Source organism: Trachurus japonicus, chromosome 8, assembly GCF_045865225.1.
Source record: "Trachurus japonicus isolate A0001 chromosome 8, Traja_1.0".
Lineage (NCBI taxonomy): Eukaryota > Metazoa > Chordata > Actinopteri > Carangiformes > Carangidae > Trachurus > Trachurus japonicus.
In genome coordinates this window covers 9910480-9971427 of record NC_140914.1, presented here as the reverse complement: position 1 = coordinate 9971427, position 60948 = coordinate 9910480, and the positions used below count along the sequence as shown (strand labels likewise).

The 60948-nt window shown below is 41.1% G+C and overlaps 4 protein-coding genes across 6 annotated transcripts; 2 read left to right on the top strand and 2 right to left on the bottom strand.

The window, feature by feature from the left end:
* Nucleotides 1-495: 495 nt before the first annotated feature.
* sco1 (synthesis of cytochrome C oxidase 1) lies at nucleotides 496-3535 on the bottom strand. Its single transcript, XM_085783664.1, has 7 exons — nucleotides 3244-3535; nucleotides 2267-2383; nucleotides 1902-1992; nucleotides 1603-1800; nucleotides 1419-1511; nucleotides 1153-1268; nucleotides 496-1052 (listed from the first exon to the last, which is right to left on the bottom strand). Exons 1-7 carry the CDS (start codon nucleotides 3397-3399, stop codon nucleotides 918-920), a joined length of 906 nt encoding a protein of 301 aa, XP_085639790.1. The 5' UTR covers nucleotides 3400-3535; the 3' UTR covers nucleotides 496-917.
* Nucleotides 3536-4318: 783 nt separating this feature from the next.
* tmem220 (transmembrane protein 220) lies at nucleotides 4319-6061 on the bottom strand. Its single transcript, XM_085785383.1, has 6 exons — nucleotides 5866-6061; nucleotides 5721-5750; nucleotides 5566-5626; nucleotides 5139-5262; nucleotides 4873-4932; nucleotides 4319-4778 (listed from the first exon to the last, which is right to left on the bottom strand). Exons 1-6 carry the CDS (start codon nucleotides 5974-5976, stop codon nucleotides 4646-4648), a joined length of 519 nt encoding a protein of 172 aa, XP_085641509.1. The 5' UTR covers nucleotides 5977-6061; the 3' UTR covers nucleotides 4319-4645.
* Nucleotides 6062-8244: 2183 nt separating this feature from the next.
* On the top strand, nucleotides 8245-21998 carry map2k4a (mitogen-activated protein kinase kinase 4a). Of its 3 annotated transcripts, XM_085783669.1 has the most exons (13): nucleotides 8246-8721; nucleotides 9674-9709; nucleotides 10684-10716; nucleotides 13333-13432; nucleotides 13526-13700; nucleotides 13801-13920; nucleotides 15006-15125; nucleotides 15221-15272; nucleotides 15362-15489; nucleotides 19229-19306; nucleotides 20596-20744; nucleotides 20953-20998; nucleotides 21149-21998. In XM_085783669.1, exons 1-13 carry the CDS (start codon nucleotides 8499-8501, stop codon nucleotides 21260-21262), a joined length of 1374 nt encoding a protein of 457 aa, XP_085639795.1. In that variant the 5' UTR covers nucleotides 8246-8498; the 3' UTR covers nucleotides 21263-21998. The 3 variants fall into 3 exon arrangements, with proteins under 3 accessions (XP_085639798.1, XP_085639795.1, XP_085639797.1); XM_085783672.1 differs by lacking the exon at nucleotides 10684-10716 and having other exon boundaries at nucleotides 8245-8721; nucleotides 13345-13432; XM_085783671.1 differs by lacking the exon at nucleotides 10684-10716.
* A 653-nt stretch (nucleotides 21999-22651) lies between these two features.
* elac2 (elaC ribonuclease Z 2) lies at nucleotides 22652-39075 on the top strand. The gene is made up of 24 exons (XM_085783668.1): nucleotides 22652-23215; nucleotides 23874-23924; nucleotides 24036-24106; nucleotides 26443-26507; nucleotides 26859-26916; nucleotides 26996-27064; nucleotides 27159-27251; nucleotides 27994-28049; nucleotides 28173-28231; nucleotides 28903-28975; nucleotides 29064-29176; nucleotides 29834-29932; nucleotides 30066-30204; nucleotides 33522-33607; nucleotides 33915-34039; nucleotides 34872-34968; nucleotides 35084-35222; nucleotides 35315-35353; nucleotides 35530-35639; nucleotides 36182-36281; nucleotides 36382-36502; nucleotides 36985-37063; nucleotides 37457-37601; nucleotides 38610-39075. The coding sequence occupies exons 1-24, from the start codon at nucleotides 22839-22841 to the stop codon at nucleotides 38889-38891; spliced, it is 2646 nt and encodes an 881-aa protein (XP_085639794.1). The 5' UTR covers nucleotides 22652-22838; the 3' UTR covers nucleotides 38892-39075.
* The last annotated feature ends 21873 nt before the right edge of the window (nucleotides 39076-60948 follow it).

Here is a 60948-nt window from a genome sequence, read left to right as displayed (position 1 = left end):
TTCTTTGGGTAAAAGCAGTAAATGTAGGGGAGTGACTGCCTGTGGGCTTTCATTGTCCTGTTTTCATGGCACTTATCTTGACTCTGGTGCAGCAGTGTGAACAGCGACCTCTAGTGCTGGGCCTCGTGATTGTTCCTTGGTCAAAAATGTGCTTGCTTACCAATACATACAGTACAAAGATATCAGTATATTTGTGATAACCTAATATCATTCTAGCTTTATTTTCCATTTTGTTCCGGGAAGTCAATACACTTGTAGGCTTTAAGTTATACCTGATCAACATTTTCCAACATCTGCATGTGCATCTGCCTAAATGACAACTAAACTTAATCATATTAAAGCAGGGGAGACCGGGGAGGGGGGAGGGGATTATGTTTATGGGAGGGGATTATGTTTATAAAAGTTGTATGGATGCTACTGTATGTCTCACTCGCAGTGGTTCACAAAAATATTTATATTAAAGCACAAAAAATAAAGCAAATCAAGAAAGAAAAAGTTGTAATTTTGATTTTTATCACAAAATCAAGTATTTATTTCAGTTCCTACATTTGTCTTCATGTAATTCTGTCTTATTTGACATCAGAAATCAGATATATTGAAGAGCTGGAGCTCATGAGTACATGTGATTTTTTAAGCAGGAGGCACCTGCAGTGTTTGTGTTTTCCAGATCAGGCGAAGGCAGCAGCAGTGTCAAGTGTGTTATGGATCATGATGGCGAACAATACGACAGCACCAGGCTGCAAACCCGTTTTCTTCTGCACACCACCCAGTGAAAGTAATGCAACTGCAGACAGATTAACTTTATACGATGATGTATCCAAAATAAATAAGATAGTAGTGATGATTCAAGTCAACCGAGTTAAACAAACACCTGAGGGCAGTGCGTCAGTCCATAATGGGTTTCAACAGGCTGCAGCTCACTTCCCCTTCTTGTACTTCCTCATGTGTGATGCTATCGATGTGGAGATCTCTGCGCTTCTTTTGTTCTGTCCAAAATACTCCACAAACTCCCCGTCTGGTCCCACGAGGTACATGATGATTGTGTGATCAACCTTAAGAGAACAGGATGCAAGAATTCAGACAGATATTTCTCTTTCTCTTGTCCTACATTATCCTTCCATTAATGAGACAGAGCAAAACAATATCACTCACAATGTAGTCGTTGTCTTCGTCCTTTGGTCCCTGACTGTAATAGACTCTGTAGGCTCTGGATACCTGCTCAATCTCTGCTGTTTCCCCCGTCAGGCCGATCAGCTTTGGGGAAAACTCTGAAAAAGGGAATCACGAGTCACAACAAATTAGACACAACAAAGTGGGCAAGATAAAAAATAGAAAATAATACTTTTATATCCAGAAATACATGTAATGAAAGTCCAGAAGAGGATGAAGAAATCGGTCAGGTTAAATGGTTCTTGTACCTTTCACATACGCAGCCATGGCCTCTGCTGTGTCTCTGTCAGGATCGATTGTGATGAGGAGAGGCGTCAGATTCGGTAGAGACTTTATTTTATCTGTGGGGAGTCGAACACGAACACAACAGGATGTTTGGTGAGTTACGTTTCCTCCTGTGTCTCATAGGCATTGATGAAAACTGTTTATTACCTATTTCGTCCACTACTTCGATCATCTTCTCTAATTCATCCGGGCAGATGTCCGGGCAGTGAGTGAACCCAAAATAGATGAGGACCCACTGGCCCAGGAAGTCCTCACTCTTGGCGGGCTTGTTGTTGTGATCAATGAGCGAGAACGGACCGCCCAGCGCTGGTCTTCCTATTGATTTGTTCCTCTCTTTTTCAATCACTGCACAATTCAACAGTGAAACAAACAGAGTTAAAGCTGGTATTACATGTGAACTTGACTTGAATGTGTCCAGGATATTTCCCATCAATATAAATACTCACTTTCTTCCTTTTCTTTTTTGAAATACTTCATCCCTCCCAGCAGAGCTCCTCCAATAGCAAATGTTATGGCCAAAGACTTCCACGTCACAGGCTTCACAGAGGAGACAGAAAAAATAGAAGAAAATCTACATTTAGTAAAATATCTATATGTTTATTCTGTTTCTACTGGACTAACTGAAACAGATGCTCACAGACAAAAGCTTTAATAAGAAAAGAGAGTCATTATATGCCGTAGATTGGGAGGCCAATCAGCTCATCCAATAATCAAGCAGCTTCACACTAAACTGACCACTTGCCAGTTAATTACACAGTTTATACTACAGACTTGTCAAAACTGAGGTTTTATGACATTTCATTATACTCACCCCAAATTTCTTCTCACCCTTAGACGAGGGTGGTGGAGGCAGTGACGACAGTGCTCTTGAGCAGTGCAGGTTCAGCCACTGTGTTGTTCTGCTGTTGTACCACAGACTGGCATTCACCTGTTAGTGAGTAAACAGAGGAAAAGGAGATGTGGTTAGAGAATAATAAGGTGGTGCTGTTTCATGAGAAGACTGATGGAGTAACTGGAGATCTTTAATGAATTATTAAGCACTTTTTTTTTCTTTTTTAGGTTGGACACCTTAGCATTTGCTGGTATTTTAATTATGTTTTTGCAATGAACATACATATTCATTTCAGACAGATTTGTACAATAAAAATACTTTTCAGAGGTATATAGACAGGCAAAACTAGAACCTAACTAGACCTTTTTGTTGTTGTTTTTTTTAGTGAAGTGATTGGAGTGATTATACAATTTTATCACTCTAACTAAAATCTAATCTTGATCATTGCAACACTATCTATTTTCCACTGCCTGATGTCATGTATGTACCACCCGTCACGAAGTGCAGTTTCCAATCTAGCACTCAAATTAGTATAATAAAGTTCATGTCATCTGTCTCATGTTAGTAAATCAATGAGTCACATCATTATTGTCATTATTATATAAATTTAAACTTTAGGACAAAGAATGTTTGTGCTACTGATGCAACAGTGAGTAGGTAGTGGTACATAAAAAATATGTATATTTTGGTGTGAAACATCCTAACTACATTATGAAAACACCTGCCAGGCAGCAGAGTTACAATAACCTGTTAACTTTATCATTAAAATGTTTCGACAAATGCTTAATCCAACTGAAATTAGTGTTACATAATGGGTTGCTTATATGTGCTGAATCATTTAAAGTTGAAAACTCGTGACTTCAACTTTGGCGACGATGCGGACGTTAAACCATCACATTTCCTAATGGAGTTTGATGCAGGTAAGTTAACGTTAGCTAGCTGTGGCTGTGACCTACCAGGCAGCACTGGACTCTCCTCGGTGACAGTTTGTCTTTCAGTCCCGTTTCTCTCCTTAAAACGCTGTGTGCGAGTCTGACGGGACATTTGTGTAAGACTACTTTAACGTTACTGTTCAACAACAGCCTGTGATATAAAACGCTCTGAAACGCCATGTTCGGACCTTGACAGAACCGCTGCTGCCGCTGCCGCTGCTTCTTCAGACGAGGAAGCGGTTTCTAGTTTACAAAACGTGATAAACGTGAGGAGGCACGGCAGCATACAAACTGCTGCTCTCAGGTCAGTTCTCAACACTCGCGATAGCTCAGAATGGCCGCGTCAAAAGTTTAACAGCTGGTCTGAGATCAGAATCCAGGAAAGTGTTATTAAACACAGGAACTTACGTCATTACATCTTTTTCTCACGTCCTCTCAGTCTCTCTGCGCTCTGCTGCCACCTAGCGTCTGAAACACCCACTTTTAATAATGTGTTTGAGGAACTTCTTAGTGAATACATCTTTAATAACAATAAATAAATCAATAATTTACACACTGATACACATATATACATGATTATATACATAAACACACATTGTACTACAACATAAGATATCCTACTCAGCTTCCAAAGGGGGTGAAATGCCTGAAAGAATAATAAAAAATATTTTTTATTCTATTGGTAAATTACTTACTTGATTCTCATTTTACAGTTACCTACTCACATACAAATATATGTATTATACTGTCTGTGTTCTCCACTCATCAGCACTAGAACTGCAAAATAAATCAACTTTAATTATACACTTTCATGACAGTGTAAGAATATTGTCACAGTTTAAAATCCTGGCATGATAAATAAATGTATTCTCTGCTGTCAAAAGCAGTGGCAAGAGGTAATGATACAAATCCATCACTTTCTAACTACAATCTGCTCTTGATCATTGCAACACTATCTATTTTCCACTGCCAGATGTCAAGTATGTACCACCCGTCATGAAGTGTATTTTCCAATCTAGTGCTCAAATGAGTATAATAAAGTTCATGTCATCTGTCTCCCTGTCTTAATGTTTGTGTGAATGAAACGTACCATTTATATGTACAACTTAAGATTCGTTCTTTTTATTATTATTACATTCAATATTATTTACACAGTGCACTTCATTTGGAAATGTTAGTAAATCAATCAGTACAGTCAAAAAAGTTTAAATTTAAACTCAAAGACAAAGAAAGTTTGTAATATTGATGCAATACATTGTTTAGGTAAACATTAAATTAAAAAAATATATGTATATTTTTTGGAAATAACATTTCATTTTTCCTCGGCTGGTGTCTTTAACTAAGCAGCATACTTGGTCCAGGATTTTCAGTCATAACATAACAAAATTAATATTTGATCAGGTGACATAGAGGAAGAAGTCAATGTCTAAATTGCAGTTTTACAATGTGAAGGCCAGTTCAGTCTCAGCTCCTTATTGATGTAGTAGTAAAGCCAGGCCACGAAAGGGAAGACGGTGATGGCAACAGCTGTGGAGACTCTGAGCATCCCGACTGGAGCCCTGACAGAGAAGAGTGGACTTGACTGGCATCAATGTTTCAACACTAATGTGCAATACTTTTGTAGTGGAAATGAAGAGTACGTGTTAACGTTACCTCCCAGAGTGGCGACACAGAAGAAGCCAAACAAGCGTCAGCATGAGACCAGAAAATTCCCTAAAGGGCAAAAATATATGAACTAAATATTCTAATCCAGTTTGAGATCAAGAACCCAAAATACTCTGATAATGGCAATGTGACTTTCTGACAATGCACACTCTATATCCTTTCAGATAATAACAACTCTATATCAAACATTTTAAAACTGGATTGTTTGTTATAAAATCCTTGTCTGAATTATGCATTAGTAGTATCATGCACACCTGCCCTCCTCCTGGTGGAAGATGTGTGTGACTCGCTCCTTATACAGTGTCCATCCTAACATGGCAGTTACAGCAGTGGATATCATCACATGCAGATCAGCAACACGCCTCCAGGGTAAGGTCTCTGCAATGACAACAGTGCATAAAAAAATCCAAGCTGCACAGACATTATACAGCCACTTGGTGGAGCTTTCAGCACTGGAAAGCTGCACTGAAGAAGAGTTTTAACAGCCTGAGGTGAAATGGGGAAAAAAAAAAAAAACAGGAAAAGGCAACATGGTCAGTGTCACAGAGAAGGAAACTCTCTGCAAGCAGCTTCATCTGTGATAGTTTAAATGAGGTTTTCATTCTCTACAGACAATGGATTTATTTACTAAAATGACAACAAATAATCACAACTTGATTCTTGAAACCTGTGTGTCTCTACCTGTCACGTGTGGTTTGAAGCCAATAAACGCACACAGGACTGCAGGAACCCCATAGCCAACCTACAACAGAAACATGGAGTGAATAACGAATCACACACACACACAAAAATCCCAAATGACATGCCAATAAAATGAGTCATGGTTGTATTCTCACCATCCACAACCCTGCATCTGGATCATTGATCTAAGGCGAGGAGGAGACACAGTTGAATATTTGATTACTGATTATAATGATACAGCAGCAGGGAAAAACCCACAGGGACCGGTTTGTGTGTGGGGTGGGCGGGTACGACCCTCACCTGTACGTATGTGGCAAGAGCGAAGAATAAAGACATGAAAACGTTGCAGACTTGCCAAACAACAAAAAGCCACGTCCCGCCGTTGCCTTGCGCTTTACTAACTTCTCCCATTGTTGCTTCCACGTCTCCGCCCGGGTCAGCGGGATGTACCGACGTCGGAAAGCTGACGCACCGACCTGCGTGTCGCTGGTGTCTGGCCGGTCTTGTGAAAGAGAGTGGGGGTTTGTTTGATGTTAACTGCGCCAACACGAAAGTGCACTGTTTGGACATGAGCTACGGATATAAATTATTCACTACAATTTTTTTCTCCCCCAGTGAATCACATATAACATCCTGTACAGTTTGATTTAAAATACCAGACCAATATTACAGACGGATTTACAAAGATGTGTGTTTTTTTTTTTTATGATTTAGGGTTGCATAACTGTCAGCGCTGCACCCATACTCGTGTAATTGCAAAAATAATTTTACATATTATATTTTACAGAGCTATAGCTAGAGATCGCAAGATGTACAAAAGGTGTGAAAAAATACTTCATATAGGTCATATGTTTATTTAAAACATCAAATTAAATGCTGACTTCTTTCTTTCAGGGCTGCCACGTACAACAAAACGAGCACATACTCGCTAAGACCGCAGTGACGTCAACGCACCAACAATGAAGAAATACTACTTCTGGTATCTGTTTACAAAATAAAATCACAAATTAAATGTTAATTAAAACAAATTACAAATACAGCTTGGAAAACAAGGCAGCAGAAAAATATATAATGAGGGCAGGGAACTCATTAATGTCTCATCAAGAAGGACAATGACAGTAGGACAACATTTTAATCATCATGAGATTTTTTACTGATGTTTGTTAAATATAACATTTGGTATAAAATAAATTTTATAACCTCTACATGAAAAAAAAAAACAACTAAATTTTTTGAAATAAAAAGCCTGGATTGCAAGTTTACAAAGACCTCCAGATGTTCAGTGATCACAAGTTTAATATTTAGCTATTCATTTGAAATAGTTTGAAACATACACTAAAATGAAAATATAGTGTAATATGAGCAAATGCATTTTATGAAATATTCAACATTTAATGCTATATCTTCTTGAGAACACAGTTTTAGTTAAATTTCCCTTAGACGACTAACCGGGCAAAGTGGATTACTTCCTATGGATCCCAAGGTTGACTCCATAACCAATGGGTCATAATATGACTTTTGTCAGATGTGTAATATATGAGCTTCACCTCCTTCATGCTCCATGTTGTAACTCTATGTAAGATAATCTATAAGTGGCTATCCAGCGTTACAACTCGTCAAAAAACACATGCAGAAGGTAGCAGAAACTGAGGTTGAAATAATAAAAAGCCTTCATTTCAGCAGGGCCTTTTTTTACTAGGAGCACAGAGGCCCCTAACTTAAAATTTTGGGAGCACAAACAGAAAGTTTATGGGCACAAATCAACTTGCGAAGCAAATATTCACATTTCTTTTTCATTCATGATCCGCATACACTGTAATGACATATTCCAGATTGTGTGGACTGTGGAGTGATAAAAAACAAACACAAAAAAACAGCTAAGTCGATGAAAATACTTGCATTGTCTTAAATTTTAGGGCAGGGGTCTTCAACAGGGGGTCCGTGACCCCTAGGGGGTACACAGAGGCCCTGCAGGGGGGTCATGAAACCTTTGGTTGATACAATTTTTTTGTTTTTTTTTGTTTCCATATTTATGCTTAGAATAAATACGTCAATTTGAATAGCTTGTATGCATGATTATCATTCAGTTGAAAGACATTGTTGATATCAGTTAACAAGGTCTGTTTATAAATGGCAGTGGCACGACCATGAATATACAAACCTGTGTATAATTTGAATAGCCGAGTATTGCATCCAGGGTACGTTTATACACGGTAGGCTACTAGGCCGAGTTTAATATAATAAACAATTTTATAAATATTTAAAGTAGGGGGTCCCTGCTTCATCTCTCCATCAATTTGGGGGTCCTTGGCCTGAAAGACGTTGAGAACCTGTGTTTTAGAGGCAAAATGACCCCATTTAGAGGCAGTCTGGAGCCCTGATAAAGGCTTTTTATTATTTCAACTTCGAGAGTGCCTCAGTTTCTGCTACCAACTTTGACTAATTTAACTTAATTTGACGATATTATTTACTATGAATCTTTGATGCAATATTTTTGCACCGAGACATGTAGTCGTTTTATTTTGAAAGGGACATCCGGCCTAGCGGTAGCCAATAGCATGTAGCAGCTGTGGGTGTTGACATGTCAGTGTCACTTGGTCAGCTGATTGCTGCGGGTCGTAAAGCCCCTTTTGACTAGCCAGTTTATAGTTAGCTTAGCCTAGCTGGGTGTTTGTTTTTGTTAACGTTACCACACACAGGTAGCCTTTAACATATCCCAGAAGTTTTCTTTCCCCCCCCTTTTTCTTAAATCCCCGAACAATTAACAGCATTTCGCAGCAGGCCATCCTACGGTTTAGTTTCCGTTAGCGAGGCGGAGAGATTACCGAGGCCGGGGAGGAGGGGGAAGAAGACGGGTCTGTGAAGAGCTGAAGTTGCTCCTCCGTGTGTGTGTGTGTGTGTGTGTCTGCATTGCAGCCCCGGCGGAGCTGCTGATGGAATTCAAACACACAACAATGGCGACTCCCAGTCCGAACAACTCGACAACAGCGAGCAGCCACAACAGCAGCAGCAGCAGCAGCGGCAGCAGCAGCAACAACGCAGCAGGCTCTGCAGCAGCAGCAGCAGCAGCAGCAGCAGCGCACCACCAATACCTCCACCAACAACACCACCACCAGTCCCAGACGCAGCACATCACCACCATGAGCAGCATGCAGGGTAAGTGCAGGAGGAAAAGGATGGAGGAGGCGAAAGAGAGAAAGAAAGAAAGGAAGGGAGGAGAGGAGAGGAGAGGAGAGGAGAGGAGGGGGATAAATACGAGCTGCACTTTCTGCTGCAGTGAAGGTTAACGTTAGCAGGGCTGCTGCTAGCCGGGGGAGGCTGATCGAGGCTACTCCCTGGGCTGGGAAAAAGGATCCTCAGGGAAAATGGGCTAGTATTTATTTTTATATATGTATAGTATATATGTTTACTTGACAATTGCAAAAATAATTATGTACTTATACCTTTAAAAAATGTATTTTAAATCCTCGTTACCATTTTGTAGCCTTAGGCTATATTCTGCAGCCCCGTTAGGTTACATGCTGTCCTCTTCTTGTCATGTATGCGGTGAAAAAAATGAAATGAATGGGGCAATTTAAAAACTAGATAGAAAACATTTTCTTTTTTATTAATTTGGAAAATGATTAAAAATGCACCATTCAGCTTTTGGATGAGCAGTATTTGTATTATAGCTCACTCATTCAATGTATGACGTCTTTACTCCCTAATTCAGGCTTCATTTCCTTTTGCAATGATAAAAATGAATTTCACCTCTTTGGATCCAGATATGTTCACATAAAATATGTTTTAACACCTTTACAATTAAGAAATCGTTTGAACCCTTTTTACATTTTATTGACAATATGCAAAACCATATTTTGGTTATATAGTTTCTATACATTCTTGAAAGCCTAATCATTTAAAGTGAGTGAGTGTTTGTTTGTAGTATTGCAGCTTGATCCTCAGCCCAGTGAAACCTGAGGCCGTCCTGCTGCCTCTATTAAGGCTCTTCTTCTTGACAACACAAACATTGACACCAGTCTCTTTATTCACACCAGCTCTAAACCAACTGACTGCTCATTACAATGCTGTATCTTTTGTACAAACAATGTCTCGTTTTAACTTTCAGAGTCCAACACCTGCTGGAGATGTCAGAGTGAAACAGGTAGCTACACACTTCATTTGACTTAGTAGAGTAGGCCAATCAGTTTCAATTAGAAATCCAATTTGAGTTGCAAGATTTTAGTGGATTTGTTCAAACCCACAGTGATTTTTGTACAGATGTTTTTTTTTGGTTTAGCCACTAAATAATGATGTTTGTACTATAATGTACAGTTTGGTTGATTTGATTTTTTTTCATGGATTTATATCTGATTTGCATGTAACTTTAAATTCATAGCACCACGCTTTATAAATGAGATGTTACCATAATTAAGTCTAACTGTAGTAAATTATTCAGTGTTGTTTTTCTAATAATTATAAATAATTAGGTATCTGACATTTCTCCCGGTTATGTAATGTGTTTTCATTCACCTTTTACCTGACCATATTTCACCTTTTTATCTTAATGCTGCTAACTAATGATTCCTAATCCTCTGACATGGTGCTGAATAATGGTGAGCTGTCCCACGAGACAAAAAAAAAAAAAGTTGATTAAACTGTAATGTGTTTCCCCTACAAAACCATTTCACGATGGTAACTCATACTCATTCCCAGACCCTTTTCATTTTGTTGTGGTTGTATCTACAGGTCATTTTGCCCCTTTTTCATTTGCTGTTTCCACTGACTGACACATGACATAATTCACCATACCCAAGTGCTTGTAGCTGTTTCATAAAATGCGTGTGCATGCTAATGCATTACCCTCCAGATGATGCATTTAACCTGTGATAGACTCAGCAGAACAAGGCCAATTTCTGTGATTATTATTAGTCAACACTAAAACTGCAGGATTTCGGACACCTTTTTTTTATTTTTTTGTAATTCCAGGAAGAGGTTGTTTTAGTGGGGGTTTTTTTATGCAAGGGGTGTGTCACAATAAATCTTGGAAGTCTACTAACACAGCAGTGTCTGGAGGAAGAGACGTAACAATTGAAGGGTGAACTATGAAGAAAATAAAAGCTGTCTTCTCACCTCTAGGGTTTCAGATAAACCTGTCTGGAGCTCCCCCAAGTAAGCCAACCCTCTTTTGCTTCAGCACCAACAGTTCTCATTCCTTTGTTTCCGCCTGACAGTCTGGTATGGGGGAGTCTGTCCTGCTGTTCTCAACTAATCCAAGTCAAGACTTCTGACGGATTTGAACTAGGCTTGTGCCGGTAGCTCAGATAATAGTGAATAGTAAGAAAACTGCAACTTTTTTTAATACATCACAACCGTTTTTTTGTGTTTTTTGTTTTTCTTCAGAGACGATACCGACGTTAGAAATCTGTGCTGCAGGGAAAGACAGTTATTTCTTGACAAAAACACTTTGGCGAGGTGTATTCCTTCGCACTCATCGGCACAAGCCTAACCTTCAGAGCTTCCATTGATATTTTGGGCTCAAACTGATTTGAACGCCTCGGTGTGATGGAGGAGCCCTCTAAGTCTTGAGAAAGACTCAGTTTCCTACTTTTAAATATTGTAATGGAAGCTCTAATCACTGGTTTACAGTGTGTCACTAACAAGCAACAGTAGTGCCTGTAGTGTTGTCACATTACTGTTTTTTTTTTACCCAACTGGTTTGTCTTTTTTTTTTTTTTGGCATGGGTGCACCTCAGCATAGCACTTGCTTGTCGAGACAAGGTACACACACACACTCAAAAGTTGTCATTTCAAGCGATGTTGCTTACTGGAATTCAAACACGCATTCTTGTGGTATTTTGGGGGCGGAGCGAGCTGGGAACACGGTCCTGTGATTCAAGGTGTAATCAAAGCAGTTGGCCTTGAGAAGCATGTGTGAGATGTATATCATTAGTGTTTTTCCTCTTACCCTGTTTTCTGTTTTGGTTTTTGTTTGTTTTTGTTAGTTTTTTTGTTTGACCTGTGGTGGGTTTGTGTTTGCATTGTGAATGTAGTGTGGTGGGATTTTTTTTTTAGCAGCATGCTTCCATTTCCGTTTCTGCATCAAACCCCAGACTTCTTAAAGTGTAAATAACGCAGCACTGCAAGGAAAGTGGTAAGAAAATGAAGTGGGTGTTGATAGGCTCCTCTGATAAATCGATGAATGTGTCAGGCAGCTGTTGAACAGATGACACCGATGTAACTCAGGGTTGGGCAATGTGATGATATATTCAGTGAGATGATATAAATTTGTCAGAGGTCTTTCCACATAATTTTACACTCAGTTACAGTGTATTAGTTTTCCCCAACCACAAGACCATGTAACACTTCTATATAGGTTTTAATGTCTTATTTCTTTTTCATTCATGTCAAATTAGTAGACTGAATAACAGAAACACCTCTGACTAACAGGATGCAGAAATATTCAGATATTAAAATAAGATTTATCCTGATATATATCAGGTTTGTACTATAAAAAGCACCAGAATATGAAAAATGGGAATTAAATTGACAGGTGTTTCTATTGTTTTGTCTAACCCTGTTACCCAAGCTAGATGGAGCTACTTACTAACTGGACACAGAAATAATATAATTTTTCAGTTTAATGCCAGAAAATGAACAACATTCTCAAATAAACTAGTATTGAATTATCAATACTAAAAAAAATCTTTAGTGAAAGGGAACCGCCCACTCTTACAAAGACAATCCAGTGTCATCTACTCTATATTAGTGCTACAGTGAAATTAAACTTGGTGTCCTAATGCAACCCAATACACCAGCTCAGCTGTAAATATTGACCTTTACAAAGTTTAATTTAACAGTAACTATAGTTCAGTTAACATTTCAGTGAGATTTAATGTGACGAATCATAATCAGCTTTGTGAACTTATTTTATTAATTTAAATCAGATTGTGCGGGTGTACCAGATTAAGTGGTCAGTGGGTTTATTGTAGTCATAATGCAAACAGAAATTTAACATATGATACACTTATTATGATGTTGCAGGTGAGGATGGGGTTTTTACTTACTGTCAACATTGCCCATGAAAAATACTTAATGACTTCCAAAGCTTCTGTAGTTTTCACTTCAAGTCTGTTCTATAGGTGAAAATTTACATTGTTTTTTTTTTCTTGTAAGTCAATCTTTACTGAAACTGGAGGAAATACTGCATTTATTTGGGACTATTTTCAGTTTTGCTCCGGTGCAGCAGGATGGTTTGTATGGGTCAAATGAGTCTAAATACATTGTTTGTATGGTAGCCATTGCAACAGTGATGTGTTGTTAATCATTTTTGGAAACAGTGGAGCTCTGTGGTTCAGAGGAGAAACATATTTGGCTTCTGATGCACACACGCACACATCAGTTGTTAGTGGGAGGTGCTCATTGTTGGTTTGGGTCTATTCATGGGATTTGTTGACAGTAAGAAAATTCAAATATCACAGAGAGTATATCTACGGGAATATTATGTGACAGCATAGATTGACTGTACTCTGTAAAATGTCCATATATGGTGATGCAGAAGTTGTGTGGAAAGCATGAGATCCATGGATTTAAGTGCATTTGGATAAATGTCCCGTCATCCTTCCCTTTTACCTCATGTTTATGGTTTGTGCTGTTTTCACTCACTGATCATTCCTGACCTCTCATGTGGGATGAGTCTTGTGTTTTTTTTTGTTTCCTTACTCAATCCTCAGCCTCCGTTGCTTCATTTTAAAGTCTGATCACATCCCTGTTTGTTCTCCTGGTCAGGTAAACGCAAAGCCCTGAAGCTGAACTTTGCCAACCCTCCAATCAAACCCACAACTAGGTTCACACTGAACACGGCGCCGCCATTTCAAAACCCGCACATGTGAGTGAAGCCTTAAAGAAAACCAGTATAATTTTCCTCTTTCTTCCTACACACACACTGTACATTTATGCATTATTTATTTCTTATTTTTAGAGAGAGGCTGAGGACACACAGCATCGAGTCGTCAGGAAAGCTGAAGATCTCCCCGGAGCAGCACTGGGATTTCACGGCCGAGGATCTCAAAGACTTGGGTGAGATCGGCCGAGGGGCTTATGGCTCCGTCAACAAGATGGTGCACAAGCCGAGCAACCAGATCATGGCCGTCAAGGTGACCATCTACTACTTCTTTCTGCCTCCCACATAACCCAGGTATCTGCACCCTGACTGTTTTACACATGTCTTTTGCTTTGTTACGTGTCCACCAACAGAGGATCCGGTCCACGGTTGATGAGAAGGAGCAGAAGCAGCTGCTGATGGACTTGGACGTGGTCATGAGAAGTAGTGATTGTCCTTACATCGTGCAGTTTTATGGTGCTCTGTTCAGAGAGGTGAGATTAAGACTGTATCTTATACAGTATTTGAAACATTTATTATCCAATTGATAAATTTGAAGGGATAGTTCAACATTTGGGCAAATTTGCCCATTGCCATAATCCCTATAGTTTTAGGATTAGGTTAGTTACCTTTAATTGTCGGTGCAAGCTATTTTTGGAACGGCGGAGCAGAGCCGCAAGCTGCTCAGAGCTGCGCTACGGAGGCTAATGGGATGTCTTGGTTTCCCTCATCAAACTCATCAAATACACAATCCAACAACTCCAAAACGCTCTGGTGGACAAGCTGTGACCTGCGCATTCACCACGCTATGAGATAATAGCAGAACGTTACAAGACAGAGTTGTTGATGTGCGTTGCCTTCAGGGGCAGTTTTTCTGCAAGCAGTCTCTGCATTTCCCTTGAAAAGAACTCTGACTTGTAACGCTCTTTATTATTATGTTATTATCTCATAGCGTGGTGAATGTGCAGGTTAGCTCTGAGCAGCTCGCAGCTTCATTTTCATTTATTGTTTATTTGGCAAGGACAGTGCACCTTAATGGACATCGATTTGTGACACGCGCACATCATGTCATGTAAAAGTGCCGGATTTAGCTCAAAGCTAATTTCCATCCGTAGTCCTCACATTAAAGACGGACAGACATACCATACAAAAAGGTAACAGTAGGAAGCTACCTGCATAAGTATGAAAAAGCATAGTATTAGCAGCAGTTACAACAATAAGAAAATGGATAGCAACCTGCATAAATATAAGAGAGGACAAAGTACTAGCAGCATTTATATCACAGTAAAAGATAAGAAATAAGAAAACAGATAACAATGCCATGCAGTGCTGCATGGCATTATCTGCATAAATATAAGAAAAAAAACAGAATTTTAGCAGCAGATTCACAGTAAAAGCTCTGCTACGCCGATATAAAAATAGCTTACACCGACAATTAAAGGTAACAAACCTACTCCTAATACTATAGGGATTATGGCAATGGGCCAATTTGCCAAAATGTTGAACTATTCCTTTAAATCTTATGGTTTTATTGGAAATCTGGTTGACAGGAAATAACTCCTTTTTTCTTGTGTTTCAGGGCGACTGTTGGATTTGTATGGAACTTATGGCTACCTCCTTAGACAAATTTTACAAATTTGTATATTGCTCATTAGACGACGTGATTCCAGAAGAAATATTAGGAAAAATAACATTAGCTGTAAGTAATTCAGAAGATTATTAAAAAAAAAGAATAAACAAGCCAAATAAACAGCTGCTATTACATAAAAGATTTGTTATTCTGTTATTTTGCAGACTGTGAAAGCACTTAACCACTTAAAAGAAAACTTGAAAATAATACACAGAGGTAAGACAACACCGGAACAGTTAATGTCTTATCATATGTCGAACTTCAAGCTTCATTTCTCATTGTGTCATCTTTTCTTTCTCCGCCAGACATTAAGCCGTCGAACATCCTCCTGGACAGGAACGGCAACATAAAGCTGTGCGACTTCGGCATCAGCGGTCAGCTGGTGGACTCCATCGCTAAAACCAGAGATGCAGGCTGCAGACCGTACATGGCGGTGAGTAACACAAGAGTCGATCGAAATCTGCTGTTTAAAGAACATCGTGGGTCTCTCCAAAACAAAAGACCTTCCTGCTCGCGCTTCATCCTGTGACTATAAACGATGACTTCAGAGAGTCAAGAGATTACAAAAGAGAAACATTTCCACCTGTCGTTTCCAAGAATTCAGTGAGAAAGCGACGTAGATAATGAATCAGCGCAGGTGATTGACTCATCTGCAGCAGTTACATCTTTTACTGTTGTTAAAGTGATTCAAGATGAATCAGTGCAGCTGCTGCTGTTGACGGAGCCGAGAGCCGTGACGCTAAACGAAACGGAGTGACCTCGTTCTGACTTGTGAGAGGAAAGGTCAACAAGTCATGCGAGGTTCAGTCTGTGGTGGTGGTGGTGGTGGTCGTGACTCGCTGATGGGAATCGCTGCTGTGTGCAGGAATCTTGAAATGCGACCCCTCTCTCGGTGAAGGTTTGGAGGTCTGACCCAGAAAGTGAGTCTCAGAACAGAAACCACACAAATCAACATCCTGTAGATACAGTAACACTCGTACTACACGGTCACTCATCTGACAGTGACGAGAGGAAAAAATGTCACCGAGCTGAGGTTGAACGACACGTTAATCTCTAAATACCTTCTATACCCACGGTGTAGGATCATTGTTGCAGGTATGCTGTGTGTTGTGTAACGTGTGCCCCGCGGCGCAGCCTGATGTGCAATGCACCTGCCTGGAAGTGCAGCTGCTGTTTTACATTTCGTAAGCTGCTCAGACACAGATGCATAGAGTATCAAAGAGAGATTATCAATAGATAAATGGATTAAATGATCGGGAATTTCCTGGAGCCTACGTTGATGTTTCCACTTTCCAGATTGTTTTTGTCGAAAGTCTAAAAATGTACAGTAGGTAACACTTTATAATAAGTACACACTGTCTATTAAAGCAGAAGTAAGCAGAATTTTTGTGTTAATATTAGTTATATCTTCTGACAGCAATCACTTACATAGAGTGTTTGGTCTGAAACACGGGTCTGTCAGTCACTCTGCTCTGCTGTAAGCCGAGGAGAAAACCTTCCTTGTATCCTACAACCTTTATCCAATGAGGAGAGAGAACGGCATAAAGGGGCGGTCCTCTCTGTGTGTGCAGCCAAGGGATGCGCGTGAATGTGGTGACGTAGGGACGAGGGCGGGGACTGCTAACTCCATCTGCTGACAAGAAGTTAGCCAAAACGACTGGATCGCTTACTTCTGCTTTAAGCATTAGTTAAGCATTAATGAATAGTGAATTCATCATTGATAACGCATGAATACGCATTAGTATGTAGTTTATACAGTTAGTGCTTATCAATGCATTTTTAACTGTGTTTATAAACTACATACTAATGAGTATTCATGCGTTATAAATGATGAATTCAGTATTTAATGCTTAATAGTGTGAACTTTTTTATAAAGTGTTACCTAAATTTAAAGGAATAGTATATAAAATAGTACAACAACAAGCAGCAAAATCTCACATTTTTTTAGAAGCTGCATGTTAAACCATTGCTGCTTCATATGATCAATCGATCAATAATCAGTTAGTTATCAGTAAATCTGCTGCTTGTTTTGTGTAAAATGTTTTCAGTGATCACCTCGTGTCAGTGTGTGTGTGTCTGTGTGTCTGTGTGTGTGTGTACCAAATCTCTGGCAGTGCAGAGAGGTGATCTCACTGTGTCGTCACCACTCTGAGGTTATTTTCTGTCTCCGGGGTTACGTCAGCTGGGGGGCAAACCCCCCCACACACCCCTCCACACCTCCACCACCTCCTCCTCCTCCACCTCCTTCCAGTCACTCCACAACAGTTTCCATTCTAAATTTGGTGCGGTACTATCAGCACCGCAGCAGCAGCATCGCAACTTACACCACCACCACGAGGACCGGGGCGGGTCGCTTCATTCATGACTCCGGTCTGAGCGAAGCCGCCTCAGGATCTTTCCCGCGGCCGTGAACTCAGGGTTCAGGAATCTCAGCTCCAGTTTCTTGTTTCCAGCTGGCTTGCTCGCCAGGTGTTTGATCACCACACTGCTGGTTACTGCAGGCTCAATGACGTAAGAAGAAGAAAAAAAGAATAAAAAAAAAAACTGACCTCAGTACAGCTGGAGGGCCTGACTTACTGTGTGGGTACCGGTATGTGGATTTTATAGAAGCAGTAGCTCTTCTAGTCAACTCTCTGTGGTCACAGTTATTATTATGTGTTTTTTTTCTCTTCTGAGACAAAAGCTACTGGGCGTGATGACAGGCCAACACATCTGTGATCGTTGTCGTTTCCATCAGGAGGTTGAAAAAAACCGAAAAGGAATCGGTTTATAAAGAGACACGAGAGAGGAGAAGGTGGATCTTAGAGACGTTAACATTGTTGTCTAATCACTTCCCCACTAATGCTGTTTATGTTTGAGAGCGTTTACATGCTGTGACTGCAGAGACTAAACACTGCCAGCGTTGGCAGATGTGAGCAGCCTCTCTCTCTCTCTCTCTCTCTCTCTCTCTCTGTCTCTGCAGTAGTCAGCTGCTCTTCTATAAAACCCATCAGTGCTGCAGCACAGACTGTCCCACTCCGCCGCCGGGGTGACGTCAGCATCTAATTCAGGCCTGTAAATGGGCCAGCGAGGTGCTCCCTTCCTCTCCGCACAGCAGCGGGAGAGATATCTGCAGCCCCCCTTTGGTGCACACACACCTCATTATTACCGTTGTCTGCCACTGTGCATAGTGATGAACTTGAAGAGGGGAAGGTTGTGATTGTGAATGTGAATGGCACACGACGAGCCAGCCTTGTAACGCAGGCGGGCAGAGCCACACTGCAGTCCTGACTGAGCGTGCTGCATGTTGTGTAGTGTATTGCGTGAGCTCCGGAGCTGATGGCATCTTGTTGTGCAGGTGAAAACATGCCCAGAGGTGATGAGCTGGCTCTGTGTTCTCTGGGGGGGGGGGGCATCTAGCAATCGGATATTTATTTGGCCCAGTTTGGGCATGAACACCTGTTTCTGTCTGATGATCTAAGCTGCAGCTCAGAGTTAAGAAGGTCATAACAAAACATCTCAGGCTCCTTAACCGGCTGCAGAATGAAAGTCTTTGACACCATAAAACTCTAGTTTAATTCTAGATATGGTGTTTACATGTAGCGTTTTCATAGTGACGAGCACACTGCAGAAGATTTTAACCTTTTGAGGATTCAAACTGAACAAGCACAGTGACATCTGGTGGTTTGAAAAATTCACAGCCTCCAACTGATCTGATCGTTTCAACATTGTGTCCAATAAAAAAAAAGCCCAAGAAGCTTTATTACCGTAGTTCCATCTATAATACTCTTGTTTAGATGCAGAAAAAATAGATTTACACAAAAAAACTGAATCTCTTTCCGAAACACCAGTGATGATGATTTCTCATTTGACACAACAGGAGTGAAACACGCCTTACTGCTTCAGTGTCTTCTGCCAGTTTTTATTAAAACCTCATCTAGGAAGTGATTTACTCTGATAATGACAGACGTGTAGTAGAAGTCAAAACGTATTTTTGAATAGTAAATCTTTTGTTGTTTGTTGATGTGGGTGGACTCGTTTCCTGCTGTCATTGTGTCCTATGTACCAGAGAGCACACACCGGTTTGTCAAGATACCAAAACCTCCTTTTGTTGCATTTTTCTTATGAACTGTTTTTTTTTGTTTCAGGATATATGGATCCAAATTTAATCTGATTTCCTGTCTAATTTTCAGCCTGAGAGAATAGACCCCAGTGCATCCAGGCAAGGCTACGATGTTCGCTCAGATGTTTGGAGTTTGGGAATCACACTGGTGAGTCTTTGTGGGTGATGGGGGGGAAATAGCAATTAGTTAACAATATCATTGTCATAATATCCTTACTTCCTTTTTGCAAATTTAATAGCCCTTGATTGGCACCACAGATGTTTCCTAGTAACTTATTTGCACATAATAGCGATGGCATTTAAATTTTGATCGTTCAAACTGATTTAGGAAACCAGGAAGAACTCATTTAAATTTGTTATGGCTTCATATATGCAGTGCAACTTAATTTAAAATGAGTCGGAGTCAGTCATGTCAATGTATATTCACTGTAGTGGCTATTTGTCCTCAATGTCAATGATCAAAAATATCAAAAACTATAATAAAACAAAAGCAAATCAAACGACCACTGAGCTACCTATAGGGAGTAAATTTACGCACCAGTCCATTGTCCAGGCAAAAATAAAGTTTCTCATGGGTTTATTTTCCGTTTATCTTCCCCAGTTACCCAGTACCTTCAAAATAAAAGCATTGATAAATACCTAAATTAACTCAAACAATACTAAATATCATAAGCAAACTAAAGGTGTATTCCTCAAACTAAACAACAAAAAATAACTAAACAATAAGTGATTAAATATTACAAAAATAACAAATAGCTCCAACATTCCCAAATAGCCCAAAACTATGCTCAGGCTATTTTATCGAGCTTTTATTGAGTCTGTGTTATCTTTTGCCCTGGTGTCCTGGTTTGGTAATCTGTCACTACAGGACAAAAATTCCCTGAACCAGATTATCAAATGGGCTGGTAGGATAATTGGTGAGCCTCAACTCACCATGGCAGCCCTCTATGACACACAGCTGCAGCGTAAAGCCAGCGCTATTCGTAATGACTGCTCACATCCTTTGCACGGCGAGTTCCAGCTCCTTCGCTCTGGCTGTCGTTTTGTGGCCCCTAAGGGCAGGACAAAACGGTACAGAAGTAGCTTCATACCCACAGCAATTGTAATGCTGAATAGTAAAGCCACAAGGTTATCTTGTTCATATTGAACTCAGCTGACCCTAGGGACACGTAGAAGCACTTTTCTATGTAGAAGCACTTTTCTATTTCTATTCCTATGACTTTGACCATGTATTTTGATTATATTGTCTTTTTCTATTTGTGATTTGTGTGTCATGATGTCCGTGTGTGGCTGTTTTTTATACTGGGATTGCTGAGTGCCTGTCTGCACGACTAATTTACCAGCTGGTATTAATAAAGAAATCTTGACCTTGACCTTGACATTCACAAATATTAAATGCTAAACATTTATTCACCTTGTTTATATGATGTGTTTCAGTATGAGCTGGCCACAGGACGGTTTCCCTACCCAAAGTGGAATAGTGTGTTTGACCAGTTGACCCAGGTGGTGAGAGGAGACCCTCCACAGCTCAGCAACTCGGAGGAGAGGCGCTTCTCCCCCATGTTCATCGCCTTTGTCAACGTGTGGTAAGGAAACACCACTGTGAAGTTGTACAGTAATAATGGGCAAACAAAAAGCTGCTTTAAATTTCTGCAATCAGTAATTTCTACTGGAGCTTTTCTGTGCTGTGATGCTGCTAGCTTAGCTCCTGTCTCCCCCTGGTGGACACATCATTGAAATGCATCCTCCAATGTTTTAATGCCTCTCCCATTTCTTTTTTCCTCTTTTCTCAAGCCTTACAAAGGACGAATCGAAGAGGCCAAAGTACAAAGAGCTGCTGGTAAGTTTGAGTCATCATTATAAATACAAAATTAAGACTTCAAACTCAAACCCAGTCATTAGGGTTTGTTTCTTGACATTTGACATTTTGTAGGAGTTTGAATTAAGTTGTTGAAAATTCTTTCTTTCTTTTTTTTTTTTGCCTTTGCAGAGAGACCCGTTCATTCAGATGTATGAGGAGCGCTCGGTCGATGTAGCTGGTTACGTCTGCAGGCTCATGGATCAGATGCCAGCGTCCCCCAGCTCCCCCATGTATATGGACTGAAAGCAGAACAAAAAACAAAAACAAAAATACACCAATAGATATTCACCACTCTGCACCAATTAAGATGGTGGGGGGAAAAAAAGACAACAAAGTAAAGAAAACAAATCCTCATGTAAATTTTGCTTGGTCCCCTTATTGCAGTGTTAAAAGAGAGTTGTAAAGCCTAAAAACACAAAAACAAAAACAAAAAAACACACAAAAAAACAAAAAAACAAAACAAAAACTTAACACCATTTGCAATAAAATTGGTGTTTATTTCAGTCATGTCTGTATAATATATAAACGTTAACACACTTCTGTTTCTCTCTTGTTCACAAACACACACTGACGCACAGTCACGTAAGTATAATAGCAGCTGAAATCAATCAATCATGGTCTTGACTCATCTTTATGAGGACTCATCTCAGTGATTAGTAGTGATTAAAAAAAAAAGAAAAAAGAAAAAAAAGTAAATAACCTGGAACTTGTATTTATAGAACCAAAATCATGTGGAGTATCTGATTGGAGATTCTTCAACATACTGGAATCATGCTCTTTGTGAATTGTACCACCTCTTCCATGTACGTAAATGAAAGCATTGTGTTTGGTATGTTAATGGAACTTTGCTTCTCTGGGTATAAAGCTGTTAAAAAGGTTAAAGTGTTGGTGGCCAGAATCATGTTAGACCTGCAGTCCAGTTAGTGCTCACTGTGCAATGGACTATATGCTGATATATGAATAAAGAGAGAGAAAGAGATGGGATTTGTGTCTTGTGTCTTTTTTTTTCTCTCAAATGGGTTGATAATAATAAACATAAACATGGGTTTGTATTTCTGACTACTGCTTTGATGCTAAGACTATACAATCTGTATGTAAGCTTATAATACAACCAGAAACTGGAAAATGGACAGACTGAAAACCTTGTGTATGTAGTTTTTCACTGCTGAACAGGATACAATGTACAATATAATTAATATAATATAATTTAATACAGTATATCGTTAATGTTTACTTTTATAGAAACTACTATTTTTAGTGCATAAATTGTATGTTTAATATGGTGTAATGATAAAAAAAATTTAAATAAAACACTAACCAATGAGTTATGTGTTAGAAATAAATGTATTCCTATTTATGCTGTATTTTGTATTTTATTCTGGACAGGGTATATACATATATTTTTTTCATAATTAAAATCCTCTATGAGAGCAGCCGCACTTGTAAAATACACTATTTTATTTTGTAGTAGTTTGTTTCATGGATGTAGATCGATGTAGATCAGATCCATGGTTTGTTTACGTTGAAAAGAAGTCCCGCCTTTCTCTCTCCAAGAGCTGCTGTGATTGGTCCACTCACCTGCTTAACGATCCAACAGGCCAATCAGCGACAACGTGTGGAAACGTCATCATTAGAAGCCGGACGAAGTGTCACATGTGTCAACCAACCTCTGAGCTCCTGTTGGAAGTACGAACAGCATTTTTTCTTCTTTTTTTAGGTAAATAATGCAGTAAACAAACCGTAGAGATGAACGTCCGAGCGGTAACTGAGTGTTATCACGCGTGACTCACTGTTTTAAACGTCGTCTGACGTTTTTATTATGAATACGGTGCATTTAAAGCTGAGGTGCTTTACGTTACTGTTGGTTAAAGGCAGAGCTCTTCCTGCTGCTGCTGCTGCTCCGCCGCTGGCACGCTGGGATACCCGCACTGTTCTCCACTTTTTCCGAACAATGGCGACTAATAATAATAATACTAATAGAAATAACAACAATAATTATAATATCAGTGATAATAACCCGGGAACGAGACAGCAGAAGAAGGCCAAACAGAAGGAGCCGCTGCGGAGGCTGAAAGCCAAGGAGAGCAGGAACAAACGAGGGGACGTTCACGGACCGTCCACGGTTTACCTGCAGGTGGTCGGAGCCGGGAGCAGAGATAATGCTGCGTCACTTTACGTCTTCTCTGAATACAACAGGTAACGTTACTGTTTACAGACACACGTACACGCACACCTCCTAAAACCACCTTTCACCCACGTGTCACATCTTTGACTGGAAACAATTAGAGCAACTTAAATTTGACTGCAGTATTTTCATATGAGGCCACTGTGTAGCTCTACTTTACTAAACTGACAACTGATTTACACAAGGAGTGGACAGTACATCCAATCCAGTCTAATCCAACTTTATTTGTTGAGCACTTTAAAGCATCCACAGTGGACCAAAGTGCTGCACAGAATAATAAACAAAAAGCATCAGAAATAAAAGACATACCTGCTTACATAAGGCATAAAATTACATACCGTATAAAATAAAATGAAATAAATTAAAAGTAAAGGCATACAACATGGGTAAACATAATAGCTGTACAATAAAATAAGATAAAAATTAAATTAAGAGGTGGGTTTTAAGAAGATATACAAGAAACAAGCAGAGAAGAGGCCTGTCTGATGTGTTGAGGCAGATCGTTGCATAGTTTTGTAGCTGCAACAGCAAAGGCACATTATACTGTAAATAAACCTACAGATATCTATGATCCCTGAAAGCCTAACGCAGATGTAACAGATGTTTTATTCCCCAGTAATCTTCATTTCACCATCTGCATCACAAACACTTTCCTCCTGTCTGCTGCAGGTACCTGTTCAACTGTGGTGAGGGAACACAGAGACTGATGCAAGAGCACAAGTAAGCTGATCCATCAACGTCCATCACCGAACAGATATGATGTCAAAGAACCAGAGGGTTAATAATATGAAGGTTTATTTTATTTTATTTTATTTTACTTTCCTCCGACAGACTGAAAGCTTCTCAACTGGACAACATCTTCCTGACCAGACTGAGCTGGGAGAACGTGGGAGGTTTATCAGGTCAGTCACATCTGATCACCTGCAAGATTAAATAATCCATAATATTGACTATAGTGGTCCATAGTAACACACTGATTATCTACTCTGTATTGAAGTAGATATCACCAGTGTTCAATCAATATGAATGTACAGAGACTTAACAGCTGAATCTGCAGCAACCCTAATGGTGGTACTGGGGTACAGTAGGTCAATGTTGTTGTCACAGTTTTTTGCTGCCCCAATGTGGCCAAAATTAGTTACTACAGGTGCAAGGAAATATTGTTTTTAATTAAAGAGGAACTATGCAGGATTTTTTAGCTTAACTATGCTACATTTTTTCCATAATTAAACAGCTTTGGAGTAACTGTGGTGGTTTAATAAATGACATGTTACTTGTTACGAGGTAGAATGGAGGCTCTCTTGGCTGAAAAACAACGTTGCAAGATCAGAGTCTCTGACCCGGTGTCCCAGCTCTTCTTGGCGCACCGCGACACAAACACACCCTGTAACCCACAATCTCTTTGTTTATGACAGATTAAACTACACAAATATATATATCGTAACATCGTATATGATGTATGACGTTATCTACCGCTCACAAATACACATGGCCAGGAGGAGGGCTAGCAGAACAGCGGGTTCCTGTTTAAATGGTCACAAATCAATAACAATGGTAGATTCCGTCACTTTAGATGTGTAACAAATAAAAACTTTTGTGCACGTTAAACTATACAGATTAGGGATGCAAACAATTAATCGACTATCGATTAATTGTCGATAAGAATTTAATCGATTAAATTAAATTACTTGCAATTAATCGTTCCTTTTCAATGGGAGTTTTACTGTGAAATGTAAACAAGCAAAGCCGACATAATGTAGCGGATCTCTGTGTAAACTTGTGCAGCGCACTGCAGGACACAAGGGAGAGAGGGAGAGGAGGTGAAAAGAGACAACACTGTTACCTGTTGTAGCTATACGGGACTCAGGCTGTACCATCGCTAACACACAGACGACCAGTGAGTAACGAGTCAAAAAGCCGCCGACGCGGAGCTGCCTGAGGAGTTAATGCAGCCTGAACGCAGCTCAAACTGACCCAGTGCCTCAGCACGGCAACCAAGCTTTGATAAACACACCGGATCCGCGCTGGTTTACAGTATCCTGCCATAGTTTAGCCGGTCGCTACCGGAGCTTAATTTTTTTTTTTAAAAAAAGAAAAGAAAAAAAAGCGCTCGTTGCGGTGCCGCGGAGAACAGCGCGTGTGTCCACGCTGTGTTGGTTTATGTAACTTGAGGGGACAAATGAACCACATGTTTATTGTCATGCATTGCTGATGGGCATTGTTTCTCAATAAATTAGAAAACCCTTTCCTATCATTCCCCTTTTCCGTGCGTGGTTGAAGGAGACTGACTCGCATCCACACTCCCACTCCTCCTGTGCCGAAATGTCACCTTAAGTCACATAAACCAGTACGGGTGTGTGGACACAACCACCTACTGTATATTGTTGTCAGCACCTCATCACCGCTGGTGTTTAAAGGCTCCGTTCTTTCTGCAGTCAGGTTAATGCGCACATCCACCGTGTTGGTAAACAAATAATCCCTCTATATCAACGGAGGCAACCGTGCTGAGCAGCTTGGGTTGGAGGTGGTGTGAGTGCGGGCCAGCGGGGGAGAGGGGGGCATTCGGGCTTCAGCGCGGTACGGAACAACTGGCCCTAGTGTGAGTGCGTCCTTATTTGTGGCCGCTGCCAGCGCCACACGGGCTTTGCCTTTCAGCAATCAAGCGCTGTTTTTGTCAATGTTAATAACAATAACAGCAACAGCTGTCGGCAGCTGAGATCGCTGTGCCGTCACCATAGAAATGCAAGAGGCATTACGGCTCATTCGCAAAATACCTTTCAATGGAAACACTCGCAAATGGCAATTGCACTTTTTCGAAGTTTCAGAAATATCGCTTTTATTTTGCGAAAATCTGTAATGGAAACGCAGCGGTGTCTCTCATCTCATCTCATTATGATACTGTAGGACTTCAACCTCAGAGCTCTCTGTCCCAAATAACGTGCTACTTAAACATTTTCATTGTGCTGTGCTCTTAAAATAAATTAACAAATACTAGTGTAAAGTCCATAAGGAATGTTGATCTTAAATTTTCCCCTTAAATTTAGGTTCTCAGGAAAATCGCCGCTTATCAATTAATCGATCATCGATCGATAAGGTCTATCAACTATCGATTAATGAATTACTCAATAATTTGCATCCCTAATACAGATTAGTTTATTTATGCAGGTAGAGCTGCAGCTGTAGGTGATGTCGATTGAAACCACAGCAAAGTCTGAAGATGTCTTCTGTTTTTCTGCAGGGATGATTTTAACTCTGAAGGACACTGGTGTTCCTGAGTGCGTCCTCTCTGGACCTCCAAAGCTGGTGAGAAAGTACAAACTGACAACACACGCCTCTGTATTCAGCCACATGTTTCACGTTTCTTAGATCTTGCTTCGTGTGTGTGTGCGTGCGTGCATTTGTATGTGCTTGTGTGTGTGGGTGTGCATATGGGTGGGGTTTTTATGGGCTGGGGTCGGGTGGGGTGGGGTGGGGGCGGCTTTTAAACATGTAAAGCACTTTGTGCTACATTTTTTATGTATGAAAAGTGCTCTATAAATAAAGTTTATTATCATTATTATTATCATTATTATTATTATTATTATTATTATTAACAATACTGCTGTTTCTTCTTCTTCTTTGCCTTTTATGTTTCTTTTTTTTTTTTTATCATAGGAGAACTATGTGAACGCCATCAAGTCATTTTCTGGACCGCTGGAAGACATCAAGCTGTGTGAGTCGACTTCTCTGAATTGAATTGAATTGTTTACAATCATATGAGTGTGGTTATTTACTGTGTCGTGTTCCCGCAGCGGTTCGACCGTACACTTCAGAGACGTACACAGACGACACAATGACGGTTTATCAAGTGCCAATATTCGGTGAGTTCAGATGTTGCACACTAGTCAGTCACTCAACTTCTCAGTGTGGGTTGATCATCTGCTGAATCTTTATCAATCTCTCTCTACCCTGCAGCCCAGTCGTCAGGCAGCCCATCTCAGAGACCAGCTTCTCCAACGAAGGACAACGTTCACAACAACAGCAGCAGAGACAATCCCGGAAGTCCAGGTGAGTCCAGTGCCTGTCTCTTATCTGTCATCTGAGGAAATTTGAGGATTTGCAAAATGTAATTTCCAGTCAAAACAAATCTAGTTATACCTAAAATAAGACTCCTCACATAAAAAGTAGCTTGTTTTTAGACACTTTTATTAATTTTTTAAAGTATATTTTCAATTGAAATAAATAGAAAAATCTGATAGTGGATCAAGTTTTTCTTTCTTATTACAAGCACAAAAAACTTACTTTCACTGGCAGATTTTTCTACTTATTTCAAGTGAAAATTAGTTTGAAACAAGTAAAATTATCTAAAAACAAGTTAATTTTTAGGTGATGAGTCTTATTTTTAAGTGGAAAGAGATTCGTTTAGACTAGAAATGAAACATTTTGGCAAGAAATAAGACAGATATTCTTGGAATGATTTTGAGTTTTTGCAGTGTGCACAAGCTGAATCTGAAATCCTGACCCGAGTTTCACCTCCTTAGTTTCTGCTGCAACAACCTGGAAAAGTCCCTGGATGTTAGTTCTTGAGAAATTAAAAGTTCCCACAGTTAGTGAACTCTGTCTGGTACCTCAAGGAGTTCATAGATTCACTCTCACCTCCTGACTGATCCTCAACCTGTCAATCAGCCAGTTAGATCCAGTTGTAATAATGTTCAGTGTTTAATGTTTCTGTCTTGTTGTGACACAGTGGAAACTAAAGAGCCCAGAGCAGAAATGTGTGTGTTCATTATTCTTGTGTGTTTCTTTGAAGGTGAAAGAAGAATAACAGCTGCAGACACGTCCTTGGTGGTTGCCTTTATATGTAAGGTAGGACACAGTAAAGATGATGTGGATCCTCGGTGTGTGACGTACAAACTCAGGAACAAACTTTGTATCTGACTTTCTTCCTCTTATATTATTATTTTTTTAATTCTTTAAACTCTTTTACAGCTTCATCCCAAGAAAGGAAATTTCTTAGTGGCTGAAGCTCGGGAGCTGGGTCTGCCTGTGTGAGTGCTTCTTTCAATCTAATAAGGTTTTGGTTAACATGAGCGGGTATTGTTGTGGTTTTACTGAAAGAAAATGATATACAGTTCAGTTGTATTGCATTGAAGTCATGGAGTGAAATTATTACAATTTATTGTTCTATTTTCCATATATATAATATATATATATTTTTTTATTTCTTCCTGTCATTTCAAACTGATCGCCTATCAGTCTGAATAAAAGATGCTTACGGTATCTTATTTTGAAGACAACAGTTTAGTGCTGAGCTCACTGACTGACAAACCCGTTGCATTTCCTGTCACTCCTTCAGAATAAAAGTCAAGTCGTGTCTCACTACTTGAATGGTTTTATTGTGAAGCTGCAGCAGGATTTGTTCAATTTGTATCAACAGCAATCATGTCATTTCTGCAAATACTGTTACATATTAATTAGTGGGTTATTGGCTCATTCATCATATTGTTACCTCATTCAATGACAGATAACAACTTAACAGACTTTTAATTAAATGAAAATCTCTGGTTAACCAGCAGCACAGAACACAAATAGGTTCAAATTACAAACAATATTTTTTCTTCTTTGTTTAATTAAATAAAATCAAGATATAGACGGATATCAATCAAGATAAAATAAATAAATGTTTCTTCTCTCTCTCTCATACCTCCTCCCCACTCAGAGGCACCGCAGCCATCGGGCCGCTCATCGCAGCTCTGAAGTCGGGGAAAAGCATCACATTCGAAGGGAAAGAGGTTCAGTATGAAGATGGACTCTCAGTGGTTCTCACTGCAGCTCCTGACTGAATCAGTATCTGATCTCAGATCTCCCGTTCCCTCGTAGATCCGGCCCGAGCAGGTCTGCACTCCCACTGACCCGGGGCCAGTCTTTGTGATTGTCGAGTGTCCGTCTGAGGAGTTCGTCGAAGCCGTCTGCTCCAATCAGCTTCTGAGAAGGTGACGCTGATCATCAGAGCTGCACACATACAGAGCTCATTAAATATACGGCGGGGAAAATAAGTATTGAACGCGTCAACATTTTTCTCAGAAAATATATTTCTAATAGAGCTACTGACATGAAATTTTCACCAGATGTCGGCAACAAACCAAGTAATGCACATATACAAAGAAATCCAAACATTTATGTCCATAAATTAAGTAATGTGTAATAAAGTGAAATGACACAGGGAATAAGTATTGAACATATGAAAAGGTTTGGAAAACCAAGAAAGCAGCTGGAGTCTGTCAGTATTTAGAAAGTAATCCTGTCACCTATCAAAGTAATATCAGCTGGTTTAGTCCAGTTGATGCCTATGGAAAGGTTTCTCATCACCAAGGCAACACACAAGAGGCATCTCATGATGGGGAAAAGCAAAGACCTTCAGAAACTTGTGTTGCAGAACATAGTGATGCATCGGTTACAGACGTGTCTGAATGCACCCTTTTATCCGTTGGTGCCGTTATCTGGAACTGAAAATAACAACATTTAACCATAAACTGGCCACAACCTGGTGCTCTCTTTGCAAGATTTCTGAAAGAGTCAAAAGAAAATACTTATTTTCCCCGCTGTATGTGTGAAAACATGTCTGACTTTCCTGTGTCGTCACCATCTAGTCACCAGGCGGGCGGGACGGAGGACGCTGCAGCTCTGGTCGTCCACATGACTCCAGAGTCTGTTCTGGAAACAGATCGATACAAACAGTGGATGGAGAGGTTTGACTTCTTCTCTCTACTTTGAAACTCGACTCGTCAGACAGAGACTCTGCTGCTGCTTCTTTTTTACTTTGACGTTCGGTTTGACAGAGAGAGAGCGAGGCTGAGGTTTCTCTCTGTGTTTTTTTTGCAGGTTTCCATCTACGACGCAGCACCTGATCCTTAACGAACAGGCACGAACGGTTCACAACATCAGAAGTCACAAGATTCAAGCTCAGCTCAACATGATTCACCCCGAGATCTTTCCACAGCTCACGTCTTACAGAACAAAGGTAACACAGAGAGGCTGCAATAACCAACACACACATGAATCATAATATTTAATTTGTAAAAGTTCAACTACATATCCGCTAAGCACTTTATTAGGAACACCATATTAACTCTGGATAGTTCCTCTCTTTGAGCCTCAGTTTTCAATGTCAGTGATTTGACAAGAAGCAGGAAACTTCATTCAGTGTTTCAGCTCCATGTTGATGTGACTGCATCTCATCATGACGGCTGCGTGTTCATGCTGCCAATTTCCTGTTCTACCACATCCTAAAGATGTTTTTTTTTTCTGGATTCAGATGAAACCAGTTTGAGTTGACTTTTACTTTGTGACAAGGAGCAAAGTCCTGCAGGAAGTAGCCAGTACAAGATGGTGAACTGTGGCCTTTAAAGGGATGAAGGGCAGACTTTTAATGTAAATTATTGGTTTATTTGACAGAGACAGTGCAACACTGATCAACAGAATTTAAAAGAAACTGCAAGTGAGCAAGAGTTAGCCGGTAAAGCTAATTTTCATCCGTTGTCCCTGGCCAGATGTTACTGGCAACCGAAGAACCAAAAAGGGCATTGCATTAAAATACAACTGAACTTACATATTAGTTTAGCTAGTAAAAGCTCATAATAACAAATAAGACATGTACATGACAACAGCTCATGATGGCAGGTGACACATAGCAACACTGGCATGAAGACATAACATGCAGACAAGGGGGAAAAAAATGTAGATAGCACGTAGAGCTATGACATGAGCACAAACAGTAACAGACATTAAAAAGCAGGACATGCAATGGCAAACATAAGGAAACAGCACGAACAATAACAAGCATTGGAAAACAGGGCATGGACATGTACATAAGACAGTGACAGACATGACGAAGCATAATGATTAGTGGGTACATGATTTTCTGCCACTTTTTCACTTTAACTATCTAAATAAAACAGAAAAACACTAGGATGCACTTGGATATGTTATAATACATGCATGTGTATTTGCAACACAAGTGTTGTCAAGTTAAAGCAGAAGTAAGCGGAATGTTTGTGTTAATATAAGTCTTAAATAGTTATTAGGGCTGGGACTCGATTAAAAAAATTAATCGAATTAATTAGAGGCTTTGTAATTAATTAATCGCAATTAATCGCATTTTAATCGCATATAAATATTTGACCTGAGAACAGTGAGAAGCATTTTTTTTTTCACATGGATTTTAGTATACCATTGAATGACTGAATACATAAGCTTAAAGCAGATATCAGTGGAATGTTTTTGTTAATATAAGTCCTAAATAGTCCTATTTTCCGTCAGCAATCACTTACATGAAGTATTTCAGCCTAAACACGAGTCTCCGTCACTCTGCTCTGCTGTAACCCGAGGAGAAAATTTTCCTTGTGGGATACAAGTGTTATCCAATGAGGGGAGAGAACGGCATGAAGGGCTGTGTGTGCAGCCAAGGGATGCGCGTGAATGTGGTGACGTAGCACGAGGACCAATTGATGCCTGACAAGGGCGGGGGCTGCTAACTCATGGTGCGTTCAAGGAAACTCGTACTTTGTGTTTTTCCTTCCTGTGAAGTCATACCAGTTCGATCTGGTACGAGTTCACGGGTCGGAAGTTACGAGTGGCCGTTATAGGGAACTTTCACAGACAACAGGACGGTAAAAACACGAGCTACGGGTTACCTGGAACGCTACCAAGTCGTAGTTGTGACTTGAAGCTGTAACTTACGGTTTCAAAAGCCTGCCTTGAACACAGCATTAGCCGAAACGGCCGTGCCACTGATATCTGCTTTAAGCATTTAAGGTGGTACTTAACCAAGACCAACAGACTAAGGATGCAAATTATCGATTAATTAATTAATTAATCGATATTTGGTATACAGATTAAATGGTCTTTCCTTCCAATACACTATGATGATTACTGTAGTATTTAACTAGGCTACTTAAATCACAGTAGCATAAACTGATTTGTTGAACTCAGCCTGATGTAAACATTAATAAAACTCAGTAACCAATCACACAGGCAGCTCCATGTTGTCCCTGTGTGATGTTCAGGGACAGGTCAGGACAGTCTGAAGACAGACAGCTCTGAGGAAGTGAAGTCCTATCATAATCAGATGAGATGCACCTGTGACAGTGACAGGTCATAGATATAGCGCTGCAGCTGAGCAATTAGCGCTATATAGCGCATTTAGCGTGCGCCCGTGTCTGTGTATCTATGTGCAGGCAGAGATCAGAGATGGTGTTTTAAATAACCATGCTAGCGTTTCACCAGCTCTCATCTCCGCCAGTCAGCCTCTCAAACTGCCGCCTCTCTCGCGTGCGGGCGCACCGCACGTAGACACACGTGAGAAAAAAAAAATTAATAAGTGTGATTAAAATGCGTTAATTTTTTTAACGCGTTAATTTTTGTGTAATTAATTAATCGTAATTAATGCGTTAAAGTCCCGGCCCTAATAGTTATATCTTTCGACAGCAGTCACTTACATAGAGTGTTTGGTCTGAAACACGGGTCTGTCAGTCACTCTGCTCTGCTGTAAGCAGAGGAGAAAACTTTCCTTGTATCCTACAACCTTTATCCAATGAGGAGAGAGAACGGCATAAAGGGGCGGTCCTCTCTGTGTGTGCAGCCAAGGGATGCACGTGAATGTGGTGACATAGGGACGAGGGCGGGGACTGCTAACTCCATCGGCTGACAGGAAGCCAAAACGACCGGATCGCTTACTTCTGCTTTAATGAAGATGTTTTCAGCGTTTCTTCTTATGTTGCAGTGCACTGAGCCCTCAGGGCCACCGTACTAACAAGCACTTGCTGTGGGCATCTTTACCTGATCTCCTTGCAGTTATTATAGCAGTTACAATATATTTTATTGCTTTGGCCAAGGTGTCTGACAGCTTTATAATATAATGTCCAGTGTTGGTGAGTCTGTGTCCACTCAGGTTTCTGATCCTGGCTGACAGGAACCTGCCGTCGTCCTCTAATGGACACAACAAGGCTGTGGACATGTTTTTCGTCCTGAAAACCTCCTCAGAGCTATTGCTGTTTTGGAGTAAAAAAAAACAAAAAAACCCAGAGACTGTTGTTGTTTTTTGTCCCAGGAGACCAGTCTGACACCGACAATCACATCACGGTCAAAGTCACTGAGATCACGTTGTTTCCCCTGAGAACAAAGGGAGGTTTCTGTCCGCTGTTGGTCTGCCGTTCTTAACAAAGTCCTTGGCTGGCGAGCGTAGATTTCTACTTCTGCTTTAACGACGGGAGTTCACAAAGTCATAAATCAGGTGCGGTACATAAAGAAAACATCAAAAACATGTTTCCCTCCCCTCAGGATCCTCCGGCTGCCCTGCAGGTCCCCAGCGTCAGAGCCGAGTGTCTGCTCAAGTTCCAGCTCAGGCCCGTAATGGAGTGGCAAAGGTTAGTTTGTCCTTCAATCCCCCCAATTTAGCCGACATTACTCTGCAGCTCCGAGCGCTGCCTTGTCACAGAAAACAATCTGGAATGGACCATTGCACTCGGCCTCTTTCTTCTTTTTTAAAACTCGTCTTACAAGTGTCAGTGTTTCTCTCTTTATTTTTTTTCTTCCCCCCCTCTGCACTGTTTCTGTCAAGTACTGTAGAGGCACATCAAGGTCAGATGTGAAACGAATCCTTGTTTTCCTCGCCTCGTGTTTTGTTTGCGGGCAGCGGTGTGTGTCTTCTTGACTCTGTATCTCATTCATTAGAGACGCCATCCCCTCCTGCAACGCCAAGGAGTTTGTGAAAGAAGCTTCAGAGGTCCCAAACTTTCTGGAAGAAGTGGACAAGTGCAGGAAGATCTGCTCCACTGATGCAGCAGCAGAGCTCTCCGGTCAGTTCTCCTCCGTAAATAATGTACAGTAGAGAGGGGTTAGGGAGTGTGGTGTGCTCAGTTTTTAAAGGGATAGTTCAACAATTTGGCAAATTGGCCCATTGCCATAATCCCTATAGTCATAGCAGTAGGTTTGTTACCTTTAATTGTCGATGCAAGTTATTTTTAGAACGGTGGAGCAGAGCCGTGAGCTGCTCAGAGCTACGCTATGGAGGCTAATGGGATTTCTTGGTTTCCCTCATCAAACTCATCAAATACACAATCCAACAACTCCAAAAGGCTCTGGTGGACAAGTTGTGACCTGCACATTCACCACGCTATGAGATAATAACAGAACGTTACAAGACAGAGTTGTTTTAGAGGTAAATTCATGCAAAACTGCTGATGTGCATTTCTGTTGAGGGCAGTTTTTTGGCAAGCAGTCTCTGCATTTGCCTCGAAAACAACTCTGTCTCGTAACGTTCTCTTATTATCTCATAGCGTGGTGAATGTGCAGGTCACAACTTGTCCACCAGAGCATTTTGGAGTTGTTGGATTGTGTATTTGATGAGTTTGATGAGGGAAACCAAGAAATCCCATTAGCCTCTGTAGCGTAGCTCTGAGCAGCTCACGGCTCTGCTTTGCCGTTCTAAAAATAGCTTGCACCGACAATTAAAGGTAACGAACCTAAAACTATAGGGATTATGGCAATGGGCCCATTTGCCAAATTGTTGAACTATCCCTTTAAGGCTGAGAATGATGGGAAAAGTATATTTTTCACTTCCTTTTTAAATTAAACTTTTAATTTTTTTTTCTTTGCATTTTTAATAATCGCACAAGTTTTCTGCTGCAGGGCGAGGAGAAAAATACCCAGAGGTGGTTTTCCTGGGAACAGGATCGGCTCTGCCAATGAAGATCAGAAACGTCAGCGGCACTTTGATCAACATCAGGTATGGATCTGTTTCATTTTGATCAGTTTATACAGTTTAAAAATCACCATTTTTATCTGCATGTGTCCTAAATGGATTCCCTCCTCTCTGGCCTGTTGTCTGTACCTGTCTGTAGTCCGACTCAGTCGTTGCTGTTGGACTGCGGAGAGGGAACCTTCGGTCAGCTCTGCAGACACTACGGGGACAACGTGGACGACGCTCTCTGCAAAATATCGACCGTCTTCATCTCTCACATGCACGCTGATCACCACACAGTAAGCAGCTGTGCACCACGTTGAACTGGCCAATACAAACCAAATCTGCTTTACACAACTTCTAATCCTGATATTCACCACTTTTATCTCAGGGGCTGCTGAATTTACTCTATCAAAGGGAACGAGCTCTGGTAAAAATAAATATATTCTTCTAAAAATTGCATCAAAATCAGGGATGAAATCTTACTTATTTTACTCATGTTGCTTAGGTTTGTTTTGAAGTTAATGTATCAAACAGCTAAAAGTATTCGTTGTACAACATCCTACGTGTGAAGTTTGACTAACTGTGTCGTATTTATGTCTCTAGGCAACTTTAGGAAAGACGTTCAGCCCCATCTACCTGATCGCTCCGGGTCAGATCATGATGTGGCTCAGCCAGTATCACGACCACTGTCAGGAGATCCTGAAGCATATCAAGTAGGTGGACACAGATGTCGAAGGAAACACTCCACTTGTCCATAAAAAGAAGCATGGGTCCTCTCTTCTGATTGTCTGACAGTTTTCTAAATTATCTAATACAAACAAAGCAGATTTCAACTTAAACACTCAGAGAAACCAAATCCTTCAAGGTTAGACAGTAGGGCCAGTTGGGTGAGGCTTGGCATGGCTGCTTTGTTGTGACATCATAAAGTTACAGAGGTTTTAAAGCTCAGTCTCTGAATACAGACTCTAACTCTTTTTATTTCTCTGGACTGAGGCTTTGGTACTTTCACAGTATTAATACAGAAGAACACAGGCCTGGACATTTTATACTATATGAGACCTTTAACTTTAAAGCACAATGACATGTCCAGCTTAGACTGATTAAATTTGTCCTACAGTGGCCACCATAAATGTCGTTAACCTCACGATCTTTCCTCTGCTTCTCTTAAAGTTTGTCATCAATCTCTTCCGCCCTCGACCCCACCCTTTTATTTTATCTCTTCATCATCTTTAATGTCGTCTGTTCTGCTTCTCAGTCTCGTCCCGAACCGATCTCTGACTGATGACGCCGAGCCGCCCAAACAGTGGACGATGTCCCTCATCAGAGCGCTGCTGGAGAAGAATGATCTGAAGAAGGTCTGCAGCTGTTTGAGCGTGACGTCCGTCAATATCACTGATTCTTTTTTCCTTTTTTTTTTTTGAAAGATACTCATCATTTTGTTTGTTTGTGCATCAGTTCCAGACATGCACAGTGCGTCACTGTAAGAACGCCTTCGCCTGCAGCTTCACTCACCAGTCGGGCTGGAAAATGGCCTTCTCCGGTGACACCATGCCATGCGATGGATTGGTACACATCGGTTAGTAGCGCGCTCCGAGTGATTACTAGTCCATTTCTCACTGAGGTGTATCTATCTACACAGACACACTGTAGGTAATAGCAAATTGAGCATGTGCTTTCAATATCTCTGAGATTCATATAAAGGTCATCTTTACCGGAGCTCCACTACGCGGGGTTGTTCTGAATAATTTATTGGATATTTCTTAATGCTTTCGATCACTCTCGCAGCTGCCAGCCTCTTCTAATGGCTCCTGTGGGATCCCACTTCATTGACTCCTCTTAAATTGCTTGACTGGATTCGGTCCAAGCAGAGCCTCCGCACAGGCAGCGAGTGTATCCCATGCCTGTTCATTATAGATGGTTCGGCTCAGCAGACAAACAGGGCGTGCCAGTTCTTGATTACGTCGACCACCTGATTGATTTCCTGCGGGACGGAAGGAGACTGTAAGTGCTGGATTGTGATTCAGGCCTCTCTCTCTCTCTCTCTTTCTCTTCCTGCAGGAAAGAACGCAACCTTACTAATACACGAGGCCACGCTGGAGGACGGGATGGAGGAGGAAGCTGTGGAGAAGAGGCACAGGTGAGTAAAAACGTTCACCAAGTAGCTCTGCAGGGCTTTAATGTAATTTATGTAAATGAATAAAGTGGTTGGAAAAAAAAGGACGATTGCAGCAGTTACAGCTCTGTGTCAGCCTATAAAAGAAAGGTACTTTACTGGCTGTTGGAGGTTGCAGTTATCTTTTTGAGTAGCTTGTTAAATTTCCTAACCCTCCACAGACAATTGCCATCGATTTTTTTTGTGTGCAGCTTCTTGTGGTGGTAGAATGAGCATCAGTCTCCACAAAAGCGTCTTTTATGTCTGCAGAAAAACAATACTCCCGCTGAAACGTTCCCTCGCTGAAATACAACCTCGGTCTGAAAGCAGCGTAACGTAAACCTCCGACTTTTTTACGCCTCTTGTTGTTTCTGACAGCACGACCTCCCAGGCCATCGACATCGGCATGAAGATGAACGCCGACTTCATCATGCTGAACCACTTCAGCCAGCGCTACGCCAAGATCCCGCTCTTCAGCGAAGACTTCACCGACAGAGTGGGGATATCGTTCGACCACATGAGAGTGAGTGAGAAGCGTGGACACTTCGGGAACTTCATGTAGCCGTGCTCAGTCATCCAGCAGACGTGTGTGGTGTCTGCAGATGATTCACCAATCTGAGGGTTTCACAAACACTCAGATGTCTGCAAAACATCCTCTGTCCAGACAGTCTATCTGCTCATGAGCACAGACCTCAGATATACCGTACATGCACAGCACTGCTGCCACGTGATTGGCTGACTACATGAATGCAACTATTTTGACTGAAATCAGTATTGAAAACTGTTGCGTATTTAAAACGGGGTTCAAATACTTGGTTAGATTCTTACCGATTTGTTTATTATAAGATGTTTGATCAGATGTTTTCTGACCTAGAATAGGAAAATTTGAAAAGTTTTAGAGTACATCCATGTCATTTTTGCTATTTAACAGCAGAATTAACAGCCGCATGGTTCAAAGGGATCGCACTCTTTAATTATTCATGGCACATGTCAGATAAACCAAATGTCCCCTAACATTAATTCTTTATCAGAAAAAGTAATCCCAACTAAAAGTCCACTTATAATAAAAACTTATTGTCATGTCATATCATGTTGGTTGTCACAAAGATGGACTTGCTGACAGTTTAACATCAAAATATGATTTTATCCACAGGAAGTGTAGAGTTTTTCTCCCTTTGGCTTAAATGTGGATCTTCTTCTTCTGTGTAAATTGTTCCATTACATTTTGACTTTTCACGATTTCCAAGTTGTGACATTTACAGTTAAAACGTCCAGAAATAAACATTTAATCTGTGACAAAGCTACATATTGTTCTTTGCTATGTCTAAAATGACCAGGTGTGTTTGCCTGAACAGCTACATTTAAACGTTTTTCTATTGCTTTAGTTTAGATTTAGGCTGTATAGAAGTAGACTGACAGATGTGACTCCTCGGTCCTCTGCCTCAGTATCTCTGAGCCTCACTCTTTCAAGAGTGAACATTTAGACCGGGAACGGTCTCTTGACCATTTTCTCCATTTCCTCTTCTCTCAGATTCGCTGTGGAGACTTTAAAATCATCCCCAGGCTCATTCCAGCACTGAAAGCCCTATTTGCCGATGAAATTGAAGAGATGGAGGAGAGAAGAGAGAGGAGAGAGCTGAGGGAGCTGAAACACCCGAGAGGCAGCAGCTCCGAGGGGAACAGCGAGCAGAAGACGACTGGAGTGCCGGCGGCGACCGCGGTGACAGTGGGTCGAGCTGCCAAACGAGACCAGGAGGAGGCAGCAACACACAACGTAGATACAAAGAGACAAAAAACCTCTTTCAGCAACTGAGCTCAGAGAAAAAGACTTCAACCGATCTAGACTTATTTAATTTAAATGAAGAGAGTTTTATTTGGCTTGTGTGGTTTGATTGAGAAACATTTCTACTTCCTGCACTGATGTGAACAAATCTGAGCTACAGTGAGTTTTCTTTTTGTTTGTTTTTCATTAAACAGAATAAAGCAATACCACTCAATCTGGAGCTTCAAACACTTATGTCTAATCTTTTTTTTTTTTTTTTGCAATAGAGCCAAAATGTGTAGCTACACTAATAAGTAAAAATCCATCCTCTCAACATATGTTAGTGTTCATATGTCTGTGGAGGGCGTGAGCGAGTCGAGGGGCCATTGTCAGCCCAGATGTGCCTGTAATAACATCTGGATGGAGAGGACTAACTGATTTAAAGAAGGTTTTAACCAGCAGAGATTACAAACTCAAAATTGGAGAGAAATAAGCTTCGGTGAGTTTTATGGTTATGGATGAAACCTAATTAGCAAAAAAATGTGAAGTTTCCCTCTCACAGTGATTGTTTATCTTCATGAGAATCATAAAAAGTATAAATTTCTAATAGCAGCAGCGGCTGTAAAGCTCAATTGTTGCAGGATATTGGAAAAACATCATAAGAGCGCATCTAATTTATTGAGAAGTAACTTTTACCGTTTCTGAACCCAGTGGAGCAGAGGCTGAACAGGATGTGACGTAATGCAGTTGGATCTCAATCAATGATTCCCTACTTTATTCTTTTGGTTAAAAGTAATCCAGGCTTTATCAAGACAAATTTCAGTAACATATTTTAGGATGTGAGACACTTCTTCTGGCTCTTGGGATAAAAACACTGGTTCATCCAAAAGTGTGGCCCAGACTGAAACCAAACAAGCTGTTTGATGGGCAGCGATGGGCAGCTATGGTTCCCAGATGATTCATTAATAACTTTGGTGATCAATCTGGACTAACATGTTAATTTGTCTTTAAAGCATTAGCTGAGCCTAGACCTTTAAATTCAGGTTTAATAAATTAAGCATTGGACTAAATTAATTCAAGCTAAACACATTAAAGTGTCTGTGAAACTAATGATCCCAGCTGTAAGATGTTGGACTTGGTAAACAGATCCGCTAAGCACCACCACAACAGAACAGACTGACCGAACCACCATCATCCTTTAGGTTATCCATTGCTCTTACTGTACTAAGCCACTTTAGCCTTCCTGCTAATTGAACTAACTACCTGATACACAGTCTTGCAGGCTTGTTCAGGTTATACAGGTGTACTTCTATCACTGTTGGTGAGTCTGACAATTAAGGAATATCAGCCTCACATCAACATGTAAACATTTTAAATTAAGGTCTTCCTCTTTTTCTGTTCATCATTTATCAACACAATGATAAGAGTATATATAAGAAATGTAATGACTTAATGCATGATATAATGTATAATTTACACATTGAGTCAGTATAAACAGATGGTAACACAGTAAAACAAACATAATACGTTTTTATAAAAGGTTATAGCTAATTGTTGACTTTGCATATAGGTAAAAAACTTTAAAGTGCATCACTGTTTACAAGCAGAATACAGTATGTTATAAAAACCATTAATGAAATGCTTATGTCATGGTTATAAATGCTGAATATTATGGCTGAGCTTCTTCACGATATCCTCATATACCCTTGGGCACCTCTGAGTAATAATCACTTACATTTCAAATTGATAAAAAAGGAGGGAAATTGGTTTATTCTTGACCAAAATCTCCTGCTGTGATTTGATTTTGAGACTTTTTGTGTCGCTCTCCACAGCATCAGATCCTCCTCACAAATTCAACATAATGGAAAAGTTAATCTCTGAGCTGCAGCAGATCGAGGCTGCATGGGGACCACAGCGACACGGCGGACACTTCCACTTCAGTCCACATGGGGACTTCAGTGAGCCATCAGAGCTCAGACCAACCACTGACTGAGGCCTAGAGGGTAAAAAAAAACAAAAAAACATCTGCCAACATGGTAATAAGCTCATGAGGAATCACTTATTATCTCCTGCCACTGGAGGGAGCGGTGGCTGCAGGAATCTCCCCCAGCTCGTGGCAACAGGCGAGGGTTCGGTGAGTCGTTGCAGCCATCAGGAGTTACTCCAGATTTTTCCTCGTTGTGTTCAGGATCAGAAGCTTCTGAGATACGGTTTGGTTTGGTTTGGTTTGGTTTTGTGTTTGCAGCCCTGTTTTGATTTGACATGTGACACCATGTGCCATCCGCATATACAGTCTGCAGGCATGAATGCACTTTGATTTCAGATGCTTGACCTTTCAATTATAGAAGAAGTGGTGCTCCGAGAGAAAAAGATCTATCACCGCCTTGTTTTCCAGCCCTTCACTATACTTACTTGCATCTGGTTTTTTTTTCCCCTTTCTTTCTTTTAAGCCATCTGTTCCAACGGTCAGTGATAGTTCAACTCTAATTCAAGGCCAAATGTGGAGCTGACAGAGAGGATCCCCCTCTCCCTTCAGATAAGACAGGTGCCAGGACTCTGAAGTAAATGTGAATTTTCAGAGATTAGTGGGCTGAGCGGTGGGTGGAGCGGTGGGCCAGCGATTAGCCTATTTTCTGGAGTGTGAAGCAGTGAGATGAAGATGCATTGCTCCTGAGCCCGAAGTCCATTTAGGGGGCTTTTTTTTCTTTTTCTTGCTGCTGCTGCTGCTGCTGCTGCTGCCGAGGCCGCCTCTATCAGAAGAGGCATGGATGATAAGCAGGAAGGGAGCAGAAATGGGTTTTGACATACGCATTGCAGAGTCAGAATGGTGGATTGATAGAACTAATCATCACTTGACCAGCGGTGGACCACTGCAAATGAATATTGAAGGCACAATTCCAACGTATTTATCACGCTGCATTTAAGAGAAACCACCTGAGGGTCTTTTTTGAAGCCTATTTTTTGGGGTCAAGCATACTTAGACTTAAGGCAAGAGGATATGTATGTGTGTTGGTCCTAGTAGAGAGAACAACCACAGAGGAGGTTTTAGCATTTGGGCGGTTGTTTTTGTCAAATGCTGCAATGAAACAAGATACGGTCATGCAACTTTAAAGGTGTCGCTTAAATGAAAACAGGTCTGACTCATTGATCAGGGCATCAACATGTTGATGAGACTTGTGGCTGATGAGTAAGATTGCCTCATAATTTCCATATATTTTTTGCAGGTTTGGAGCCACTTCCTCCATTCTTATGTGTAAAACCAACCAAAATCCAAAATAAGTCAAAGAGGAACACCTTTATTAAAGGGATTGTACAACATTTTGGCAAATTGGCCCATTGCCATAATCTCCATAGTCATAGCAGTAGGTTTGTTAACTTTAATTGTTGGTGCAAGCTATGTTTAGAACGGCAGAGCAGAGCCGTGAGCTGCTCAGAGCTACGCTACGGAGGCTAATGGGATTTCTTGGTTTCCCTCATCAAACTCATCAAATACACAATTCAACAACAAAACGCTCTGGTGGACAAGTTGTGACCTGTACATTCACCACACTATGAGATAATAATGAAACGTTACCAGACAGAGTTGTTTATGAGGTAAATTCATGCAAAACCGCTGATACGCGTTCCTGTCGGGGGCAGTTTTTCGGCAAGCAGTCTCTGCATTTACCTCTAAAACAACTCTGTCTCGTAACGTTCTGTTATTATCTCATAGCGTGGTGAATGTGCAGGTCACAACTTGTCCACAAGAGCATTTTGGAGTTGTTGTATTGTGGCTCGTGGTTGTTGTATTGTGGCTCGTGGCTCTGCTCCACTGTTCTAAAAATAGCTTGCACAGACAATTAAAGGTAACAAACCTACTGCTATGACTATAGGGATTATGGCAATGGGCCAATTTGCCAAAATGTTGAACTATCCCTTTAACGGTTGTACCAGCCTTCAGGTGCACTGTTCACTTTTGGACAAAAAATGGCCTGAAAAAGCCACAGGACTGTAGGTCCAACCCATGGACCGATATGTTTACGTACATGGCTTTATCAGTTTTGTTCCTTGTGTTGACCCTAACGAAGACCTCAAGCCGAAATGCATCATCAGTATGGTAAAAGCTCTGTTGCTGGATTCGCTGTAGCTTCGGCCATAATTTCTACTGGTGGGTCAAATGAACCAGAGCAGTTTGGGTCATTAGTTGAACGCCCGCCTTAGTATGTCCTCTAACTTGGGGGTTTGTTTGAAACCTCCTCTGGTCATCGGTCACCATGTTCCCAGATTTGAACACTTCACTTCATTATCGTCAGCGCTGAGGATCCAGATCATCAAGGCTTTTTTTTCTTTTTTTCTTGTTAGTGTCGAGTCTGTTGGTGACTAATGAAGCCTTTTGGCATGAAAGGTTTCCCCTACAATGGCGGCCGTTTGAGACCAGAACTCAGTCTGGGAGAAAGTGCCGGCAGTTCGTGCTTCTCCGGCTCATTAGTCGTTCGTTTATCAATGATGTTGCTCGGTCAGAAGTTTGTTTCGTCCACCAGCTGTGATCCACAGTTTATTTGGTTGAATGTTTAAAGTTGTTTGTAAACGGCAGTCTGGATGGTTAATTATGTGGTTCACTGTAAATTATGAAAATATTTGTTTCCATTTGTTCACAGGTTTTTTGAGATGTCTCCGCCCCAGTACAATGGAGACAAATGAGATCTTGTTTCTGATACTCAGAGTAATAAAATTTCATTTAGAAACATTTTAAAATAAATAATCCAACATTGATATTTCATCCCAGAAATAATGTCCCAGTTACTCTGATATGACTTTTTGGTTTAGCAGACTGCTGAAAGGTACGGTGGCTGAAAGGGCAAATGTCCATGTGTCCATGTGATTATAAAGCAAGTTGTTGGTGATATACTACTGGATTGTCACTGTGAAAGTATTAAGGCCTCAGTCCACAGAGAAGCAACCTGTATTCATAAACAGAGCATTAAAATGAGCTGTTGTAACTTTGTGATGTCACAACAGAGCAGTCACTGTGGTTACCTGAAATCTGCAATATTTTTTTCCCCCATTGACTCTGGTTTTTGGCTTTTAAAACCAAAAATATCTTCTCATGGATCAACTCTTCCACTCACTGCAACTTAAACACACATCTTACACTTCTCTTGTATTTCATTTGAGCTCTCTCAGCCACCGTAACTTTCAGCAAAAATAAAATAAATCAACACTGACTCATCATCAGATGCTGTACTACAGTACCATCGCCTCTGTTGTTTTGTTTTTTTTTATTCCTGGAGGGAATTCTTTTTTTAAACGAAGTATAGAGAAGAAACTTCCTGCTCCAGCCGTCAGACTGAAGACCAAAAATAACCACGGATGAGAGTTGGCGGGGGGGGGATTAGTCATTAAAATATAACATCATCAAACTAACAGACACCTTCCCTATTCATGTTTGTCATTGTTTGTTTGGTGTGGAATGAAGGGAGACAGATCTGAACAGAGCGGGACACCACTAATCAGATACACCTCCTCCACCTGAATCCTCCGCTTCAATCCAAAGTCAATTATGCAGCCCGCTCGCCTCTCTTCACATTTTCTGCCTGGCTGCTGATTCAGAGAGCGGCCGGGCCCCCGTTCTGCTCTGGCAGGAATCAAAGTGTGAGGTAATCTGAGGGGACTGTGTGTGTGTGGAAAAAAAAGAGGGTGGTGGGAGTGGGGGGGGTGGGGGTGGGTGGGGGGGGGGGGCACCGGAGCCTCTCACAGATTGGAGGTCACACTCCTGGTCAGGCGCGGCACTGTCACACAGACAGGTCGGTAATTGTGGGCAGACGATCCATCCCATCCTCTGATCTGACCGGCTACTCCTGCATTACTGTCCGTCAGCTGTCACCTCACATCTGGATCTTCATTCAGTATAACGCTCTTCCAGGGCAGACAGGCAGGGTGGGTGGGGGGCTTTGCAGAGTGCGTTACAGCTGATGGATAAAGCCAGAGGGAGGGGAGGTGGGGGGCAAATCCAGAGACTTACCCCTCCGTTCCCTTCCCTGCACACCAGCATGAAAAGAACTGACAAACCTGAAACCAAGAGATCCAAGGCACCTCTGATAACTTTCACACACTCCGAAAATGGCTTTTTGAAGCAGCTTTTGTGCGGGTAAAGGAGAGGAGGGGCGACCGACCGACACAGGGCATTAATATTCCACGTATGTCTTCCTAGGTTTTGCCCACCCCTCAATCCTCACACACCACCACCAGCATCTCCAGCACCACCGCCGCCGCCTCACCTCAGCATGGCTGCTCTGCATTAAAAGACTGAGAGAGACAAACCTCAGGAGGCTGGGTAGGAAAAGCACTGGCTCTCACCTGGCCCTGCATGTGAATAAAGTGAAGATCCACTCCCACACCCCACACCTACCCACCCTCCATCCCAACAACCCCCCCCCAACCCTCCAGAGCAGAGAAAACAAATCAGACGCTCTGATATTCACAAGTGGTCGCCACACAAACCACCACAACCTCCACCACCACACAGCTGCTGCAAAAGTTCTTGTTTTTCAAAACGTGTCGAGCTGGAAATACCAACATTGATTTTTCATTTTTTTTGATGATTCAGATAAAGACTCACAGAGGAGCCTGCGGTGAAAAAAGAAAAAAAAAAGAAAGAAAAAAATAAACAGCAAAGAAACGCTTTACATGCATTATTCCTAACTTCTGAAATAAAGTTGCCATGAGAGTTTGTGTGCAACGTGTGGATCAGGGAGATTCTCCTCAAAATATCACTCAAGCTGAGGATTATGAAGCAGCTTTTTTTTTTTGGGTCAAGCTTCTCATTTTTTTTTTTTTTTGATGCTTTGTTCGTGTAGGAAAACATCATAGCTGCTGCTCCTCACTGACTCAGTTTAGTGTCTGAGAGCTGGTGACTGACACAGATGTGGTTTGTAGCTTATGCTTTGGGGAATACTGATGAATTTCAGCTTTGGGAGGAGGAGGAGGAGGAAAAAAAGAGAAGAAGAAGCGTGTAACATCAGAGAAAATGACAAAGAACAGGATGTAACAGCCTCATGCACATCTCCAGAGGTGGCATGAAGGTGAAGCACCGCTTCATTTTTCAAGTGTAGAGAGATAACTGCTGCTCTTAGCTCTACATGATACAAAAACAACATGATAACGTTGTTTCTGATTTAATTTGAAGGTGCGTTTTAACTTCTTTAATGTAATGATGAAGCCGTCTGAGAGCTCTCCTGCCCTGCAGGTAGAGGAGAAGAGGCCACTCCTGACAGGGCAGGAATAATTTAACAGGATATAAGTGATCATTATGTTATATTATTTTACATTATATTATATTATTGGCACTGAGCTGTTGAAAACCCCATTTTCAACTGATTTTACACCCCTCATTAACTCAGACTTTTATTTTAGCGGTTCCCTGTGTAATCCACTGCAGGCTTTACCGTGCTGACATTTTCATCCTGTTAAGGCACATTAACTGATTTACAATTAAAGTACACCACAACAAATTCCCGCACGGGACATGAATCACTCTGATGATCCAGATATTGAACCACTGACATGGGTTTAAAAACCGTTTCTGACCTCTGGTCCACAGTCAGACAGTAACTCATAAAGAAAGTGCTGCAAAATGTCATTTAAGCCTGAATCAGGCCACGATGACTCACTCCTATATCATGGCTGCTGCTGCTACCGCTGCTGCTGCTGCTGCTGCTGCTGCAGGAAAACCTTGTAACTGTGATTATTTTCCTGTTTAATCCTGCTTCTGTATCCGGGAAAAAACAATTATAACTCTCCTCACAGTGACTCATGAAATCATTTTTAATCCCCCTGAATAAACATCCAGGTAGTTCTGCACCAGTCCTAATTTCAATGTAAATACAACCAGATAATGTGCGACATTGGATTTCTAAATAACCTGCAGGAAGTGGCTTATTGGTTGTGCTGGAAAAGTCGAGAAAACAGACAATCTCTAAAAAATACATAATGTTATTAATTGGCTAAAATAACTTAAGTTATCAAATGAAATTGCGTAAATATAGAAAATATTTGCAATAAAAAGTAGAAATACTTGAGTAAATGCCACCGCAGGGGGACTGCAGGAGCATCAGTGAAGAATCAGAGGAAGTGTGTGTTTGTGTAGGTGTGAAGGTCGTAGCATCATGTGTGACAACTTCTTCACACCCTGTTGGCTTTGAGCTGAGCTGTACCGATATTTGACAGAGGTGGTAGAAAAATAAAACACTAACTTTACAAAAAAAGAAGAAAAAAAAAGATCCCTATGAGCTTTTGTCGCTGCCTGTGGGAACTTAAAGTGAATGTAAAACCAGCGACACACAAAAAGATTTTGCGTTTTGTTGCAAATCTTCCTTTTTTGCTTTGGGACTCTGACAGTCCGCCGTGATGAAGACGCTGCCTGCTGCAAGAAAGCAGCTGCTGCCGGCGCCTGACTGCTGACTGGCTTGTAGCAATTAACTGGGAGCATTGTGGATGTATGTCCGTGAACTGAAATCAGACAGGAGGAGAATAATGGCAAATTGCTCATCAAAAACAGTCAAGTCAGTCTGCAGTGGATCCAGGTGTTGTGAACAGAGACGCTGTCAGTCCATCCTTTCACCGCACAGAACACGTCTGCAGGGAGAAAGCCACCGTCATGTGAGAAAGGAGCTTTATTTCCCACAGCGGACGTGTTGACTTGGCTCAGTTGGGAAAAGCACAGGTGTAAGTGAGAAGTGTAACAATGACATGTATTTCATTTACAAGGTGTCATTGTGCTCGTTGGCTTCCTGAGACGACTGAAGCTGCAACCGGACCAAAAATATGTGCAGGGTAAACGTTTCTGCATTATTTCTGTGGTAGTTAATGTAAATGTAGACTATACAGCATTTGTCAGTGTCCCTGCAGTGACCACAGCCAAGAAATGTTGTTTTCTTCTTGTTATAATAGATGAATAGAAAAACTGAAAATTTGTGCTATAACTGGTTGGGTGTTAAACTTTGATTCAGAGGAGGAGATGGTGGTGCAGGAACTGAGCTCCTGTTTGGATTGGTTGGAAGCTCTTGCACACAAATTACATGTCTTCACATCCCATCAGCCCAGACTCTACAAGTTTCAAATTACAGGCCTGCTAACCACCGTCACATTAGTGTTGCATACAAAAGCATGAACGAGACACAGCCAGCCGTGTTTGTAAGTGCCTTTTGTTTTAGCTGACAACGAGCCTCCACTGTCTCTGAAAGTCTTGTTCTGACGCCACAGATCCACCAGCTGCTGCAGCTCCAAATCACTGTCACTTCTTCTACTCCTACTCTCTACTCTCAGCTGTGGCGGCCTTCTCCAGGTGGATACCTGCTGTACCTGCAGCTTCAAGCTGCTCGACTGCTCGCACTGATGTCACTGCGTCCACCTGCTCGTCGTCTCTGTCCTACATACACTTAGAAGACTTTTACAAAACAGCTGGAAACATTCTTAAAAAATGGGATAAAAGAATTGCTTTCGATCAAATACAGTAATTTTCCAGATGTGAATATTCTCAGGCAGCTTTATGAATCTGTGCAGTAAACCAATTTAGCTCATCCTGCTTTGGCGAACACTGTGGGTCAGGTCACATCCTCCATTTGCAGCTTTTTGCGTTGACTCTGTAGCAACATCAGTCGCCAACCAGCAACATATTTTAAAGGTTTCATGAAATGAAAAATGTATTTTCCCACAGCTTTAATCTGATAATTGTTATTTATCTCCAAATTCATGATGATGACGATGCGAAAATGAAAGTATTCCCTTACTGTAACACCTTTTCAAACATTTAATGAGTCATCCTCCACCTGAGGCCATTTCCTAATTTTGTATTGACTTGAAATTGTTTAAAATTTTCAGTTAGTGCACAAATGGAGGTATGAAAATTGAGACACAGGAGTAGATTTTATCCTGTTGCTTTGAGTTAAGAGAACAAGATTAGAAATTGTACTGTGGAACTTAAGCAGCTTTAAAGTGAGGAAATATGAAATAATATTTAACAACAAACTTTTTTCATTCTTTTTTTTTATTTTTTTTTACCATCAGCGTTAACCAGACTGAATGCTTATTGTGACAGATTTGTCCCAGCAGCCTCTCTTGGTTCCTTGTATGTTATTACCCTGACAAATAGCTGAGCTGGTTTTCTGTTGTTCTCATTATGAAACACCTGACGTTGTGTGTCAGCTCAGACAATAATGAGTCATATGGGAGGAATCCTCTGTTTCTATGCCTCTGAATAAATGAAATGTGTAAAGCTATTGTTGGAGTTAATCTGGTGAAGAGAACAGACCAACAGGGAAAAGCAGAAACAGAAACAGGGAAACAGAGTGATCACCTGCAGCTACTGTCTATTCATCTACCACCATGCATAATAAACATCCAGTGAGTGAATATGTAGAGAAACTCAAACACTAGAGGTGTCGGACTGTGTCCATGTGTGTTGTGTTGCTCTTTGTGAATCTGGGATGTGCAGCCCATCACAGCCCATCTGGTATTATTTACAGTATTAGTGTACTGTGGCCTGTTTAGTCAGGATTTGGCTCCTTTCACTGTTGCTGTCACGATGAAGTTAAAGTCAAAAAAGTGTGACTTTGCTATTAAATATCAGTTCAGTTTTTCATTTTAGGGGAAAGACAACACCTATTATATTTTCTTTAACACCTGTTTCAAGGTTAAAGGTCCCATATTGTATACAATATGTGACAAAATGTAGATTTAAATGTCTTCTTTGATTATGGATCAGGTCTAGATTGTATATTAACACTGTGTAAATATCAAAATTATCAAAGCCAAATGCACACATCAGGCTGTATGCAGGAGCAGGAACTGAGCCTTAATACAAGCCATCAGTAATTGTGTAACGTTGTGATGTCACAAGTCACCGCCCACGTCTACTCACATCCACCCATGTTTCTCTGAGAGTTTTCCTAATGTGTGCTATATATATTTTTTTATTTGCAGAAAACAGTTAGCCAATCAGAAGAGAGGCTCCTCTCTTCTGATTGGCTGACTGAACTGCTGTTACTACAGCTCCAGAGAGAAGCCAGAGAGAGGAGATGTAAAACTACACTGAAATACTTTTTGGTTCTTAAAATCATATAGATCTTCTTATGGATCAATACATCAAGCGAAACACAGGGGAAGAGTAAAATGAAACATTTAAGCTTCTATAATAAGACGATAAAAGATTCATATAGCCTACTGAAAAAAATGGACTCCTCATATTCTTCATCTCGTTTTATGCCACTCCCTTCGCCCATATCACCACCTCATCCAGAAACAGATGAAACCGGTTTAGAGACCATTTCTTTTACCTGTGCAGATAAAAATTTGTTTTATATTTTTTTCATGGTGGGGTTTCAGGCCCCTCACATGCAGCCTGATGAAAGAGAGCACTCCTGTTTGAACATGCTGAGGTGAAGACCGCAAGGGATCTGATTCATCTTTTCAAAAAAATAATAATTATATCATACTAATCCTGAGACGAGGCCCTGCTGGTACCATCAGGCCAACGTTGCCGTCTCTCCTCCAGCATGTTGTTAAGGAGCTCCAGTTACCCCTGCTGGTCCGACTCCACACATCTCCTTGTGTCAAATCTCAGTGTTTTCAAGCTCACTGGCCTCGAGCTTCCTCATCCACCTCCGCAAGCTTTGATTTCCCTGCAGGCCAGCGTGCAGTCCTGCCGCATTCACGCTTCAGACACTGGCTTCCCTCACTCTCTACGTCGCCACACACCTGTAATAAGGGGAAGGGGAAAAAAACAAAAACCTCATGTTTCATCATACTGTGTCCTTGTTGTTTCTAAGTTGTACCATTTCTGGAAATAAGAGGGTTGTGATCTTCAATTCCTCCGTTTTAATGAATCACAATGAAAAGCTGTCCTTCAGTAATAAAGCTCTCCAGATGAGGAATGGGAGAATTTCCCCGCCATTTTTTTTTTCTTCTCCTCCATCTCACAAATGCTAATCAGCGTTGAAGTGAGCAGCCGGTTGAAGCCGGAGGAAAGAAAGTGACAACATTTCTTTACTGCTGAGCAGAGAAGAAAAAAGGATAATCACACTCTGCAGTGGCTTCTGTGTGGAGATGCTGCGAGGAGATAAACACAGCCCCCTCGGGGGAAGGTGGGCAGAGAAAGACAGATTTGTTTTATCTTCTTAAAACAGCGACATACATGGAAAAAAAAGAAAAAAAAAGGTTGATTTAAGAACAAGTCCTGAGATAATTAAGACCTCAGCCCTCTTTCACACTGACAGGACATTATACAGAGCAGATACCTGAAGCCTTGACTATTCACACAATTCAAAACACATTTCATTTCCATTCATGTGGAGCAGCGTGTCGTGGATCAGTCTCTCCACTGCTGCACACAAACACAAACTGTGCTTAAAGGTGTTTACAAATGTGATCTGACACACCATTTCAAAATAAAAGGCTGCGATCCGGTGCCGTCGTCAGACAAAAAGAGAGATTACCACAGGGCTTTAGAGACAACCAAAGAGCATAATGATAAATGATTGTGTCCCGCTTCACAGTGCAGATAGTGAAGTTTGGGAAGGTTTTATCTTACGACCGAGAAGTTGCATTTTTTCCGCAGAATTGAAACATGAATTCACTGTAAGACATGATTTACTTTTATCATAAAAGGAAACATCAGGGACCGAGACAGAAAACGCTCATCTAACAAAACAGGACTTTTGTTATTATGGTATAAATACAGTATACAGTTATGTGGAAAAGGTTTTGTCATCGATTAGTTGTTCAGATCATTAAAATGAATAAATAAAGATGTAAATAAAGACATGTGTAACTTCATTTTAGTGGTTTTGAAGCTTATATACTGTACAAACACACACCTGTCAATCAAAGAAGCCCCGTTCTCAGTTACCCAGTTATAACCAATACAATGTAAAACAGGTAAAATATATAAAAAATGAATTCCCTCCACAGCTGAAGGTGAAAATGTGCCATAGAGACCTAAAACATGACTGTCGTCATAAGTGTTTTGTCGTAATCTTATTGTCATGAAGAAAATATGTTTTAGAAACTAAAAGACGCTGACGTCATCTGCTTTTTTGTTGTTGTTCACATTGTTTTCATCATTGTCATTGTTGTAAAGGAGAAAATTGGCCAAAGAAAACCGAAAACAAAGGGTTTGCTGTTCTCTTACATTTGCATCATTGCTGTCACTCACTGTGGGCGTTGTTTTCAGTGTCACTCATTCTCGTACTCGTTTCTTATTCTCATCATCCCTGATGTTTTGTCACTTGTCGTCATTTTCATTCACATTGTCGAATGATTTTCAAGTCTCTTCTTGTCGCACGCGCTGCAACCTATTTGCTTTTTTTTTTTCTCCAGTTCACACACTTCTGGTATCCTTTGATTGTTTGTAGGTGCGTCTCGTCTTCTCTGACCCTTGTCGCCCCCTCGTACAGTACACACACACACACACACACACACACACACACACACACACACATTCACACTAAAAAGTTTTGTAGCATGTAGTAAATTTAAACCAAGGACACAGGCGGGGATTTATGGAAAGACTGAGATTATATCACCACACTGTACGATGATAATAACCCTCCACCAATTCATCACCACAGCAAGGAACCCTTACCTCAGCTAAAGTCTCCATTTATTTCTCCTCAATAGAAACAGTCTCACATCCCGCCGCCCCTTTCCCCCCCTCCTCAAGCCCTGATTCTTCCTCATGATAAATGAAAACTTCCCCCAGCTTAGAAACAATTGGCTTCCCTGTGGATCCGTTGTGTCTTTTCAGAAACATTTGACTGGTTTCATTCATTTTGCACTGTGAGCTGACATTTCTCATTCAGCAGACACATAAACAGCAAGCTACGCTGTTTGTATTCACTTAAAGAAAAAGTGATCTGAATGCCGCCACCGGGGGATTTGTCTTCTTCTTCTTCTTTTTCTCCTTCTCTTCTTGTGTTTCCGTTTATACTGAGCCATGTGGTGAGAGAGTGCACAGTTCAGCTTGTTTCCATTCACGAGATGGACTTTAGAAAATAACCAATAATTTCTCAGTGACTGAGCATTTCCTCGCAGAACAATGTGAGATATTGTATAGTCACGTCGCGGCTCAGGGAGGGGAGGAGACCACATTAACTGAAAAATAGGAAACTGGGAATCAGTTTTTTTTTTTTTTTTTTTTTGCTGTGGATGGACGCTCGAGAAAGTTTGTGCAGAGAGAAAAAAGAAAGCAATTGAAGTCAAAACTCAATCACAGCGATGAAGCAAGAACATATCAAGGATCTTTTTGTTGTGTGGCTTCACTGAGCCTCACAGCAGCAGCAGTCACACAATGGACTCGGTAAGTCAAGCCAGGTTTTCCCCAAAGCACACTCCCTTAAAAGAGGCAGTATTTGCTGCATATGAATGGAGGTCAGTGTGGCAGCGCTTTTAAGCGATCTGTCATCTTGAACACACCTTCCTCCTGGAGCAGGTAAAGGTTTGCAGCACAAGTCACCATGGTGATGTATCCTGGTAAGACAGTAGCTGTTTCCCAATACGGGAGCGTGGTTATGGCTCAGGAGGTAGAGCAGGTCGTCCCCTAATCAGAAGATCAATGGTTTGATTCCTCCAGACCACATGTTGAAGTGTCCTTGGGCAAGGTACTGAAAATGCCAAAATGGCTGTATATGTAGCTGTGTGTAAAGAAAGCACTTAGTGAGAGTCTAGTCATTGTGACGCAGCCTTCAGTGGACAGTAAAATGGACTTGCATTTCTAGTCTCAACAACCACTCAGTATAAAATGGCTCTTTCAGTGGTGGCCAAGAAAAGAAACGAAAGATCCATCAGGTGGATGGATACCAAGTCGCCGCACACCAGTAATGACAGCAGACACTGACAGTGAGTCTGAGAGCTACTCTTTTAAAAAGGAACTATACAGGGTTTTTTCCTTAACTATGCTACATTTTTACATTAATTAAACAGCTTCAGAGTACTGTAATAGTGATGGCTAAATAAATGACTTGTAACTAGTTCCAGGGAGAATGGAGGCTCTCTGCCTTCCACCTAGCGTCTCCTGGCTGAAAACCAACCTTGTAAGATCAGAGCCTCCGAACCGGTGTCCCAGATCTTAACCTGTAATCTTTTGTTTATGACAGGTAAGACTACACAAACATCCATGTGGTAACATTATATATGATAAATAATATTATCTGCCGCTCTATTGATTGATTGATTGATTTCTCACCGGCTTTGTTGAAAAAAAAAATGCTCATGGCCGAGAGGAGAGTTAGAAAACCAGCGGAAAAGCAACCAGACTTGCATAGTTCCCCTTTAAACCCAAGTGGTGGTGTTTAAAACCAACGGGCTCAAAACTTGAGAAAAAGTGATACCATAGACCCAATGTCTCACTCTGCTTCAATCCTTCCCATCTACAATGGCCACAATGTCATAGATTGTGTCCTTCAAAGATTGAGGCATGTGAATTCTCACTTGACGACCTAATGGAGTTAAAGATCAGCGGGTACGGGTGTCAGCTACTTCACTGAGGGTCTTCGTTTTTTAAGGGGACAGGCCAGGCCAAGGACACAGACAGACCCAGAGCTGGGTCTGATAATACGTATGTTGAGAGTGCACATGTAACGGATGTGCATTCACTCCACCCATAAAAGACGTGCTAACTAACCCGCCAAGTGGTTGTCAACCTCTTGGCGAAGAGGTTAGCATCGTCGCCTCCGGTGCGGGAGGTCGTGGGATCGAACCCCACCTAGGGCAGGCCGTGAGAAACACAATGCAGTGGGCCAGATATGACATCGGCTACACACACAAAAAAACAAAACAAAACAAAACAAAAAACCCAAAACAGTTAACAAAACAGGAGGAGAAAATCGGGACATTGTGGTATCAGACCTTTCCGATTGGGCTACAGACACAACTTTAACCCAGAGCAGTGTCCAAATGAGCTGATACATGGGATTTTCATTTCATATGGAAAAAAGGGGTGACAATGACTTCTCAGTGGTGTTTTGGCTTGAGGATAACTCTGGACTCAATTCAAAGAAATAAGCAGAAGGGTGAGGGGTGAAGCCAGTGGACGAGCTGAAGCTGACAACTGGTACAAAAATGAAAAATTTGGGTATAAAGGCGAGGTAGAACATGATCGACACTTCTGGAAAGACTGAGGGGAAAGTGGGGCCGTGGTTTAGATGCTGTTGGGCTGATTAGCGAATGTGAAACAGGTGAAACAGGTGGATGTGGATAATCAGGTAACTGGAGGCAGTTCTTTTGGGGCTGGGTGTTACTTACTTAATCTTTACTCTCTCAGAGGGTTTTCAGCATGTATCAGAGGGGTGCATCGACGAGTGCTCACGCTTTACACCAGGTGTGCACATTGGCTCGATCTTCAGAGGTGCTCGATTGTATAAATTGGTTGATTTGGCTCTAATCTGCCGGGTGCTGCGGGGCCACCTCCAGCTCCAGTCCACAGAGAGAGTGAAGAGGTCTTTGGTGCTGAGTGCTGACTGACTGGCAGCTGTATTTCTGCTGCGGGTACATAGCTGCAGGGCGGCTGGTTATTACACCTGCATGCAGTATCTCCGAGTGCCCCGGAGCGAATGACGAACTCCAAAAGCCACTCTGCGCTCTGTCTTGACCCCCTTGAAAAAGATCCATATGTATAAAATTAATAACCAGGGGAAAGGAAAAAACCTCACTTTACTGCCTTGTGTAGTCGGGTTAACAAGTTTCTCAGTGTGTTTGACACTTTGGTAGAAAAATTCAACAATTCAAGACTTGTTGTTATTGAAAAATCAACCTCTCTTCTTATAAGTGGTGAATCTGAAAACTTTTCCTCAGTTTTGAAATAAAACAATCAATCTACTGTCAGGATGGAGACTTATAACCATGACTACATTGGTTTCCCGCTGCCATGCCCTGGATATTTTGACGACTTTACCTCAAATGTCTTTATCAATTCTCAAAAAACTGTGATTTAACCATCAATGACATTTTATCTCTTCTCTTTATGTGTCTGCTAGAGGCTCAAAAATGACTTTAACCCAGTTTTAAACTCGATTGTTTTTCAACTGGATGATGGATTTCAGTGATCACATGTCCAGATCTTAAGTTATCATAGAAATAAGACATGTAATATTCAGGAAGCTTAACCGTGCGTTCACACCAAACGCGATGGAGGCGATGAATGCCACAAGCTTCCATTCAAATTCGATGTAAATGACGCGATGAAAAACGGTGTTGCTTTGAGCAATGTGTTTTGAGCGATAAACGCGACACAATGAATTGTCCATCATCGTGTGTGTCGTTTGAAGTTGAAAAATTTGAGCTTTTCAAGCAACATCGTGTGACGCTGTGCCAAGACATCCAATCAGTGCTGATATCCCACCACGTCACCAACGTAGTTACACCAGACGCACCGCACCGCCTCAACATTACGATAGCTAGCATGCTAGGTGGCTAATAATAACCAGTGCGCAGAGAGTCTTGGCCACGAAGGATAGATACAGTGTGTCCTCCTGGAACAGGCAAGAGAAGGCTGGATTTGTCCGTCACATGGAGGAGCCTTGGAAATCGAGACAAGCCTTGTCACGGCGTTGTAATGTAATCGGCCTCTGAAGGATGCAGCCGCTGAATTTGGACGCAGCTTGTGTGTTTAGCGTGTTAAAGCAACAGGTCTGGTCTGTTGGATGATTGAACAGCTGAGAAAAGTAGCAACAGCTCAGATAATTTCATGTAGTCCCTGAGTTTGCAGGGGTTTAATTAACTTCAACAGAGGAGCTGGTTGGTTTTTATTAAAGAAAACGCTCCTTCTGGACGGAGGGAGCCGCCATGGTGCAGAGTCGTTCACACTATTGACATTCCTTGAGTTGGTCGGTTTGTTCTCTCCTCACCAGAGGCCATAAAAACAGTTTCATTGCATTTGATTAAAATCCTCCATTTCCTCCCTGCACAGCCCACAGAGTAAATATGATCATTCTGCTTCATCTGCTTTACAATCCAAATCGAATCCTACACCCTTAATCTGGCTGCACTCTGTCTTGTTGTTGTTGTTGTTGTTGTTGGTGGTGGTGCAGCAACGGCCCTGAAGCGATATGTTGCACATATTCAACTCACAGTAGTTTCAGAGTAAAAAGCGAGAAAAGAGAAGACGAGATGGACTGAGTGACTGAGTGACTTGCTCTTCCTCCTTTTTTGCTGCCTGACATGATTAAATAAATTGTTTTCAACTGCTGGAGACAAAAACCAGACTCCTGCTGTTAAAACAGGAGGGAAATGACAATTTTCACCTAGAAGACCCAGTAGGTCATCCCGTCACCTTTTCTAATCTGGACTCTATCAATGTGAAATCCTAACAACTGTAGATCTGGTACAGGTTCTTTTTTACTATGAATTATTTCCGGTCTTTTCCACCTGGGGGACCCGAGCTCGACTGAAAGGAGACATTAATTTCCCTCCAGTAGGCCTACATAGCCTGCAGTCGCTCTATTTATACTTCTGTGAGAGGAACCCTGGATAAGATCTTTAAATTTGATGTCACAGCAGTAAACTGGACCAGAGGTTGTCCGTATCTAACACAAAACCTCCTCCTCCTCCAAAAACAGATGACTGGCTTGAACGCAGCGGTAGTGATGCAGATTGATGCTAATTTGCTCAGAGTTTGAAACATCTGCGTCCTGGGATCTGAACTCCTTTTTTCTCGTTAGCTCCTCTGCTGCTCTGCTCAGGTTTGGTAAAGACTTGAAATGAGCTGAAATAGACATGTCTCAATGCTTGGAGCCTCTTACAGGCAGAAGTCACAGGAAATGATTCACTTTGACAGTCGTCTTTAAAATACACCCAAAAAGATATTGAGGTTTTTTTTTTTCTTTTTTGGTCAGACAAGACTGATCAGTTTTGAATTGGTCATTTTAATCTTCATTTAATGTCTCATTAGTTTTTTTAAGGTCATGAATAGCTTAAGGTTATGTCTTTAAATTACATTTTTTCCCCTACCAGATCTCCTAACCCAGAGACATTTTAATTTAAACGTCTTTTAATATTACACATGTTGTCATGCGACTGTATTATCAGGTAACCCTGATTCTGAAGCCTGGAGATTGACGTGATGACACTGAGTTGTTAACAAAAAAAAAAAACTGAGTAGAATCAAGTTGTGTTAAGCCGAGTAGCGCTAGTGGAAGAGGGTCGTAATTGTCAAACGCTCTGGTCCAGGGTGTCATACAGGACGTGAGAAGTAGGATGCATTGACATTGAGACATTGAGACATGGTTACCAGAGGTTAACTCCTGCTGACTCCAGTGATCCCCTGCTGCCATAAACAGTTTAACATTTTATTTTTAAGCTGCAAATAAACATGAACCAGCAGCTGGTTCATGGTTCTCAGATGTTGAACCTTGTTGAGTCTTTTTCTTCAGTGCCATCGTCTAGTAAACATTTCACATCATCCAGTTTTTTTTTGGATTTCACAGAAACAATAGAGTCAATGTCAGATATAGTCACTCCTCAAACTAACACACCGACAACCTTACATACAGTAATTATTGATGTTCCCTGGACATGCACTTCACGGTTTAACAGGAAGCAGCTTTACTGCTGTGCAGTGGCTTCCCTGCTGAAAACCTCACATACAAGGAACAGTAAAACAGTTGTGTGATTATAAAATGCAGAATTTAACTAAACAACAGCTGCTAGCAAAGACAACAAGGTCAGTAATGGTTGTAATTTGTTATTCATGTTGTTTTTACCACTGGTGGTCTAAGCTAATGAGACCCATTCAGGGAGCGTCATTAATCCCATAAGTCTCTAGTTTCTTTCTGAACACAACTGGGAAGTTTTTAAACCAAAAAAAAAAAAGAGTTTTTTGAGTAGGGGAAGCAGTAAGGATGCCAAGCAAGAAAACTGAAGTGTCTTAGTGAAGATGTCGCCTTTAATTCCCCAGGTGACGCTGTATGTTTGATTGTGTATGTATATACAATCACACAGTATAATGCCATATGTTTTGCTGCACAGGGCCCCTGATTAAAACGACTGATTTGACTCCTGCAGAGTGCACGACGGCGATCAGAACGAGCGGGTGAGAGAACAACTACCACAGAAATCCACAGAGACAGACAACTGAAGTAAATCAGCCCTGCTACAAATCTCTTCTCCTCGCCTCTCACAATCAACAGCTCGGCACACGGCGAGTATTGCCTGTCCAGTGTAATCACAGAGCTGTCTCAAAGCACAGGAAGCCTGGATGTGCACTGGAGGCTGAATATGACAGACAGACACATTCCAGATAAATTGCAGCTCAGTTCAAACAGAATGGAGAGAAAAGAGTGGAGGCCACAAAAAAAAAAAAAAAATCATCCCTGTGCATATTCGTCGCTTGGCACCGAGAGATCTGTTTGGTCCTGAGGTGATGATTCATGCTGAAAAATATTTAAAACCCAGACTCTAGACCGACTGTTTTGTATGGCTGCACCCTTCCATCAATTATTCTAGATGCACATCATCTGACGCCCTCTTTACAGAATTCAGCCCGACATATTTGGTATCTGCAAGAAACTTTTAGGATCTTCACTGGAATTCAAAATATAGTTCTGCGGGTTTGAACAAAGTTTATAGCTGCACAGCGTGAGTTGCACACTGGCCCACTGGCGAGTGGAGATATTAAAAAGGGTTTTGAACTTTAGGTCTAGATTTGAGCAGAAACGATGTTGCATCCAGGCCTTCAAAAAAAAAAAAGCGCTTTTATTTGACTCGTCTCTTTCCAGTTTTATTTATACAACTCAAAATCTGACATGAATTCGAACTCAAAAGGTTTGAGTTGCCCCCGCCATGACTGACCTCAGTCTGTCTGTCTCTCTCTTTTCCTGTCTTCTGTCTAATAAAGATATAATGAAAAAAGGTGAATAACCTTCCTAGACCGCAGGTTTATACACTTTCATTACCTGGTGTACAGATTTCCAGAGCGTCACAGTGACCTGATGTACATCCACGGCAACTTATCACAGGGAAATGAATAAATGTTGCTGTTGCTGCCATGGTTACATGATTACTGGACTTTTTTTCAACACACCTGACGACCCAATCAGCAGTAACAGTTTTCTATGATGTGTTGGGGATTAATTTATAGGAATTATTCAACATTTATTTGCTGAACTTCGGATGAGAAGATTGATATGAATCTCATTTCTCTGCAATAAAGATGAAGTGACACACTGTGGATTTTATGGGGTTTTATGGGCGCGACTATTTGCTGGCTGGATGCAGTGATCACACAGTGATGACAAGGGCTGGGAAATTGTCTAATAGAGTTGTAAAGTGGGAGGGGGACGCAGATTATTTATGTGTGTTTGTCCCCTCATTTCTGTTTTTTCTTTTTTAAACAGTATCCTCAGAGTCACTCTCCTGTTCTGCTCATATCTCGTCATGTGTTCTTCATCAATTTGGTACGGTGGACAGCCTGTACTACATTACCCATGAGCCTCAAGCTCTGGAGGGAAGTCAGTCAGAGTGGCAGCTAATTTAAAACACTGCATCACTGCAGTTGGAAAAAACACAATGCTGAATTTATATACGTATATATATATATATATTGTTATTAAGCATTGTTATTAAGCATTATGATCATACAGTGCTATAACTGCATTATAACTCATTATAAGTATAGTTATGCGTTATTGAGATAGGCGTCAAATAAAGTGTTAACGATATCTCTAATGCAGCTGCATCCATCCATCCAAAATGCATAAGAAGATGTACAGCAGCAAAATATGAATAGCATCTGAAAACACAATAAAAACCAACACACACATACACAGATTATAAATAAAGCACTATGTGAATATAAATATAATTAAAATGCATGATTACATGAATAAAATAAATAACTGGATGCCCTAGATATTGCACATAAGATTATTGAATATTGCAAGGCATAAAATTGCTCAAAGTCATCACCAGCAGAGTCTGTGGGTGCAGAGTATTGCATATGAGTTTACGAGTGCACCCAAAATCAGGGGGTGGATTATTTTTATTTTAGCATGCTAGATGGGATATGTAGTCCCTTCTGGGTTGTGTCTGGAAAACCTCCAGAGGAAGGCAACAGGAAGCATCTTAATCAGACGCCCAAACG

What these genes read in the sequence shown, in the direction of transcription:
- sco1 (XM_085783664.1), bottom strand. Translation starts at nt 3,399, where the DNA reads ATGGCGTTTCAGAGCGTTTTATATCACAGGCTGTTGTTGAACAGTAAC. An exon ending in GGAGAGTCCAGTGCTGCCTG is followed by an intron (nt 2,384 to 3,243) that starts GTAGGTCACAGC and finishes ACTCACTAACAG; the next exon opens with GTGAATGCCAGTCTGTGGTA. An exon ending in CATGGCTGCGTATGTGAAAG is followed by an intron (nt 1,269 to 1,418) that starts GTACAAGAACCA and finishes TCCCTTTTTCAG; the next exon opens with AGTTTTCCCCAAAGCTGATC.
- tmem220 (XM_085785383.1), bottom strand. Translation starts at nt 5,976, where the DNA reads ATGGGAGAAGTTAGTAAAGCGCAAGGCAACGGCGGGACGTGGCTTTTT. An exon ending in CTCTTGCCACATACGTACAG is followed by an intron (nt 5,751 to 5,865) that starts GTGAGGGTCGTA and finishes TCCTCGCCTTAG; the next exon opens with ATCAATGATCCAGATGCAGG. An exon ending in TTCCACCAGGAGGAGGGCAG is followed by an intron (nt 4,933 to 5,138) that starts GTGTGCATGATA and finishes TTTGCCCTTTAG; the next exon opens with GGAATTTTCTGGTCTCATGC.
- map2k4a (XM_085783669.1), top strand. Translation starts at nt 8,499, where the DNA reads ATGGAATTCAAACACACAACAATGGCGACTCCCAGTCCGAACAACTCG. An exon ending in GAGATGTCAGAGTGAAACAG is followed by an intron (nt 9,710 to 10,683) that starts GTAGCTACACAC and finishes TCTCACCTCTAG; the next exon opens with GGTTTCAGATAAACCTGTCT. An exon ending in GGAGTTTGGGAATCACACTG is followed by an intron (nt 19,307 to 20,595) that starts GTGAGTCTTTGT and finishes GATGTGTTTCAG; the next exon opens with TATGAGCTGGCCACAGGACG.
- elac2 (XM_085783668.1), top strand. Translation starts at nt 22,839, where the DNA reads ATGAATACGGTGCATTTAAAGCTGAGGTGCTTTACGTTACTGTTGGTT. An exon ending in GCTGGAAGACATCAAGCTGT is followed by an intron (nt 26,917 to 26,995) that starts GTGAGTCGACTT and finishes GTGTTCCCGCAG; the next exon opens with CGGTTCGACCGTACACTTCA. An exon ending in CGGGAGCTGGGTCTGCCTGT is followed by an intron (nt 28,232 to 28,902) that starts GTGAGTGCTTCT and finishes CTCCCCACTCAG; the next exon opens with AGGCACCGCAGCCATCGGGC.